The sequence below is a fragment of the Opisthocomus hoazin genome, chromosome 7 (genome assembly GCF_030867145.1).
Source record: "Opisthocomus hoazin isolate bOpiHoa1 chromosome 7, bOpiHoa1.hap1, whole genome shotgun sequence".
Taxonomy (NCBI): domain Eukaryota; kingdom Metazoa; phylum Chordata; class Aves; order Opisthocomiformes; family Opisthocomidae; genus Opisthocomus; species Opisthocomus hoazin.
In genome coordinates, this window is record NC_134420.1 from 57,662,741 (window position 1) to 57,734,829 (window position 72,089).

The 72,089-nt window shown below is 41.6% G+C and overlaps 2 protein-coding genes across 2 annotated transcripts in view; both read right to left on the bottom strand.

The window, feature by feature from the left end:
* Window positions 1-7,700, bottom strand: part of LOC104331503 (alpha-1-antiproteinase 2) — a 7,768-nt gene extending 68 nt beyond the window's left edge. Inside the window, exons 1-5 of the mRNA XM_009936815.2 lie at window positions 7,598-7,700; window positions 4,230-4,892; window positions 3,056-3,326; window positions 2,292-2,439; window positions 1-904 (exon numbers count right to left, since the gene is read on the bottom strand). The exon at window positions 1-904 is cut by the window's left edge and continues 68 nt beyond it. Of these exons, the coding sequence (XP_009935117.1) occupies window positions 710-904; window positions 2,292-2,439; window positions 3,056-3,326; window positions 4,230-4,875 (1,260 nt within the window). The 5' untranslated portion in view covers window positions 4,876-4,892; window positions 7,598-7,700 and the 3' untranslated portion in view covers window positions 1-709. The remainder of the gene's footprint in view (window positions 905-2,291; window positions 2,440-3,055; window positions 3,327-4,229; window positions 4,893-7,597) is intronic.
* Window positions 7,701-23,574: 15,874 nt separating this feature from the next.
* LOC104331553 (alpha-1-antiproteinase F) lies at window positions 23,575-34,359 on the bottom strand. The gene is given in 5 exon segments (XM_009936877.2): window positions 23,575-23,763; window positions 25,109-25,256; window positions 28,005-28,275; window positions 31,694-32,339; window positions 34,249-34,359. Coding segments are annotated over 5 exon segments (1,365 nt in total).
* Between the last annotated feature and the right edge of the window lie 37,730 nt (window positions 34,360-72,089).

Genomic DNA, 72,089 nt, shown 5'->3' on the forward strand with positions numbered 1-72,089 from the left:
ATTGTCTCAGAACAATTCCTTGACAGTTTATGTGTAATGTCACTGTCTCTCAAAGATTATGCTGACCCTGTGGACTGCAGAAAGACCTTTACAGTGAGCGCTACAGCAGAACAGGTCTATTGTGTCAGGGATTTTCTCTTTTTTGTCAATCTTTTTTTTAAGGCATCCTAGGCAAAGAGTCAGAACATGTGAGAAAGAACAGATCGGTTGAGGGTAAACAACAACATCCTAGGCAGCAAAGAGCTATGTAAGAAGAAGGGACTTTGTAGGGAGTAGCTCAGGTGCATACTGATCATCAGCAAGTCCTGGAGAAGATGTGATAGAATTGCAAGGGAATTTTTACCTCTTGGGATAAAGCTTTTGGTGAGTAACAGAGAACTGAAAGCAGTCTGGACAAAACAGCTTAGCAGAGAGAGAATTCACTTGTAAAAATAACAGCAGACTTTACAAAAACCTGTCTTCCAAGGAAAATCTGGAAAATGTGTTAATAACTGGAATTACTTAACTGGGGGAAATGTTGCATTTAAAAACTGTCAGTTGTTGGGGCTTTTTACATTTTTTTGCTTATTAATTTGATAAAGAAATACCTCATTTACTTCTGAATATCCCTCAATCAGAAAGTTGTTAGTAGCACTAATTAGCCCACACCTGAAAACCCTCTAGTCATTATAATTCATGCCAAATAGCAACATGCCCAATAACTCAGCAGTTACTTCTTAGTAGGATCAACAATTTTCCCCATGAAAACTGTGGTGCTGGTTGCTTTGTCAGAAATCACCACAAGGAAGGGCCTGTTGAATTTGATGGTAAGAGAAGGACGGAGAACTCTGGTAAGGATTACGGCTGTGGCTCCTGCAGCCTCAGTTCCCACCTCATCAACTGCCAGCAAGGCTTTGTGAATTGCCTGCAGGGAAAAGGAGCAAATGCTGTGGTTAATACAAGAGGTGGCAAGCAGAAGGTAAACGCTCTTCTTATGAAATGTTTAGGAGAAGACAGGAGTGATAAAATCCAGTGCACCTAAATTTCTTGTATGGTAAAGCTCCAACAGCCTGCAATAGGAATGTTCTCCATGCCAGGAACTGAAAGGAGAGGGCCAAAAATAAAAATGAACACACTATAGAGGCAGTGTCCCCAGTGCGGAGTGGAGGGGGATAATAACAATCCATGCACTAGTTGGTTTATTTTCTTCAATAGTTTGGACTTCCATCAGCAACAATTTCTCTTGTTATTCCAAGGTTACTGGAAGACTGATGTTTAAAAGTGAATACAGGGGCAGTAGCTGGCATCTTTGCAACATTAAATTGCAGCTTAAACTGACATGGTGAAACTCTGCTACTGCAAACTGGAAGTTTCCTGGAAACTTTGGGAATATTAAAAAAATATGTACTAATCAAAGCAAATATCATACTATATTCTTCATTTGTAATTTACTTGAAACAATTACATGCAGCCAATCATACTCAAGTGCTAAGAAGTAACTGAAAATCTTGTCTAACTTTTCCATGTACTTAATCTCCAGCATTTTAATAAGCTCAGCACAAGAAGGACATGGACCTGTTGCAGCAGGTCCAGAGGAGGCCACAAAAATGGTCAGAGGGATGGAACACCTCTCCTATGAGGAAAGGCTGAGAGAGCTGGGGCTGTTCAGCCTGGAGAAGACAAGGCTTCAGGGAGACCTTGTTGCAGCCATTCAGTACTTAAAGGGGGCTAAAGGAAAAATGGGGACAGGGTTTTTAGCAAGGCCCATTGTGGCAGGACAAGGAGTAATGGTTTTAAACTAAGGGACCATAGATTTAGACTAGATATACATAGATACATATACATATGTATACTACATATACATAGATATACATACTAGATATAAAATTCTTTACAATGAGGTTGGTGAAACACTGGCACAGGTTGCCCTGAGAGACAGTAGAAGCCCCATCCCTGGAAACATTCAAGGTCAGGTTGGATGGGGCTCTGAGCAGCCTGATCTAGTTGAAGATGTCCCTGCTCATTGCAGGGGGCTTGGGCTAGATGACCTCTAAAGTCCGCTTCCAAGCCAAACCATTCTACGATTCAATGATTTTACAATTCTAATAGCAATATTAAAATAATACAAATGTGGGACTGCAGACCCAGTCTGCAGAACAGCACAATTACTAGCTAAGCTCCTACAAGGCATTGTGAGTTTTACTTAGAAGTTCAGTAGGACAAGGAGGGAAAGAAAGTCTTTAAAAACCCCAGATATAATTGATCTCAGGAACCAAACACTGCTCCATCAGCAGCTCTGTCTGTTCACTCACTTGTGAAACCTGAAGATCACGGCTGCCACTAATTCCAGACAGATCAGCATTACTAGAGAATACTTCAGTGATGCCCATTTCCTTGAGCAGATTTTTAACATCGTAAGACCCACTAATAGAAATCTTTGGTAACTGCAGATTTAATCTCCTGTTGAACAAAGAAAACGAAAGAGCAGTGAGGCATTGCAGCTTTGTTTCAGCCAGCAGGCTGGATAGTATGCAATTCACTGATACTTGAAAACATTATTTTGATTGCTAATGTGTTTGACGGTAGGACTCATATTCCCTGAGCAATTTTGGCATCCAGAGAGATATGCCATTTCACTTTCATTTCATACCATTCTTGTACCTACATCGTTTCTTTGATTTTGGGAAAACCCAACTAATCTCTTCATTGCCACTGTTACATCCCTGTGCCAATACATGCATATCTAGCAGAGTTTTGTGGCTAGAGGGCTACAGAGAGTAAGCAGACCAACTATGGAAAGGCTAAAGTAAGGGAAAATGAGGATAAATTCTAAGATACAGCGAAGCAAATGAATTGCGTTAGATCATGAAAGAAGAGGTATGGTAGCCAAAAGGTAGCCAAGCAAGTCTTGAGGCAGTGTTACAAGGCTGTGTCCCCTTCTGTCAGGTCAGAGACCCTGCGGATGCTTGTAAATTATGCTCTGCTCTGACTTGTCTTGGGAATCATTTAAAATCCTGCTTTGTCTTCAAAATAATAATGTGTCTTCAAATAGAGTAATCCATCTATGTACAGTTACCTGGTCACAAGCCTGGTATCCCATTTACAAACAGTTTCCTTGGAAAGAGCATCTTCCACTTGCTTCATCTTTCCATCATCAGGCAGAATGAGCAATGCTCGTGCAGTGCCCTGGTAAGGCAGCTCTACCACCTCACAAGAGAGATCCTGGTCGTAGTAACTGTCATAGTTACTGTCATGTTGCATCATGTTGACTCTAACAGATGCATTTGTGTTCACAAAAAAATCATCCTCATACGTACGCAAAGGATCAAAAGGCTTTTCCCAAGCAGCTAATGGGGGAAAAGAGAAAAAGTTGCACTCAGATATGTTACAACTATTAAAAAAGTCTGATACGAATCAGACCACCTTAAATGTTAGGATGCTCCAGGGCCCTTTATGGGAGAAAATAATCACTATATCACCTCAATCTCCTGCATAACACATAATTATGTTAGCTGTGCAGTAAGTTCAGCATAGTTAGTCTAAGTAAGTCCTGTCTTGCTGAAAAACAACCAAAGATTGATGAGGACCAGTTGAGAGAGTCCTGCATTGATTGTAGCCATATATTCCCATCACTTGTGCCTTTTATGTCTTTTAAATTTAACAACTTAAACATTCAGTCACAGGATCTTGTTATGCCTTTCTGCTAGCCTGTACTCAATGCAAGCTGACTGCACTCAGCTTGGTGAGGAATTCATCAGCAGAATAGAGGTTCCTAACATTCAAGCAGGGCTCCAGAAGCACAGGGCCTCAAAAATTCTATGATGTCCTGAGTTTTCATTCACTATACCTAGCAGATCTACCAACATCTGGGCACCTTTGAAGCGCAAGGATGTCAGTCCACTAAGTTTGGCTGGCACATACAGTCAGCATAGAGAACTTTGAAACATCTTTAGTCATTATGCCCTCAGACCAGCGTAACTGCATGCAATGGGTCCCTGGCTATGAGGCAGTCCAGTAGAGTGGGACTTCGCTGTGCACAGCTTTCTGGCAAACTGGGCCAAAACCAAGCAATCATTATTTTTCAGCAATCAGATATCTTGCTTGTGGCCAGATCTAATCTTTACTTTGAAGATACTGCACAGTTTAGCTCTTTTCTAAATAGTTTCTCTGCTATTAAATCATCAAGGGTTCCCTACAAATTTTGTTTCTTGTTTAAATAAACTATTGGAATAATATGTTAAAAAACTTACCTTTAAAATAAATGTAGTTAACAAGAACCAATACTGTACTGAAATCAAGATGACTAATTAATTCAGGAATTTTCCCCTTGGTTTTCTCCTTTACATAGTTGTTGATTTGCTGTTTAGCTTCTTCTGGTTTATGGAAATTGATAGAAAAAAATTCTGAATCATAGAATTGTTTGATATTTTGTAAAAATGTCTCCTGTGGTTCATATCCAACAGCTGTGAAAAGAGCATTCCCTATGTTTAATGTGATGTTAACATCAGTACAGTTCAGTACTGCTAAAACTTTATGAAAATTTTCATGTATATCATGTATGCGAGTCTCAGTCAGACTGTCAAAGCCCAACCCTGCAAATATCTGAGACAGAGTTGTTGACTTTGCACCAACAGCCAGCATGGCAAAGGCAGTGGAGATGCTGATGGGAGAAAAGAAAACATTTTTGTCAGCTTCTTTTGATATAACCTGCTTGTAAAATCTAAATACAAAATCAGCATAGTTAGAGCCTTGCTTGTCACAGTTATGTGTTAATAAACTTTCTATTCCATCTTGCAGATTTGTGTGACTGACTTCATGGCAAATGTCTTCATGGTGGCAATGGGTTGTGGCACAAAGAACAGCAAGGAGTAAACACAGGTACAGGAGATACTTCATCTTTTTTTCAAATTAGTCTGTCACAAAATAAATAATCATTAGATGAGCAGACAGTAAATATGAGCTTGGTAGTAAGAAATAATTAATATTTTTTTAGCATAAACATTATATAATGCAAATGTAAAGATCTGATGTGCATAGGATATTTAAAGTGCCCATGGATACAATGTCAAATGTCATCAATAAATTCAACCAAATTATAAATTAAAATGTCAGGCATAATAAAACCATAATATTCCATGGTAACTTCCCTGAAAAGGCAATCCTCTTCTTCATTGATAATGAAAGCATAGAGCCAAAGTCCATAATGTTCTCTATGAACAATTACATCATCTTCCTCAGATCATTGTCTCCTATAGGGTACATCTAAACGAACAAGCTACCATGAGGTAAGACAGGGTGTTTTTTTCAAAGACATTAAATATGCCACGGTACCTACCCAAATGCAGTTTGGTAAATGTGAGGAAATGCGAGGCAGTTACTTCTCACTGGAAGTGACAGCTATCATGGACAGTGCTCATTAGATTCACATCCCTGTTTACTTCCTGGTTACTTACTCACACGGCTAGTCATTGGCCACTGCTGATAGGTGATGGATGAAAGTCACCTACATAAACCTCAAAGCAAAATTCAAAGCAAAACCCTGGAGCATCTTGCGCCATGTCAGGGCACTCAGAAGTAGGGATAAAGACACGGGGGAAGCAACAGGTTTGCCCCAGCTAGTGATGTGCATGTTTGAAGAGAAGGGACCCTCCTTCCAGGGGGCCGCAACAGGTGTTTGTAACTTGTTAAATGGTGGTTTGCCCCTCACCATGGGTTAACCTGCGTGGGATGTGTGGCTCTCCCCAGAGACACAGGAAGGACCCGGGTCCAAGAGGAAAAAAAGAGCCCAGATCCCATTTGGAAATCAAAGGACAGGCAGATTAATCCCCTTGGAGATGACAAGTTTCCTCATTATGCTTGTTCTCCTAATGCTGACTTGATATAATTTACATGAGCTTCCTGCCCTCCACAGGAGCTGGAACAAGTCTCTAGTTTGCTGAAGTCAGTTTCCTGCTGTTCTGGGGAGGCATCTCATATAAACCCTCTTCAGAAATGTAACAAGCTATTCATGAAAATAAGATTTTTGCCCTCACAGCTTCTACGTGAAACATTTCTAGAACTTTTCTGCTGTTATGGCCTGTCTTCTTCTGGTTTCCAGCCAACACAGCCTGTTTGTATCCTTCTCTTCCAGGAAGGCATTTTCCCATATCCTGCCACAGTGAAGTTCTCTTGGTCCCGTATTCATTCCCAGATGTGAAAGACGACCATATATACTATCTAAACAAGATTTAGATACAGTTTCTGAGGGCAGCCCAAGTTGGAGAATTCTTTATCATCGGCAGTTGCTATATTTTTTCATTCGAATGGTAGTCTTTCTTGTTTTTATGGCAAACTTATAGCTGTGTGTTCTCATTTTGCTAGGAAATGAGTATTCTGAGTATGTGTGAGAGCAGATAGTGACCACTACAGTGACCTGCAGTAAGAAAGGGTTATGCTAAATTTGAATTTCGTTAAACCAAAACATAGAGTATGCCCCTAGATGGGAATATGATTCAACTATTTGCATCTCTTTTAAGAAAAACTCTCTCTCTTCCTCTCAGCCAAAAAATAGCCCCTATGCACAGAAGGCAAAAGAAGCAACCATGTAGTACAGAGGGTGTTCCAAAAGTACTTGTTATTGAACATTTCATAGACTTCTTTTCTCTAGTTATTTGAGATATTTCACACTGAAGTTAAAAATAGGAGATTTTTTTGTCTGTCCCTGACCACTTCCTGTGTCCAAACAGAGCTTAGCCTAAATTTCAAAGAATTTCTGAAGCAGAGTATGGTTTGCCTGCAGCAAGCTTATATTAGGCATGGCTCTGTTTTTAACTTCTACTGTAGCAGACCTGTTAAAAAACTTCTTTTAGTACCACAGCTCTCTGTAGAAATACTAAAGAAGTACTTCTACCAGAAGCTGGAAAACACTGACTATTGTCATCAAGTTATCCCCAGGTACATTTCCCTTTAGAGAGTTTAGTCACATTAATTTCAACATTATGAAATTAGAAAACTGCAGCCACAAATGTTTTTTTGTTATCATGTCAAAGCTGAAGAAACTGGAAAGAGTTTATTAAATCCGGGCTGTGTTTTATATATACAAATGGGAAATTCAGAAAAAAAATTTCTACAACACCACAGATTAATTTGTCTATAGGAATAAAAGGGGTAATTAATTTTAAATTGTGGACTTCCACCCACCCCCCTACGCTCACTCCAGTCCTAGTTAGAGAGCCTGACCTTAGCTACTCAACGTTTGTTTTATACATTAAGGCACCAGAAGAGTTTATAAATTGGACTTGGCTGTTCAGCTGCTTCTGGGATTATGCTAATTTGAAGTCACTGTGAAGGCCATTTCCAGCCTAAAAGCTGATTTCATCAGCATTCTGGTTCACCAACTACTTAATAAGTCACCATGACTTCAAGGGTTATTTTATTCTAATTTCAACCTAGGCATATTCCCCCAGAACTGCAAGTCCCACTGGTCTCTTGCATGCTTATTTGGGTAATATTTCATGGCAACACCTACACACAACCAAGTCACAAGCAGACAAATGAAATTAACCTAACATGAAAATTTCACTGACTGCAGAAAGCATTGGTCGTGAGGCTCTAAGAAAAATGCGTGTGCAGTACTTACACAATCAGAAGCCCTGCTGCATTCAGCTGACCATGCTGTTGTCCACGCTGTTACTTATACTGCTCCATCCTCTCCTGCTTAATTTCCACTGTTAAACATTAAACAGACCTGACTGATAAAAATTAGAACCAAACAAAAAATGAGGAAACAGAGCAAATATTGATGAAGTAGGGTTTCCGAGGATCTTCTCCACAATTCAGCCAATGGAGCTGTGTCTTTCTGTCTGTTGCCTCTGACTGTGTGGAGGAGCTTAGCACAAACATTGTGTAATCAAGACCCTACTGGAAACCGGGAGGTTGTGCCTGGAACCACTGGAAACAGATGCTAACTCTTGGTGCCAGAAGACAGACTTTCTGTGCCATGCTGAAGCACAAATAGAGCTGACAGCCATGCATCACAGCAGCTCGGCGCTCTTCCAAAGCCTGATCGGAGCCAAATCTTCCTCCCAGTCCTCAGCCTGAATATGGACTCTGAATAAATTGCCTTTAACTTCTCAATCTGACTGTAATTGCATGCCGTTGAGAGGATATGTGGTAGATTTGTTTCCCCGATGGGTTTCCTGCTCTGACTGATGTGGTCCCTTCATATATTTCAGTTCTGTGTGCATCTGAGTTACTGCCTTGGGCAGGTGGTGGGAATACAAGTAGCAAGCTCTACCCTCATGTTCTGGTTTTGTCTGCAGCCTGCAACACAAGCGCCATGCGGCCGCCCCTCCCCCCGCCGGGGTGTGGAGGAGAATGGAACGAAACAGGTAGAAATCGGTGGGTCGGGGTAAGGGCAGTTTAACACAACAGCAAACAAAGGGAACGGCAACAACAACGATACAGAAAAGGGGAATATACAAAACAAACCAGCAGAACAGAACTGCTCTCCTGGACCGCACCGCCGCTGAGCCCTCCCCAGCCGCGAGTGAGTTCCCGCCGCGCCGCGCCCCCCCCACCAGAACCCAGCCTGACGGCACATGGTATGGAATACCGGGCTCTGATTGGCCAGGGTGGGGTTGGGTCAGCCCACCTGGCTGTGCTCCTTCCTGGATTCTGGTGAAAATTAACCCTGTCCTGGCCGAACCCAGGACATTATCCACCCCTTATTCCATACCATCTACGTCATGCCCAAGTCCCCCATTGTCCAGCTGATCACCACCACTTCTCCTGTCTCCAGATATCATTCCCTTAGTCTATGGATCATCACTCTAAAGTGTCCGTTGAGTTCATTTAATCCATGACTTTGGGCTCCATCTGTCGTAATGGTCTTCCGTGGCAGGAGAGGTGATGTGTGGTGATGGGCGGTCACTTGCTGCATCCAGAGCTCACGGCTGATGTATCTGGTGCGGCCCGTGCCCACAGTCTGCAGGTTGGAGACATCGATCTCGATGAAGTTGCTGGATGTCAGTTGTTTAAAACCAGGTCCAGTTCCATCATCGCTGTGCTCTGCTAGGGTTTCATCAAAAAAGTCCATCCTTCTTTAATCTGGACGATTATTACTACGATGCTACTGGTACAACACTAACAATTATAACAGCGATAACAGACAGTGACAGGGTTATTTAACAATTAACTTTATACAATTTATATATTTATGGACTATCCTCCCCTAAAATCAAATCCCCATGAGGTACACATTGGACTTCCCCATCCTTCCGCATTACCCACCAGGTACACCCAGGTCCTTGAGCGAAAGCAATCCCGCGGACGGGCTTGCCTTTGCCCGAGGCAGGACTAACCCAAACTGTCTTCCCTAACATGTTCCGCATGTGCACTACAGGGACTTTATCCTCTTCTACGGGGCATTGAGGTTTTGACTGGGCAGGACCAGCCCGGTTGGTGGATCCTCTGGTGTTAACCAACCAGGTGGCCTTTGCTAAATGAGTATACCAATTTTTGAAAGTCCCACCCCCCATTGCTCTCAAAGTGGTTTTTAGCAGCCCATTGTACCGCTCGATCTTTCCAGAGGCTGGTGCATGGTAGGGGATGTGATACACCCACTCGATACCGTGTTCTTTGGCCCAGGTGTCTATGAGGCTGTTGCGAAAGTGGGTCCCGTTGTCCGACTCAGTTCTTTTGGGAGTGCCATGTTGCCACAGGACTTGTTTTTCCAGGCCCAGGATGGTATTCCTGGCAGTGGCATGGGGCACAGGGTAGGTTTCCAGCCATCCGGTGGTGGCCTCCACCATTGTGAGCACATAGCGCTTGCCTTGGCGGGTTTGTGGCAGTGTGACGTAGTCAATCTGCCAAGCCTCCCCATATTTATATTTTAGCCATCGTCCTCCATACCACTGAGGCTTTACCCGCTTGGCTTGCTTGATTGCAGCGCATGTTTCACATTCATGGATAACCTGTGCGATGGTGTCCATGGTCAAGTCCACCCCTCGGTCACGAGCCCATCTGTATGTCGCGTCTCTTCCTTGGTGGCCCGAGGTGTCATGGGCCCACCGAGCTATAAAGAGTTCACCTTTATGTTGCCAGTCCAGATCCACCTGGTGGTCAATCTTAGCAGCCTGATCTACCTGGTGGTTGTTTTGATGTTCTTCAGTGGCCCAACTCTTAGGGACGTGGGCGTCCACATGACGGACTTTTACAACCAACTGCTCCAGACGGGCAGCAATATCTTGCCACAATGGGGCAGCCCAGATAGGTTTGCCTCTGCGCTGCCAGTTGTTCTTCTTCCATTGCTGCAGCCACCCCCACAAGGCATTGGCCACCATCCAAGAGTCGGTGTAAAGATAGAGCACTGGCCACTTCTCTCGACTGGCAATGTCTAAAGCCAGCTGGATGGCTTTCACCTCTGCAAACTGGCTGGACTCACCTTCTCCCTCAGCAGTTTCTGTGACTTGTCGTGTAGGGCTCCATACAGCAGCCTTCCACCTCTGCAGCTTCCCCACAATGCGACAGGACCCATCCGTGAACAGGGCATACTGTTTCTTATCTTCTGGCAGCTGGTTATACAGTGGGGCCTCTTCAGCACGTGTCACCTCCTCCTCTGGCGATGCTCCAAAATCTTTGCCTTCTGGCCAGTCCATGATTACCTCCAGAATTCCTGGGCGACTGGGGTTTCCCATTCGGGCGCGCTGGGTGATCAGCGTGACCCACTTACTCCACGTAGCATCGGTGGCATGATGCGTAGAGGGGACTCTTTCTTTGAACATCCAGCCCAGGACCGGCAATCGTGGTGCTAGGAGGAGCTGTGCTTCAGTGCCGACCACTTCTGAAGCAACTCGAACGCCTTCATATGCTGCCAGAATCTCTTTTTCAGTGGGAGTGTAGCGGGCCTCCGGTCCTTTGTATCCCCTGCTCCAAAACCCCAGGGGTCGACCTTGAGTCTCCCCTGGTGCTTTCTGCCAGAGACTCCAGGTTGGGCCATTCTCCCCGCCTGCGGTGTAGAGCACGTTTTAAACATCTTGCCCTGACTGGGCTGGACCAAGGGCTATGGCATGAACTGTCTCCCATTTAATTTGTTCAAATGCCTGTCATTGCTCAGGGCCCCATTCAAAATCATTCTTCTTCCGGGTCACGTGGTACAGAGGACTTAAAATCTGGCTGTAATTTGGGATGTGCATCCTCCAAAAACCCACAACACCTAAGGAGGCCTGTGCTTCCTTTTTGCTGGTTGGTGGAGACATAGCTGCTATTTTGTTGATGACATCCATTGGGATTTGATGGCACCCATCCTGCCATTTTATTCCCAAAAACTGGATCTCTTGCACAGGTCCCTTGACTTTACTTCGCTTAATGGCGAAACCGGCTTTCAGAAGGATCTGAACTATTTTCTCCCCTTTCTCAAAAATTTCCTCCGCTGTGTCACCCCATACAATGATGTCATCAATGTACTGCAGATATTCTGGAGCTTCACCCTTTTCCAGTGCAGTCTGGATTAGTCCATGGCAAATGGTGGGATTGTGTTTCCACCCCTGGGGCAGTCGATTCCAGGTGTACTGGATGCCCCTCCAGGTGAAAGCAAACTGTGGCCTGCACTCTGCTGCCAAAGGGATGGAGAAGAATGCATTAGCAATGTCAGCTGTCGCATACCACTTGGCTGCCTTTGACTCCAGCTGATATTGAAGTTCTAGCTTGTCTGGCACGGCAGCACTCAGCGGTGGTGTGACTTCATTCAGGCCACGGTAGTCTATTGTCAGTCTCCACTCTCCAGTAGATTTTCTCACTGGCCATATGGGACTACTAAAGGGTGAGTGAGTTTTGCTGACCACTCCTTGACTCTCCAGCTGGCGGATCAGCTGATGAATGGGGAGAAGGGAGTCTTGGTTGGTACGATACTGTCACTGGTGCACCGTTGTGGTTGCGATTGGCACCTGTGGTTCTTCAATCCTCAGCAACCCCACAACGGAAGGATCCTCCGAGAGACCAGGCAAGATGGACAGCTGTTTAATTTCTTCCGTCTCCACAGCAGCTATGCCAAAAGCCCACCGATACCTCTTTGGGTCCTTGAAATACCCTCTCCTAAGATAGTCTATGCCAAGGGTGCACAGAGCCTCAGGGCCAGTTACAATGGGGTGCTTCTGCCACTCCTGCCCAGTGAGGCTCACTTCAGCCTCCAGTACACTCAGCTCTTGGGACCCCCCTGTCACTTCCAAAATACAAATAGACTCTGACCCTTTGAAATCTGATGGCATTAAGGTACACTGTGCACCAGTGTCCACTAGAGCTTTATACTCTTGTGGATCTGACGTGCCAGGCCACCGCTTCCACACCGTCCAATAAACCCGGTTGTCCCTTTCCTCCACCTGGCTGGAGGCAGGGCCCCTCTAATCCTGGTCAGAGAATTTGCTGCTCACCTGCTGTAAGAATGACTTGGAGGTCCCTTCCAGAGGATTAGAATCAAGATCAAACTGTCTACCTGGCCTGGAGAGCTGGCTGCTGGAAACTGGAGCGGCATTTTTCCTAACAGAATCCCCTTTTGTGATTGTTTTACCTCACAACTCACGCACTCGTTCCTCTAGAATTGAGGTGGGTTTTCCATCCCACTTCCTCATGTCCTCTCCGTGGTCATGCAGGTAAAACCACAGGGTGCCCCGGGGTGTATAGCCTCTGTATTCCCTCTCCTGAGCAGAGAAACGCTTGCCCCTAATAGCTGAGACACTGACCCGTACAGGTGGGGAGTAGGAAATACTCTGTTGGAGTCGCTGGACCTTCTGGGACAATTTCTCCATGGCTGAAACGAGGGAGGAAGAGAGACTTTCCTCATATTGCCGGAGTCTGACAGCCACCTCATCCACTGCTGGTGCCTCCTTACCTTTCCAGTTTCCAGTGAGTTGGCATATGAGGATGGTGTGCTCCGCACAAACTTCCTCCACATAGATGCTGTGCACTGGACTTCATCTGGATCTGTGGGTAACTGGTCATCGTCTGGTTCATAGTAAACCAGCTCCCGCACAGCTAATTCCCTCAGGTACTGAATACCCCTTTCCATATTGGTCCACTTGCCAGGGTAACATACAAAATCCTCACTGAAGGGGCACCTCTCCCTCACGCCTGACAGAAGTCTGCTCCAGAGGCTGAGGACTAGTTCCTTTTTCCCAATGGCCTTGTCCATGTTCCCATCCCTGGCCAGGGATCCCAGCTGCTTGGCTTCCTTGCCCTCTAACTCCAAGCTGATGGCCCCGTTATCCCAGCACCGCAGCAGCCAGGTGGCAATGTGCTCGCCTGGGTGGCGGCTGAAATCTTTCCGCATGTCTCGCAGCTCGCCCAGGGACAGGGACCGGGTGATGATCTCTGTCTCTATCGCCCGCGATGACCCTGGCTCATCGTCATCCCTCCCGGAGCGATCTGCTCTCTTTGCGTCTTTCTTTAGTTTTACAGGGGCGACTGCTACCGGCACAGGTTGGTCATTGGGCTCAGTCGTGATGCCTGCTGCTGGAGCTGGGGCTGGAGCAGCTGCTGTGTCCGCCGGGAAACCGAGGCAGACCCTGCAGCTGTGGCAGCAGCAGCGGTGCTGCCAGTCAGGGGGGCTGTGACTGCCTGCTGGGCTGGAGGGGCTGCAGGGCCGGCTGAGGGGGCAGCGCCAGTCACAGTGCCTGCCGCTTCTTTTCCCCCCTTTTCCCCTTTAGGGCACTGAATCAGGTTGAATAGGGCTCGGTAGGCGTGGGCCAGACCCCAGCACATTGCGGTAATTTGTGTCTCTCTGGAGTTCCCAGGGTGGCAGCACACTTTTTGCAGATATTTTACTAGTTTGTCCGGATTCTGTATTTGTTCAGGGGTGAGTTTCAAAGATACCGGTGGTGCCCACTGCTCTAGACACCTGCCCATGCTGTCCCACACACCCAGCCACTCACAGCTATCCAGCCCCGGTGCACAATGTTCTTAACCACTTGTTTAGCCCTAAACAAAACCTGCAACCCATTCAGGAAGCATAACAATAAAAACCGGCTGGCCTGAGCATCCCACGGGTACTTGAAATTCTCAAAAGCCGTTAGGACTGGCCTGAAGGAGAGAGGGGGGGCAAAAGAGTGGGGGAAGGTATCCCCTCCGGTTTTCCCCACAGATTGGGTTTGATTATTAACAAATTCTAAGACATAGAATCCGAGGTACGGAAATGACCGCAGTGCCGCATGCACAGTGACGTTATCATGTCATAAGTCGACATCACACAGTATAGCAAAATCATCATCCTGATCCTTTTCCCCGCGATGATGAACAGCACCACAGGGAAAACATAGTGAAAGTACAGATTCAAAAACCACAGCCATCTGATCCCAGACAGAAACATTTTTTACCGGTGACTATTTAACTAACACAGTAAATGCATACAACAAATTATAACAAAATGTAAGAAAGCTGTTTTAACACCCGCTGCTCCGCCCTGCCGTTATCCCCACCCCATGCTTGGGTGCCAATTTAAAATGTTCTGGTTTTGGCTGCAGCCTGCAACACAAGCGCCATGCGGCCGCCCCTCCCCCCGCCGGGGTGTGGAGGAGAATGGAACGAAACAGGTAGAAACCGGTGGGTTGGGATAAGGGCAGTTTAACAGAACAGCAAACAAAGGGAACAGCAACAACAACAATACAGAAAAGAGGAATATACAAAACAAACCAGCAGAACAGAACTGCTCTCCCGGACCGCACCGCCGCTGTGCGCTCCTGAGCTGCGAGTGAGTTCCCGCCACGCTGCCCCCCCCCCCACCGGAACCCAGCCTGACGGCACATGGTATGGAATACCGGGCTCTGATTGGCCAGGTGGGGGTTGGGTCAGCCCACCCAGCTGTGCCCCTTCCTGGATTCTGGTGAAAATTAACCCTGTCCTGGCTGAACCCAGGGACATCTCACACATGCACGTACTGCATATGTGCACCCACTTCTCCTTCTCCTTGTCCATCTTGCACAAATTTAAATTGTTGGAATGAAAAAAAGTACTGCGTGATTCTATTAACATTTTCCAATAGGGATCAAATGCTAGTGGATTAAGCTGACAGAATTTTTCCAGTTAACAGCAAAGGCCATGACTGAGCAGTGACATGGATACGTTTCTCCATTTGTGACAACTCTTCTTCATTTGTACTTGTTTAATCACATGTGTAATTTTGTCATTACAAACATAGATCTACACGGAGACAGAACATAGATAGATAAACCTTGTCTTGATGCTCCCCTTCTTTGTTTTCCTCTTTGTTCCTTTCTCCCCTTTCCTTTTTACTTGTTCCTTCTAATTCTGGCTGTAAAAGGTCACAAACACAGACATTATTTTACTCATCAAAGCCTAAGTGAATGACAGGTCATGGTGGTCAAGGACAAACTGCGTTACAAAATGGTTATAAGCCTCTTGTTTTCTTTTTAATTTATCAGGCCTTGTAATTACTGTTTCATTTTTAATAATATTAAGCTACACTTTAACAAGGCATTTCCCTAGCACTTCATTACAGCAGCAGCAATAAGGTCCTGCACAGGCCTTAACCTAAAATGATGAACAGACGCTTGCGTGACAGGTGTACCAACCACTGCCATGAGCCATTTACAGTCCTACCTCTCTACTGACCACAATTTCAGCTCTAGAAGCCACGTTAACCAGATTCATACTGATCACTCATCTACTGAACTAGATCTTGCTTCTCTACTACTTCTTTTTCATATGAATAAAAGTCCAGAATATTGAAATAACCAGATATGTTTATTCTTTCTAATAATTAAAACCACAGCAAAGTCTGCATTACCTGAGTCTATGTTACTGCTCTGTACTTCATATCAGTCAGTGTCTATACCGTACCCCAACTCACATTTTTACTTCTTTGGAAGAAATGGACCCATATAACATTTCATACATTTACCAATGTCTTGCAAACAGCTTCCTGACAGTTTGTTTTGAACAAATAATTTTGAAGTAGGTTTAAAGAGATCTTAACCAACGGCTAGTATACTTGCTGACAACAGAACAGTTCAGCTTTTCTAGTGCTTTTGTTATGCTTCTACGCCTTACGACAGGAAATAAAAGTTTTCATGTGAACTCAGCAATAGTAATAGCTGTTCTTGTATTATGGCTCACAGACGCACAGGTTACTTCAAATATCAAAAAATCCGTATCGCTTTAGATCTATTATATCATAAGTAACACAAAGATTCGTAGGTGTAAAGTACATAGACCACAAGTATATTGGCATAGCAGAAATACAAAGGAAGTGAAAAGTAGAATTGGGAAGGAAACAGACATTGCCTTCCCCTCCCTTCCCCCCAGCAGTTTCAAATTATTTAATATTCCTTGGGGAGGATCAGGCAGTCAGAGTGCAGAGAAAATTGTTAAGATTGAAGATGTGTGCATGTCTGGATGAGATACATAATGAAGAAAAAAGGCCCAATCTGCACACAGTGGACATGCTATGCTTTCAGTACTTCCTGGGAATCTCCTCCACTGTCCTGCCAGGAAGGCAAAATTCATTAGCATAAAAGGGAATGTGAAACAGGAATGAAATACCAACTGCATATAGTGACGAGAACTTTCATGAGGCAGTGGAAGTTCTGCTAACAGAACTGTTCTTCCCTTGAATTAGTATCACTGACAATATATGTGAACTAATAGAGAGCCGGGACTAGAGTTGAAAAAAAATATACTACACCACTGACAATGACCAATAGTTAACACTTGTCACAATTTTTCAGTTGGAAAACCAATGCCAATTACAAATTACTTATTAAAAAGTAGCAGGTGTGTTATATGTACGGTGCACCAACAACTAAACCTCCTAATACTGCTTCAAAGGTGTGCAGGTTGGCAGGTAGGACATAGGACCTACAGCAGACTTGAGCCCTCCTGAAAAAGGGGCAGGAAAGTAGGCAGGTGGCTCTAACATTAGAAACATGTATTTAGACCTCAGAGTCTTTCAAAAGAAGGCCTATTTTTCATTATTTCTTCATGTAACATCTTCACCATGGAGTTTCTTTTCATTTCAGTTCTGTATTGAGATTAGTGAAGGCAGTATCATCTTTTATTGGTTTGATACCATGGCACCTCCCTCGGTAACAGTGATACACAATTTGAAAATCTGTGGTCTGCAGGATGCAACTTTGTATAGCTTCAAAGTGAAATAGGAAATGTTCCTCAGTTGCAAGCTTTAATAAAAAGTCCTCCAGACTTTACAGAAAGTGTCTTCTTTCTTCATGTGCTTAGTACTTGCATCCAAGAGATGTTAGCTACCTAGGTACATTACAGCATGGGGAGAGGTGATTAAGTACACATGAATCACAAGTATTAATAATCTGCATGCACCACACAACACTGCCCAAGCCAACACTTTTACCAGAGATGTTTTCTTTCATGACAAGAAAATGCAAATATCCATTGCCAGAACCTACAACACAAGAATCTTGTATAGGAAAATAGAGAAGGATAAGATTATTGTGCTCACTAAAAAGTGTTTTTTTACCTTCCAGTTTGACCCAAGCACCGTGCTAGCAGGGACTATTTCACCTGAACCTCTTCATCTACTGCCAGTCCAGTGTTGTGTTTTGAAAATCTTACTATTTACCTATGGTAATACACCTGAATCCCGCTCTGTTTACACCAAGAAAGGAAGGATGACCATCCTCAGTGGATAGCTACAAGCAGACAGGAAGCTAAGTTTACACAAAGTGAACCTGTGACTGAGCTGGGAAGGGAAGCAGAAACTCCCAAGTCCCAGCCCAATGCCGTGTAACTAGTGGCCCTTCCTTCTTTCCTAATAATGTTCTTGCGTTAAAGAACGAAAGAAATTAATCAATTAATTATGGGTTTCCAACAGCAATATAGTACTTCAAATTGTAATAAATGTGTGTCTATATAACATGAAAATATAGTTAACAAGAACCGTCCCAATGAGTAATTCAAGACTTAAGCAACTAACACTATTTTGAAAGCCTTCATTAAAAAATTCTTCTTCACCTTCCCATTCGGTCCACTGACCCTGCTATCTGGGACCATCTCATCTGAACTCCTTCCTTTACCTCCTCTGTACTCCTGAGCGATACCAAATTGAGTGCCTTTAATCTCTCAGCTGATCAAGTGAGGCTGATCAAAGTGGATTGAAGTAAACAGTAATGACATTCTTCTGTGACTCAGAAGGTCAGCTGCCAAAGCACACGATATAGATTTTGGCTAGTGCTCAAGGAAAGGAACCAGAAAGTGGTCTTGCAAGCCACAGAGCCTATTTACTCCTTGGCAGTCTCGCTACTCATACAGAACAACCCTGTTGAAAATGAGGATATAAACACAGGAGTCCACCAGGGAACAAATGTAGAAGGGAAGCACACTTCAGTTTTGTTTTGAATGGATATAGTGCAGATTAAACATTGTTCTGACCACTGCTTTTAACTATGCTGGGAGAAGATTTAGGCCAACACTGTATAGCTTTTAAAAATCGTACACTAGAACAATACACAGACAAGCAAAAAAACCAATTTTTCCTTGTAATCAGCCATTATATAAGCATCTCATGTTTGTTAGTTTTAACAGAAAACCGTTGGAATTGTGACTATATCAGTAGAGATCAAAACTTCCTTGCCCCAAACTAGTCAATATCCTGTCTAGTGTTGGCTCCTACTTACTGATATCTGCTCTGACATTCTTTTTCTGCCTTTCCTTACATCACTTACAGTCACTTGCAGACCTCTCTCCTCTCCTTGGCGCACCATGCCTCTACCCACTGCTCCCTCCACCAGCTTGGAAAGCAATGGCCGACAGAGCCTGTTGAAGAATCATGGAGGCAGGCATTCCCAAAGAAGTCATGGCAAGATCCTTCATTAAAAGTCAGCCTTTTGGGACCAGAGAAAATCCCAGACTTATTTTCACAAAATACCCAGGTGTCTTCTTCCATGGAGCAACAGAGATTTATGGCACTCCTAGGGCTGGGATCAGAAGGAATGGGGCTCAGACGTAGAGAGCAAAAAGGTTAATCAGGTCACAAGAACTTCTAGGTGACAATGTCCTGCTCCCAGGTTCATTGATCAGCCAGTGAGAGTATTTTTTTTTTCTTAATGACGCAACATTTTTAAATTAATGCCTTTGGTAGAACTTAGGTGGGTGGGGATTACAAAAACCAGTTTGAACTGGTCTGCAGCCTTTGTAAATGCTCCAGCTCCCCTACTAATGATGATTGAATTAATCTCTTAACAAACACGTTTGTTTTTCTAATTCGCCTCCACACTCATAATTACTATAACTTCAAACCCAACACCCAAATATTACAGCACAGATGACACTTGGCATCCCCTGCTCTTCTGAGATCTCTGAACTATTGAGATCCCTCCTGAGGTAATTTGTGAAGCACAATGACTAGGATCTCCTCACCAGAAGCAGAATCCTGCAAGCCAGGACTAAGCCAAAGAGGATTCACTGTCTCCAAATGAAGCATTTTTTTTACCAGCATGTTCTGAACACACTTCCCTTCATAGTTCACTGTAAAATCAGCTATTTCTACTACTGCTCCATGTGCACTCAGTGCACAGCCAAAGCTAAGTAGTCCATAAATCTTCTGAGCTGGGGGTCCCTACTTCATCTTTGGTGGTAGTAGTCTTATAACTGAGCTACAACCTCATTATTACTTACAAACCACTTTGCAAATGTTCACTTTAACTTTTTTTCTGAGAAACTTTCCTAGATGTGCAAGTACTCAGATTCTTCCTGTAACCGTTAAAAATCCCTTGTCAGGAAAACTTCTTGGCAGTTGTCTGAGGGAGCAATTTCCACATAAGAAAGCAGAGAAAATGAGAACATTTTCAGGAATGCATTGGCTTTGTCAACATTTTCAATCAGAACTGATGAAAATGTTCCACACTAACTTTTATTTTATAAGATGCTATCAAGTGATAAACTATTCTACTGTTTGCCAATGAAATGGAAGAATATTTCAAAGCTGTTCTCAGGAAAATTGTTGAGAGTTTAAATTTTTGCCACAACTTTGGAAAATCCAACATCTTGAAATTTCTCTTGGAGGAGAAATGTCATATATTGGATGTGAGAGTAATACAAATATGGGACTATAGACATTACCTAAAGGCCATTGTAGAAAAAAATAATGGGAAATAAGCAAATACACATACAAATGTAAATTCACTACTACACTACAAAGAAGTGATAAAAAGACCCTTGTAAACTACCCAAAAAAGGCAGTTCTTTTTTTATAATGCATACTCCTAAGCTGCTGAGTCATATAAGTCGGCTTTTATTTTTAGTTATTTCCTACTGAACCACTGAGCTGATAGAAGTGTTGCCATTAATTGAGGAAATAAAAATGCTCTTGACTGCCAGTCCCATACTGTTATCTTAGACACCCTTGGGCATAGCAAAAGGAAATAAACACTTAGGCTTTGGCTCTGAGTTGAGCCCACAGGTACTCAGTATATGTACGGATAACACCATCTGTAAGCCATATAAAATGGCCACACTTAGCTCAGACTAAATGTTCATCTAGTTCATTATTCAGCAATGCTCATAGCCTACACAATGTGGGCATACCATGGCACAGGCGCACACTGGTGTTTCCTTTCTCTCTCTTATTTTCTTCATATCTCCCACTGCTTGGTTTAATTCATCAGCGCTGAGCATGCAGATGACATATTCAGAGGCCTATCCAGCATCACTGCAAAACCTCCATCCTGAGTGACAATGCCTAACCTCATACAAAACACAAAGGCTTCTTTCCTCATACTCTTTGCTTTGTATTTATTGGCAGAGATTTTCCTCTGCCTTTCTATCAGCAGTCACCAAGTATGGTGAGATCCTTACCCGTGAACAAGGTGGGACCACCAGCAAAATGTGTCACCTCACAATTCATTAAAGTCCCATATGATCTCTGACTTCTGTGAAGAGCACATACTTGAACTTATTGCTTGTAAACAGTCTTCCCTCCCCACTAGCTTAGGAATTTTTTTGAGATCCTCCATCAAGGAATCATATCTTTTTTCTGAACTATGTGACATACATAAATCAAACCATTGTAATGCACACCAACTCTTTCAAAGAATCCTATTTGTGTTAGTTCTTCAATATTTTGTCACACTTATCTATACAATTACAAATTCTACAGTTTCCAATACACCAAATCTGGACTAACTGTTCTGAAATTCACTGCATGCTCAATCGCACCCTTTTTAAAAAACTTCTGTCAAATTTGTCACTTCTTATTAATCTGGTACAGAGAACAGGCTAACTGATGCATCACAGTGGAAAGCTTAACATTTTCCTTTTTGAGACACTAAAGTGCTCCTGCACGCATACTAAACAGTCCTGGCAATTTGTTGTTACTTGCTCTTTGATTTTTTTTCTAAAAATTCCTCTGTTTTTACTTCAGCTTGAAATAGCTTCTCAGGCACAATCACTGCAAAGGAAGTACAAGCTTCAAGATCTGGCTATGTCATAAAATTGTTTGTGACGTAGCAAGATCTGCAGTGCCTCTAGGTCAATACAAATTACAAAAATCTGTAGAAAAGTACCCTCTGTCAAGGCTTGCTATGGATCCAGTGATGTAGTCAAAGACAAATGAAAACAAATTGAGTACATCTAGTTTTCAGTTTGGGAAATACTAAATTTATTCTCCCTTATTGCCCAATTTGAATGCCACACAGATGAGTTTCTCTTCACTGTGATTTTAATTTGGAACTGGATTCCTCTACAAAAAGCTGATAGCTTCTAAGCACTTTTCTTGTTTTCATGTCGCAAGCTATTAAAAAAGTATGATCTAGGTAGCCTGTATTTTATTTATGGAATAACAGGAACCAGAGCTCAAAACACATGTGAAGACTGGTAACATAGCTATCACATAGAGTCAAGAGAGAGCTTCTTAGAAGAGAGATGAGACACACACAAAGTTACACACTTGATAGAGTAGAAGGAGCAAGCTGTCTATAGCCTTTGAAATAAACATCAAAGAAATGCCCGACCTACCCAAAAAGTTCTCCTCCCAACAGAGATAACCTGCCATGTGCTAATGAGAGATTTACTGCTCAGGCCAAAGGTAGAGGGCTTTCTGAAGCTCATTGCTGACATTACCATGGTGATCTAATGTATATGAGCAGTATATTAATAACTGTTTTTTGACACCAGTCAAAAAAGTTTGCTTGAACCGTACCTAAGTCTTCACTCTGAATTACAGAAATAAAATAGCAAAATTAGAAACTTTTTAATGTCATGTTTATTCATTGTTGTTGTTCTACTGTAGTACATTTGTCTGCATATTTCAAGACTGTACAAAGACTGGTGTTAATGCTTAATACCTATTAACAGACTAACCCATTTTAGTCAATAATTTACCCCTCCTGCAACCAGAGATATGATATATACTATGAACATAAGCAAAGAAGTAAAATAATGATAGATGTTGTGAAAAACAGAAGAAAAAATAGATAGGAAAGTAAGCAAGAAAAAATAAATAAGCATGTGCATTATGAATATGACTTTTAGTATTGTGTATCTTCATAGTGAAAACAGAACTTTATAATAATGTGGCTATGCTAACCATGAAGCAGATGAGAAGTAGAGTACCAATGTATTACTGGACAGTCTGGGAACAGAAGGGGTTATGTCAAGAGACACAGTAAGTGTCCCTGATGGAGTATAGGTGTTACTAGTAGGGTGCTTAATCCTACAAACAATACTGGAATTGTGCTTACTGCCATGGGTAATCTCCCAGGGTTAGAAGGTAGTGGTACAGGCACTGGCACCAGGGAGAGATGGCTTGTGTTTCCTGCTGCCTGGGGACCTCTGGAAGCTGGTTTAGGTGCAGGCATAGGCTACAAGTAGTCTTCTGGCTGCTCTGAGCTGTGTATCTGATTGACAAAGGTCAGCTCCAGGGCACTGAACTGCAGAGATCTGATCTAACTCTTCTTTTCTTAGATGCAATTCTTAGACCCTACAACCTTTTCCCTGGAATGAGTCTGGACTGTAAACTCTCACAGAAATAGTGGGCAGGCCAGTATATAACTGCAGGGGAAAAACCCACCTTGTTTGTGACCCCTTTGCAGCAGCCTAGCTGGGACGACAGCTCAAAGACAAGGATGTAATAGACTCACCGGACAACAATGGTACTATGCAAGGTAGTAAGCATTATGCATATTAAGATCTATGCAAGATATGAACTTCATGTTGGTAGGAAAATGGACACAAGTAGTAAAGTGCCGTAACTCGTACCCATTTGTCCATCAACGCCAAAAAAAAAAGGTGAGAAGGCAGTTATGAGGGAAGAAGCAGGCTTACACAACTCTCTCCACCCACATGCTCCTCATCGTCCCTGCTAGAACATGTATCTGTGCTGTCAGTATCACATAGGCCTATTTTGTTGGAGATCTAATGATAGTTCTGACAGAATGCAATCTTCTTTAAAAAAAAAAAAAAAAGGCCCAAACAAACATGCAGCTATGACAAGTTAAATTGATGAAGAGTCTCATCTACAAACAAAAGTGAGTAACACCAGTTAAGAGGTGGAGAGTCCTTTGTAGCCATGCCATACTCATCAGGTCAAACACTTGATTAAACAGTGGTGATCACCACATACCTAACATGTACAACAACTTAATCTGTTCTCAGAGGGTTCACAATTTTTCCCATGAAGAGTATATTCCTGTCCATAGTTATGACCATTAAGAAGGGCCTGTTGAATGAAATGGTAGCTGGAACGGACATAGGCACTATTTCCATGCCTGTGGCAGCTGCTGCTTCGGTGCCAGTCTCATCCACCTTTACCACAGCCTTATGAATAGCCTGTGAAGAAACAGACATGTTACAAGTCAAGGGGATACAAAACCAGTCACCTAAACAAGAACTTGAGCTAGAAGTGCCTGAAGAAGTTATTGGTAAGGAACAAGCATCAGATGGACAGGTGTGAGTCCACTGCACAAAGACAGCAAAGTTGGAAAAAAAATCAGCAAGCTACATGGAGCATAGCTTTCCTAGCCCCAGAGAGACAAAGTTCATCCCCAGTGGAGGGACGTGTCCCTGATAGTGAAAACATTTGCTTTGTTTCTTTGCTTATTCCCTGCTCCCACTCACTCAGATCTGTGGAGCTAGATTAAAGGTTAAGAGAGCAAGATCATATTTAACTGTCTACTAAAAGTTCATACGGTTGATGAGTTAACATGCAGATTAGCATGATGAATAGCATACTAAAATTATGTATCCCATGCTCCTTGATATCTTGGAAATAATGAGAGCAAAGGAGAAGGACCAGAAATGGAGAGCTAGAGCAGTGAAACATGTAAGTTTTACCTTGCAAAATCAAGACATTCATAGACCCTAATTCACTCACTTCCACCTGAGGTCATGAGGGCAGGTGTTTTGTTCATGCTAGACAATGAAATTCGCACCGATTGCCATCTTTAAACTTTAGGTTTCTTGAAGTATGACTTATCTGTAGTTTTTGCCTGGGCCTGGCACTAATGAGAGTCATTGTTCATAGGCTTGAAGCCAAATGTTTTTAATAACTGCATTTTCCTTTCCCCCGAACAGTTTAAAAGCAAGCAGTGTTTTTCCTCTCTCCTCCACTCCATAAAACACAAGCAATGGTACATCCTACAGCTCCATACTTGCCCACAGGCAGGCTAAAGAAGGTAGACATAAACAGAAGCTGCAATCTAATGACTGTAACAACACACCGCAGGAAGGTACCAAGGTGTGGATAGATGATGATTTGGTCATGTCTATTTTATAAGGTTGCCCCCCAGAGACCAGAAAGGCCTCCTAGATTATAAAATTGCAGACTTGTAACCTGCTCTGAGTCAATTTCACTGACAGTGCAAGTAACATGGGTGAAATTGTGGCTTCCCCCTCCCTGGAAGTGTTCGAGGCCAGTTTGGATGGAGCTCTGAGCAACCTGGTCTAGTGGAATATGTCCCTGCTCATAGCAGGGGGATGGGAACTAGATGATCTTTAAGGTCCCTTCCAACCCTTACCATTCTATGATTCTATGAAATACTCTGTATGCCAAAAGCTGCTTTTTCATGTGAAGCAAAGCCTCTTTACGTGAGTTTTGCATCATGAGCAGTTGTGAAGAAAGTGATGCAAGTATCAGTAACCATGGGCTCATAAAACAAAAAACAGTATGACTTACCTGGGAAATTCTGTGCTGGGGCTGCCCAGTGATCCCAGACAGGTCAGCCTTATCAGTGAATATATCCATGATGCCCATTTTATATAAAATATTTTTTAGGTTATATGTTCCATAAAGAGTGAATTTCGGAAGATACAAATTTGCTGAACTGCCAGAAAAGAAGTACAAGAATATGGTGAGACTTTTGATCAGAGATCACAGTATAACACAGGTTCCCAAGAGACAGACTCATTTTGCTTTCTCCTCAAAGACATTTTGCTTGCAGGCTCTCTCTAGCTTACACGGGAGACGTATAGTGACATTAATTTGGGGAAAAGAAAAGAACAGATTTAACAATGTTGGAAGGCTGAATGAGAGAATAGGATAGTAGTTTGCTGGCTCGCAGTCTACATTAAGCCAACACATGAAAAATAAGCTTGACCAGTGATCATTCAGCACAACAGTGCAGCTGTACCTCCCTAAGGAGCTTCATCTGACATTGTTGGAAGTTAGTGATATTTTGTGCCTTCTGCTGGAAGCACCTCCATCATGACCCATTACTGAGGATTCACCTTGCAATAAAGTGATTCTTTCAGGAGTCTTAGGCTGGGCACAAAAAATCCAACACATCCAAGTTCATCGGTTACTTTTGAAAAAAAAAATCCAAACATGTTCGCTTTGTGTGCTTATCATATAAATCGGGACAGAGAAATCAAAAAGATATACCAAAGGAGCAGGACAATGTATAGTGGTGATTGTATGGATGACAAAGTAAAAAACAGAAACACACCGACAGAATATAATTAGTCAATAGATAATTCTTGTTTGTTGTCAAGTTTGATATCTGATTTATTCTTTTTTTTTTTTCTTGGAAAGTGACCAGTTTGCTGCTTTCCATAAATTAGTCAAAGGACCATATTTCTGACCCATTTCTTCCTTGCTGTTTCAGTAAGGATTTAACCATTCTTTTTCAAAGGTTAAAAACAGCAATTACCACTAAAAGCAGCATAATTAGACAGAGGTTAGTGATAACACTGCAGTAGGTACTGTTTTCTGGGGAGAAAGCAGGAAAATCGTCCAGGGTTCCAGGTCAGGGAGATGTGGAAAGAGCAAATCATCCAGTGGACTAGTGGGAAGGAAAGGGCCTGTACCTCCAGCACAGCACAGCATCTAATGCCAAGTCTGGCTGCTACCCAAAAATGAGAATGGTAGTGGATTGATAACAGGTTGCTGATCTCTTACTTCTGCCTAAGTTCTGACTGTGCTGATTGCTGTCTCAAGTGAGGATGCAACTACCATTGAATCATCCGTCTTGCTGTTACGTTAAGACAGCCATTCACAAGCCCCCACTTGCTTTCAACACGCAGTAAAGGGAAAGTTGTAGGCACACAGCCACAACGCGACCAGGCAGGATGCACTGGGATATGCTTTCCAGAAGAGAAAGGGATGTTTTCTCCATAGTTCAGCCATTAAACATATCTCAGCTACCTGTACTGGCAATACTTGGGCACTACCCTCTGTGAAGCAGCCAACAGTAATGAAAAGTGTTCCTTCTAATGCTTCTACAACTTGTGTCCATGTCAGTTTGCAGGGAGAGAAACAAGGACAAGCGTGGCTTGCCCACAGTCCTTAAATTATTCCATATCCTACGTCAAACCCATTTATTAAGATGTCCCAGAGACTCCAGATCATAGCAAAGACAATGCGTTGCTTTGAAAACTAGAGGGAAAAGGAGGAATTTGTGTCACTAGTTTGTAGGAGAGAACTGTCACGATTAAAAATGGGGAGCTGCGTGAAACAAGATTGTCTTTGACAGTGATGTCTTTTTATAATATAGGATTTACATCTCCCATTCATGGCTTTTAGGTAGATTTCGGGGGGGGGGGGGGGGAGAGGGGATGGAGAGAGGAAATATAGATCCCCCCAATTATGTTTAGTGTCTTTCTTGCTGATTTTAGAGGCAATTGTGTTTGTCTGACAACACTGAATCATAAGTATCTTGATTTACCATCTCATTTGTCCTCTAGTGATTTTAGTCACAAACCACGTAGCTGCTCCCAGAAGTTTCAAAACTGTGAAGGTGCACATAGAATTACATACTTTTTTCTGTCTTTTTATTTTAAACGAAAAAAGATTTAGATTCTTTTGATAAGATTTAACAGTGAATCAGAGTTAAGAGCATGACACTGGTTTTGGTTTTCTGTGTTAGGACATCATTTATGTCTTGAGAAGTGATCATCTAAAATATGATTTTTAAATGTGTATGTGTGAAGGTCTCTAACATGACTAAATGGAAGGAGTCTAAAATTGGTTTTCGAAAGCATATAACCTTTCTGCCTTGTAGGCTCAAATTTACCTTGAAGCAAGCGTAGCTTGTTCCGTTTTTGCCTTCCTAAATCTTCAGAGAGCCTGAATATAGTGGCTCTGCAATGTCCCAGCTGCTCTATACTCTTATCATTGAGCTTTGTCCTCATAATTGCCAAACGAAAGTTGTTATTTCGGCATTAAATGTGCAACTAGTGGTAACTGTAGCAGGCAGAAAGGAAGAAAGAGACAAAAGCAAAGGCTGAAGCAAGGTGGTGGGAATTTACTTGTAAATAGGGGAAGGCAGAAGACCTCCCCCAAAAAAGTGAGAAGAGGACTTAAGGCAGAAAACTGGGGGCTATGGAGAGCTGAAGATGGGAAACAAAATGTGGAAATGGCAAAAATCCTAAAGCTGTGAAGTTTTTCACTTCTTGCAGTACTGAACGTGAAATCACAGGAACACCAGAGTGCCAGATCTCGGTTTTGGTCAGTGGGAATTCTGCAGATTAAAACAGAACGAAAGATAGCATCCTGATTCTGTGTCGTAGCCCAGCAGATTGAAATTGAAGTGGCTCCTTGCCTACCATCTGAAAAAAGAACTGCAGAATTTTACCTTTTTGAGACTAATGTCCTCCATCTTGCCATACGTTCACAAGATAATCTTTTCTCCAGCTTCCTCATTCTTCCTTTATCAGGCAGAATAAAAAATGCCGAAGCACCTCCTTTGTAATCCATTTGCACCACAGTAGAAGACAGTTGTTCGTCATAGCCGTGCTTGAACAGGCCCATTCCAAACATCATTGGGACTTCAACAGCCTTGTTCCCATCCACAAAGAATTTGTTCTTTTTAGTGTATTTTGGATCAAAAGGTTTTTCCCATTCAGCTTGAAATATAAGAGACAGAGTTACAGGATATTTTGAGGACATGAGATCATAGGACTTATCACCATAGGACACATTCATGGAAGACAGAAACAGGTATAGCTGGATCAGCTTCAAAGACAAACCAGTCTGGAACGAGCACTCAATCTTACTGAATACTCAGAATAATTCAATAGCAACACACAGCAGGTAGAGTGTAAGAAACTCCCTCTGATCCTACAGCAGGCTGCAATATCCTTCATTTAGATGACAGACCAAGTGTTCTAGTGTGCACTTTTCCCCCATGACAACAGTTTTAAGGAGCTTATAAAGCCCTCATATGATGCAGCCTTTAAATGAGAGCTCAGAAGAAAAATTCTCTCTCCTCATTCCCATACCAAAAGAGACTTGTGAAGGGTGACATGAGGGATGAATTCTCCAGAGAAATGAAGGGATTCGGGTTACTTGCAGAGAGAAGGGTTTTACATGCCACTTTAGATGATGGTGAATAAGTAATGAAAAATTTAATTCCATAAGACTGCTGAGTTAAAAAAGCGAAACAAAACAATAGAAACCTTTTGTACTGTCATGCTCACAGTATTTAATTTCCAAAGGCTCCTCTCTTAGCCATAGTGAAACAAACTGTCTACACTGAAACTCTGAAATATTCTTATCCTCAGCAGAGAGGAATTTTTAAGCCAAATTCTAGCTATCCACCTCACCAATTTCAGAGGCTGAGCAGACTAAAAAAAAAAAAGTTGGGAAAGCTGGGAGGGGGGTTATTTTGGATGGGGCTTTTCTGCGGGATTTTTTTTGGTTTGGTTGTTTTTTAAGGAAAGAGGTGTTGCTCTGTAGTAAATTTTGCCTTCTAGAACAAACTTCATTTTTATCACATTTAGTGGGCAAAAATAGAGGCACAATGCCAAGTAAAATAAGTGTCATCAAGAAAACTACAAAACAAGGTGCAACCCCTTCTGACTTCTGATTTCTATGTGAACGTTTGTGGCAAGCTGCCTAGTAATCATTGAAATAATGATCATCTGTTGTTTCCACTATCTATGAAATAGACATAAACAGCACTTCTTTAGTATATGGAAAGAGTGAAATGAGACAGTGCATGTCTTGGGCTCTGAAACCATAAACAGACAACAGCCAATACTCTGAAGATGGCAAAAGTTGCTACTTTTATACTTCTTCATTAACAGTGACTTCTATCATCAGCTATATAACAGGCAGGTCTTCTGCTTTGATATGCTTAAGGAAAAAAAAAGGCAGAATGAAATACAGAAACATGAATGGTACAAGTCCTGAAACACTCAAAACCCCTTTATCTAGTGCTGAACTCTGGGAAAACACCCACTGATTTCAGAAAGAGCTTTGCTTGATTGAAAACTGAGTAGGACATTAGGATTTACCACACAGATTAGACAGAGATGATATTCACTAATCCTTTCCTCCTGTTTCAGAGGAACTCGTATTCCAGTGCTCTCTTCTCTCTTAGAAGGCTACCATTTAGGGATGACACCTTTCTCAAATGCTTCTCAGTGTTCAAGTGGAAAAATGAACCTTGAAGTATGATACATTGTGGTGACCAGCTCGGCTAGGGCATGAAAAGGGACTGGTGTACTGTAGTGGAATAGCATGCCCACTGGCTGAGAGCCAGGAAAATATTGCCAGAATTTTGTCCTTAGTGAAGGACTTCTACACTATGCTACAGCACAAAGAAGGGGAAGTGAGTCACCAGCACTGTGCAAGGAAGGTTGTAATCCGTAGAGTGGACAAGAGCCTAGACTGGTTATAGAGGTACCTGAGCATTAGACATCCTCTTCAGATTAATCCCAGCCTCTAGATCACTTAACATTGACCTACTCTCAATTTCAAGACAAAACTCCTTATTATTGCTGTTAATGCTATCCTTGAATCTATTTTCTTTAAAATTGAAGAGCTAAAACTGAATCTCCACCATCTCCAGGAGCTAGGAAACAATTTCAATAATAAGAATGAACATCTAATTTTAAATAAAACTTATTTTTAAAACATGTAAAAGTTATCTGTAATAGAAGGATTCTCAGGCTTTTACCCCCACTATGCTATTGAATTTACTGCTTCTTCTTCAAACACCTTTCAGTAAAAGAAAAATCAACAGTTTTTTTGACTGTTTTGAAAGATATGCCTGATGCTAATAAAAGCTTATCTTGAGAATATTGTTGGAGACAAACAAGTATGTGTTCAAGAGAATTAAGAAATATCAGTCATCTATATTCCAAACAGCTCTATTTAGCTGTAGTCAAATCTTCAGAGACTAATACAAGGAGCAGAGACAGAGATGAAAGGCAAAACCAAACAAAAACATGGTTTAGAATTACGTTCGGAGGAAGCCTTATATTGGGAGGAGAGTGGAAGCATCCAGGTTAACAGTTTTAAACAAATAGCATTTCTTTTAAAGGAATAGCATTTCTAACACATCTCAGTTTCAATTAAAAAGCTTAATGATATTTTTATCAGATAAGTTACAGAATATTTTTCTGAGTACAATTATTTTTTTTCAGAAAATGATAAAATGAATAAGAGAAAGATTTGAAAGAAGATGCAATATCTGTTACTAGACCACTGATTGAGCCTTACAGCCTTGCTCCTCTTCTTCTCATTAGATCAGCGGTCTGAAAAGCTCTGGGAAGATCTGTAGACTGTATCTAAGCAGACTGCATATGTTAATTAAGAAAAACAAGCTTATTGTCATTAGGCTTGTATTTGATATTGGTGGGTCCATCTCTTCACTGGAAAATATTAGAATCTGCAAATCAAAAAAAAAAGTTTGAAAACCTATGCCTCTAGTCACATCGGGACTACAGCCATACTATCAGTAAAGACAGTGCTAGTGAAAAAAAAGGAGAACATGAGTGTGAAACTAAAGCTACTGTTGCATGTTTATCTTTGGATACATGAACATACACAGCAACAGTAAAACAACTGAGTAAATGTATTTTCTTTTAGGTAAGACGTGAAGTTTTACTTTAACAGTGTTCTCTGACTTTAACTCTGAACTTGCTAAACAATAAAACAGCTGAAATGGACTTCAAATTAATTCCTAGTCAATAGAACGTTTAAGAAATTGCTTAAATCCCACTAGATTGTATAGGACTAGATGCTTTACCAAATAGAGATGCCTTCCTCAAAGTATATTTCACTTAATCTTTAGCAGGAAAGAAACATATATGTTAAAAGACATAGGATAATTTGCCATAAATTCTGCTAGGAAATTTCATCCGTGTCAAGCGGAAAATAATTTCCTTTTTTTATAATTAAGTGTAAGTTAGGACCAAAAGGAAAAGAAGATATGAGTTCATCTGCAAAATCATATTGCAAAAAACCAGTGATAAGTCCAAGACTGACCTGAGAAAATAATGTTTGAAGTAGGAGAATATGATATGTATATCTTACCGTTAAAATAAATATAGCTAATAAGGAGAATTTCAGTAAGTGGATCAAGGTTATTTATGAGGTCCTTGATTTTCCCATTGGTTCTTCCTGCTACATATTCATTGATCTTTATCTGGGCTTGATCAGCCCTCTTGAAGTTCATAGGATAAGCTTCTCCTTCAAAGAAGTTTCTGAGATTATTTAAAAATTTCTCTTGTGGCTTCAGTCGGTCAAGCACAAACAGGACGTTTCCCATATTCAGCTGCAACCCCTCATTCTTTCTGTTTACCATTTGCATGAGTTGGCGATAACCTTCAAGTATTTCATTTTCAGAAATTTCATGTGGGTTAAAGCTAAGGACCCTAAGAATCTGTGTCAGAGTATCTGATCTGGCACCCAGAGTCAGCATTGCAAAGGCAGTAGAGATGCTCAAAGGAGAGAAGAAAACATTCCCACTGTTGTCATGAGAAGAAATCTCTTTGTAGAAACAACACGCAAACTGACAAACACTGTTCCCTACAATCTGCCGTGGCATGTTTTGGTTTTCTTGGCCTCTTTGATTTTGGTTTCTTACACCTTGGTGATTAGGCTCGTAGCAGTAACTGTCAGAATGAAGCCCAGCCATTAAAAGACACAGGAAAAACAACATCTTCATGTTTCTATAACTCTGTAAAAGAAGAAAAGAAAAACAACATTTGGCTTGCAAATCTTTTTACCTTGTGCTTAGCAATAAGTCAGTCCCTTAACTGTACTGAGATGGCTTGGTACCAGTGATTCCAAGCCATTTGAATTCAGGGATACCAGCTTTCTATTTCAAGGAAGCAGACTCTGGAAAATTACTCAACCTACTGAAGAAGTTATGAAAGAAAAAAAATTGAAGTAAAAGAAGGGTGAAGTAATACCAAAGACACCTTCATTAAGGTTAGACTACAATTCCTTTGAAACTGTTTTGTTTCCAGTGTTCTATTTTTAATGTGGCTTTCAGTGATAACAAGCTCTTAAATTGAAAGTACAGGTCTGCAGAGCAGAAAGTAAGGGAGCCAGTCAAGGCTAGTCAGTTAAATTTAGCAAGATGAAAAATCAGAGCAGAAAGGCACAATATTCCTCCATTGTGCGAATTACAATATTATATGTTTTCAAATGGGCTTTGTGTAAATGTATAGGCAGGCACCAGAGAGAAAGTCAATGCACTTGTTAATGAGGAAGCGATGAACATTTACAGCGTTTCCATAAAGCTTGAACAATTGAGCACCATAGAAAAAAAATTTTCCACATAACTAACAAAAGAGAGGGTTGAGCAATTAGGAAGTTATCAAGACCCTGGAAACACAGAGTTGCTTATTAAGAAAGGGAAAATGAGTGTGTATATAGACCAGCAAATGGAAACAAGTGTGCCTGTTGCATGCAAAGGCATGACCAGCTCAGTGACTGAACCAAATAAACTACAAATAAAAAAAAAAAAATAGAGGAAACTCTAGAACAGTCATGCTGTTTATCATCTGTAAGATAGCAAAGGGTGATTTTGGCACAGAAGGTTACAAGAATAAAATGTGAAGTTGAATCAGTGAATTGTGGAGGAACAAAGATGCTGAAAGATACCGATAGAACAGGAATGCCTTTTCCAGAGCAGCATGGAAACCATCCACTCCACATCTGTGGCAATACTTTTAACTCTAGAAATTAATACCGTACCACACTTGGTTCAACAACTTTTATCAACAGACCGAAGGAAGTAAAGATGTGGAATATCTGGAAATCTAGAGCATCCTCCTGTCTTATATGATCACAGAATCTTTTATAAAATAAAGTACTCTCTAAAGGAAAATTTAAGGAATTTCAAAGGGGAAAAATGTCTTAGGTTTCAGACTTGCAATGAGAAGTGGTATTCAGACCCTCATGCCCTGTAAAATCGTTGAATCCTTATCAGCTCCCACCATGACCCCGCATTTGTCTTCTCCACTTTCCAGTGTCTTGGTTCCCCAAAATTCAGTGAACTCACAATGCTGATCTCTGCTTTAATAATATATGTTATAAATATTCCTTAATTCACACCCTTTAAATATTGTGCTCATATCAATATTACTATTGCTAGCAAGGGCCTAAGCCCCAGGAGGAACCACTTTCAGACAGTTCCTATCCAAAACACTTTTAAATTTGAACTCCATGATTTGTTTGTGACTTCCTCCACCATCACTTTAATTCTTTTAGCCTTTACCTCTATCCATAGTTTCTTTTTTTTCCAAACTCTCTAGAATCTTTAGAGAGCAATCCTTCAGTCCCCACTTCCATTTCATTCCATGCCCTACATTTATTATCATCCATTTAATTCAGCTAACTCTCTAAAACATTTAGAGATGCAGTTTTTCTAAAGAGAGTTATCCTATACAAATATACCTATTTCACAGAGGACTTATCTTTTTTATTAAAAAAAAACCCAAAACATAATAAAACAATTGAAAAGCTTTAAATTGCAACTTTAATATGAACATGGTAATTTCTCAACTGATTATTCAGAAACCGTTGTCCTGCATATAACGTTTGACAATTTTTCCACGGAAAAAAAGTGCATTACTTACGGTACAGTCAAAAGAATCCTGTTGTATTCACCAGGTCTGCACAGGTCCTTGCTCAGTTGTTTATGCTGCTGAACACAAAGCAGGGTATCCTCTAGTAAAGGTTAAGATCATCTAAGGGCTGTGACTCACACATTATAATTTTAGAGATTAGGTAGTGCAAACAATGTTGAAACTAGTTTTACTGGACACCTAACTTTGCTGAATATATGTTTCACACGTGACTTTTTATTATTCATGACTATCTGATTGCCCTGGTTAGATTCAAACCAATTTTCCTCAAAGTGAACGTACTGTTTCTTTATATCAAACATTCCTACACATCTCAGTTGCCCAAATCCACTATTTTATGAACAAGAGAGTCATCAGAAGTAGTAACTACAGAGAAATATCTTGAACATAATTTCCAGTGACTACAGTATTGCTGCCATTAAGGCAGGAGGACAAGGCTTGATTCACTAGGACAATCTGAATTTTTGTGACCCAGCCTGCTTGTGTCCTGCATATCCATGCCTAGGCTTGATTGTCTCCAGGTGAAGGCAGTGATAATTCTAATAGGTGCAGGGCTTAAAACACTATTTTGCTACATTAGCATATGATGCCATAAATGTGCCTGACTATCTACTCCCACACGGGGAATCCACTGGCAGCAGCAACCATGATAGAGACTCCCAGGCCACCTGTGTGGCCTTGAGCCCGGAGAAGAAGGAATGCGGCTAGGATGCCATTGCACACAGGTGATCCCAGTCACAAGCATGGCCTGAGGACAGGGGGCGAAAGCCTGGGAACATGGGCGTTAAAAAGAGCAAGTCTTTAGACCAGGTTACTATCTTGTGACCTGGGATGTGGGGAGCAGGCCTTGCTGATAGTGTGCCAAGTTCAACTGGGTCAGATCAGACAGCCTGGTACCCTGTGCTCAGCTCTGCTCACTACAGTAAAATCCTGTGACTGCTGGGGCAAGCTGATGGGTGCAGAATGACAGAAACATTGAAGAAGTGAACTCTGAAGACCAGGTAGTCTGACCCATTGCTCAAAGCAAGGTCAGCTACAGCAAGTTGCTCAGGATGGTGCTCAGCTGGGTTTTTACTTCCTCCAATGATGGAGACTCTACAATCTCTCTGGGCAACCTGTTTCAGTGTTTGACAACACTGACACTAAAACAGATTTACTCTGCATTTAAATAGAATTTCTTGTATTTTAGTTTGTGCTCCTTGCCCCTTACCCTGTCACTGGATGCCACTGAGAAGAGGCTATCTCTTTCTTTACTCCTCCCATCAAAAATCAGGTATTTATACACATTGGTAAGATCCCCACAAGCCATTTCTTCTCTGGGTAAACAGTTCCAGCCCTCTCAGCCTCTCCTCATACGTTAGATGCCATAATCCCTCAATCATCTTTGTGGCACTTTACTGGAGTCACTCCAGTATGCCCATGTCCTTCTTTCTTTGGGAAGCCCAGCAACGGATGCAGCACTCCAGATGCGTACACCAGGGATGAGTAGAGAGGAAGGATCATTTGCCTTGACCTGCTAGTGATGCTCTGCTTAATGCAGCTCAAGATGTTGTTGGCTGTGTTTGCTGCAAGTGCTTACTGATAGCGCATGTTCAACCTGGTGTTCACCAGAAGCCCCAGGCCCCCAAGCACAGCATCTCATGTCTCCATTTCTAAAACTAGGATAACATTTTCTCTCATTTTCTCTTCAAAATGCAGGCACTTTCGGGGAGGCACCAAGCCTTACTATAGACAAAATAGATGCAGTGCTGATCTCAGTGTTGTTTCTAAGCACAGTTGAAGTACTAACCACAACAATAAGTCAACAACATTTTCTGGGAGGCAAAGATGCAACCAGTGAAAGTTGATGATTACAACCTATCAAGCAACTCAACAGATTGCAAAAACCCCTCTTAAACAAGTTGTTTATGAACTAAAGCTTGAGAAATAGAAGGCTTTGAGGCAGTATACTGGACTTATGCATAATATAGTCTTCATGTTTAGCACTCATGTGAAAGAGTACTTGAGATACTATTTTCACTGTTTTTTTTGTAAATACGAGCCAAGAATCTCACTTAGAGCTAACTTTTAATAATGGGCTGTAGTTTTCATGGTATATAAAAACTGATTTCTTATGAAGGAAGGAAGGAAGCCCAATTAAATACAGACGCCATGCTAATGACAAGGTGATGGATGAATGACTAAGCTAGATTTGAACACACCTAGACCACACCTCAGGACACTTGCAGAAGAAAGCCTACTGCTGAACATGGAAAAGCCTGCCCTGTGACTGGAAAGAAATCAGCGGAAAATCAATACAGGAACAATTTATATGAATAATGTGAATCTTTGGACACTAGTACTAAAGAAAGTCAAAATTTGTCTTTCCTGTCTTTCCAGTGTCAAGCCATGAGAGGAAGGAAGGTAAAGGAAAATCTAACAGTTTCTGACCCAACTGCATAATTTCTGTATTTGATGAAAAAGCTTCTACAACTATAAACAGCCACTTATATCATAACTACAATCAGAATACTGATTTACAAAGAATTCAACTATGTTTTTCAATTTTGAACATTGGGATATTCCACAGTAACGCTGTATGTGTTGAAGATCTGAGATGGATAGTGAGCAGGAAATTCCCTCAGCTACACTGGGGACTTTTCTAAAAGTTCCCATGGCTCTTAACTCAGCTAGCGCTGAATTGTTCATATGTGCTTAAGCCCCAGTTGGCAACATCTAGTGTAAATACATCTGCTTTGAGCAGAAATGTTGAGAGAGGTTTGATTATGTAAGGTTCCTCTCTTTGCTATGTCAAGTAACCACTGGTGGCGTAAGTAGGGAATTCTACTGCATAAACAAGGCCCCAGAGCCTCTCCTTAGCCTGTGCTAAACCACAGATACCAGGTGTGTAAATATCTTCAAAGAGATGGAAGAATTTCTTAATTTGTTGTCCCATTGAAACCAAACCTCACAACCGTAATTAAAAAGGGAGGCAACAGGGACTGGAAAACAAATTTATATTAATTTGTACTTTTCTGGAGCTGGTAGTACTTTCTCTTGAAAATGTAATAGCGGAGAGTGTGCAGCCTATGTAACTTGTAAGGTGTGATCCACCTGACTTAGGACACCTGTTTCCCTAAAACAACAAAACTACGGACTTTTATAAATGGTTCAGATCTTGGAGCATTTCTCAAAAATTATTGCTTAGTGGGTAGAGCACTGTTAGAGATGACCTACAGAGATCAAAAGCACTCCAAGGCAACTCTGTTCAGTTATGTGACTTTTCACAACCCCTTTAGTCTCAGGATTTCCTACCGGTAAGTCCATTACACTACATAACAGGCTGAAGAATTCACCGATCAATGAATGGGGTAGCCTGGAGTCACTTGGCATCCTCAGAAAGTATACAGCTATACATTTTCTGATTCCAAAACTATCTGGAGCATTTCTCCATCTGGGAACACCACCCTGAAAGCATCATTTGGGCTAGACTCTCCCCAGCATGCAGTGTTTGAGTCCAATAGATTAGACTTGCCTATATTAAGCTCCCTTAAAATTATAGGAAAACAAAACCCAAACAACTGACAAACACACATACACACATCCCCCCCAAAGGCTGAAGTGTTGTCTTCCTTCAGTGTCTCATTTTTATTTCCAAAGATCTTCCTCAATCCTCTCTCTCACCACTCAATGGAACAGACAGCAGCCCACACACCTTATGTCCCCAGCATCCTGATCAAAGATTCCCTTAAATTTCAATATCTCTTTCATCTCCAGATCCCCCAGATTCAAAGTCACCCTTTGCCTACATTCAGTCTTCAAGGATCTGTGCTAGTCACAAGCAAATATACACACTTTACTCTTCAACATTTCCTAGGTATACTTAGTGATACATTACCTATCACCAGAAATGCAAGGCTGTATATAAAGACACGCAACTCTCTCGTAATACTACAACAAGCTTTTCTTGAATTAGCCCACTCTTCTCAAACCCAGTAATGTTTTGTCAGAAATGGGAACACCTTTCAGGAAAAGGGTAGAAGTGGCTGTGGCTTGGCAGCTCTTCTCCCTCCTGCCCAGATTCCTACCTCTCTTTCCCTGGAGATGAGGTAGGGAAGGATCCCACCCAACCTCTCCTGACATCCCTTCTTCTGCAGAGAATTCAACAGAGCCATACAGTGGCCCTGAATCCTTTCTCCCCTTTTGTCTGTTCTTGCTTTCCTATCCAGAAATAAGAGTGCTGGGAAAGGAGGCACAAAGAGTAAGGAAGAAATGTTAGATAGGACAGGCCTCCTCTGTACCATACCTGTCCTACTGAGCCAGAGACCAAATCTCGCTCCCTCGCACACAGTCCTTCCCTAAAATTCACAGTCATTCCATCCCTCTTTTCTGTTGCCCCTTTAAATCTCTCACCCAGTACCACAAACCCTCCAAGCACCAACACCATTCCAGTAACCAACTCCTCAAATGATTCACTGTCAAGTCCCTGTCATCCCCCCTGACAAATTTTGCCCTCACCTCTGTCATCTCCTTTAGCCTCAATGTTACACAACGGGGAGAGGGAGAGGCGAGGACAAGAGGTAGGTAGCAGTTTGCCTGAAGAAAGCTGAAGAACCGTTACACTGAAGAACTGGTATTAGTATACTGCTCATGGCTTCTTCTCACAGCCATGGAATTGTTTATCCCATGAAATTAGCTCTCTTCCTCCTCAGTATGGCCTTCGGTTAAATATGACTTTCCTGCTACAAAAGAAAATACATTTCCTTTTTCTCCTCCCAAGTGGTCTGTGAATCACTGTACCACACTTCATATCTTTTGCAATTTTAACAGCTTGCCCTTGCAAATTTTCTTTGATCTGCCTTCGGTAAAAATTTACAGCTTGTAAGTTTATGTCTGCTGAGCAAATACTGTTTTTCTCTCAGCTTCAATAACCTCATTGTCCCAAAACTCTAACACCTCGATAGCAGACACCAAGGTTAGTGGCTTTCTACTGCCAGCCCTGATTACCAGCTCTTGACATTATAAAGAAATGAGAAGGTAAAAATGCTATAGAGAAGAAAATATCCATACACTTAAAATGAGATTCACAGCTGACCACAAAGAGAAAATTGTCAATATTAAATTAATAAACCACACATAGACAACCATCCCAAGAACATCTTGATTCTTTTTTTTTACTTCTTCTCTCCAGGTTTGACTTCCCTTTGAAATGGCTTTCTCAAAATAAATTAAACTAAATAATTTTGTGTCCTGCACAGATAGTCAACTAGTGGCAATCCCAAACTGTAGTACTCTTCCATGACACTAGAAATATGCACTAGAAAAAGAAGAGTGTCCACTCAGGCACCATACACTAGCACATTTTTCATCAATAAATCTCAAGGCACTTCACATCATCACAGAAACATCTATAGCTGTTTTGTAGACAACATGTAGACAGCAGCTTACTCTGTCAGCACAAACAACAGAAACCAGGGAAGAGGATGACAATCATCACAAGAGAACCCTTCTTTTTGTACAAGATCATGTTCTGAAGTGTTTGGTTAAATGTGGAGTTATCTGAACACTGTGGAGTACCAGTTATCTAAATACTCCGTAAATAGGTGTAAAAATTTAGTTACTAAATATTGCTCATTCCTTGTGTTTGAAGTTGCTTGATCCGTTAGCAGTTCTCATGGGGGCAGGGAAGAAACATGACAGATTAACCTAAACTGCAGTGTAATACTTTCTCAAAGTCTTTCTTCTGGTAGAGATTCAGTGAGATCCTAGAGTCTGCAAACTGCAAAGGGCAAGTAAGAAGCTGTGTCTCAGAAAACAAGTAGTACTGTTCTCCATGAAGGACTGAAACAAGGAAAGGAGACTTTCCACTGTGGGATGAAAGGAAAAATAAAACTAAGAAAAGAGCTGTGAGAAAGTATCGCTGAAAAGCAAACTTTTCCATTTGGGGAGCTAGCCCTAGAGATTGCTATGCCGTGCAACATATCACTTGGTTGTCCCAGGACTGAAAGCAACGTAACTGAGGAAGTGACACGATGCTGAAACTGCACAGGCCTCTAGACATCAGGCTAATTATGTTGATGTAGCTGTGCTACTGTTCAGATGTGACAATTGACCTCTGCACATCATGTTGTTTGCCATATACTCACGCTAGCTTATTTAGGACAAACTTACGTGTTTAGCATGACATCACATTGCACAAATGAACACAAGCACCAACTTTCTCATCGGAAAAATCCTGCTGAATGGAGTTCAACACACATAAAAGCTCAGAGAGAGACTTCTGGATGAATTGAGAAGCAGCCCTAGATAGCAGTTGCAATATTGCCCTAAGGGAAGTTGGGTGGTCCAGAATTATTCTTGTAGATAGTACCTCGCATGCTCTGGCTCAGGCGTGCATGAGAATCCAGAGTATTACCACAATGGGAACTCCAACCAGAAAGACACATCCTGTATCAGAGTGCTCCACTGCTTCTGACACCTGACCTAGCTCATCCATCCCTTAGATATCTCTTCAAACAGCTGCTTTGCACAGAGATGTTCTCTGAGGAGTAAGAAAATCTGGCAAGACTAGCTCATGACACCTCCAGCCCAAGGCAATAAAGATGTTACAATATGAAAAAAGAGAAAAAATGTAGTTGATTTTACAACTTTGGAAGAATTTACAAGCCACATCACTTATACAGCATAAGAAGGTCCTTGTCCTTTCTGACTATTAATTCACAGGAATTTTTCTTAGAAGTACTAGACAACATTGCACCGGGAGATGAATTACTGATAATTAGAAAACAGAGAGGTCATTGCTCATTTTAAATTGGATCCTGGTGCACAGACCCGTGTGATGATTAAAACTCTGAAATCGCAACTGAAGAAAACCTTTGGGTAGTGGAAAGCATGGATATGAAATTCAAAGTTTGCAGTGACAAGCTGATACACGCTGAGAAAATGTGTGAATCAGAGGTATGAATAAATAAATGGAGGGAAAAGAAATGTACTCCTTCCTGAAAGTAGGGTCTGTTAAAATACATTATGCCCTTGCTCTCCGATCTCAGGGCAATGAACTCACTGGAAAGGGAAATAAGACAAAACAACTGAGAAAAAACTTGAGCATGTGTCCTTGAGCAAAGCACTCCCTGGAATGCAGATGAGATCTGAGAGGTGACCTCTCAGTAGGACATACTTTGGACTTAAATGAACGTACTTCTTAACAGGGCACAAGTTGTGTTTCAGCAAGAAGCAACTTCTTCCCTGCTGAAAAGTTGCAGGTAAAGATTTATTCACACTGGTTGGAAAAATAATATGTATTTTTTCTCAAATGATTATTTTCACTCCTTTGAAATAGCCTTAGGGTGAAATCTTACAGCTGCACATGTGGTTGTTCTACTGGTCCCTTGCACCAACCCATTGTTCGGGAGATGATACACTGTTTCTAGCTATGCTACTGCGACTATTTGCAGTTGTACTCAGAAAGCTAAACTCCATTATCTCAACTCTGACAGGCTGAATAGTTAAATTCTTATCTGGACTTCACACTGTTTAGCAACAAGCAAACAAATGAGCAAAATGGGATTTGTCCTGTTCAGATATTTATTTTAGCAGAAAATAAACACTCTGAATGCCTTTAATGTCTTTAAGCTACAGCCAAGGGAACTGTAGGCCTGCTCAGCTCTAAAGAAAAGAAATTGTTTATTTGGGATTCTGAGTGCATCCATCACTTCGTGATCATGATGAAAATCACACTTACAAAGAAATTAATGATCATAATGAGCACATGTTCAGTGGTCTGTGGAGATCATCATCCAAGGACCGACATAAATGTGGAGGAGTAAACAACACCTCCAAATTCTGAAAGACAGAGAGAAAAAGGACATAGGATTTGCTGCTCTTTCAGAAAAGGCTTTTGTTAGGCAATGTTGACAATAGCCCAAAGAAAATGAGCTCTATGACAATAAACAATGGGAACCAATACTAATGATATTGGAAGAGGGAGCTACATGTCCAGAAGCCAAAGGACCTCAGAGATGTACTGAGCTTGGTTAGTCAGGGTAACAAGTGAACTGGCTCTGGGTGACTGGAACTGTTTGCAACATCATTGCGTGGCTAATATGTCTGATGTGGGGAGAAAAGACCTAGTGATGAAAATCGTACCTATAGTGGTTTAACTCAGTGGACACAGAAAATGTGGAGTGTATCACTGAAGAAGCAGTGTGAGTTCCAACTGTGGCACTAAATGAGAAGGGACTTGCCTTCATCATTATTGCCATATAACACGTACTGCATGATGCATGTCCTAGATGAATCATCTCAGTTGTTCCACAAATGCTTTTTTTTGGCAAAAATCTATGAAAATCTTCAAAACCTAAATATGCCTCTAAATGTGTTTGGAAGCAGAGAGATTATAACTGCATTGACACAAGGCATGGGAAAGCTGGCTGACTTCAGACATTCTGTAGAGACATGATGGCAGGTCAGCAGCATAGCTCAGCTGCTGTGCTTCCCACTTCACTGCTGGAAGGAGGATTCAGTATCATGACTCAGGGCATATCCATTGCTCCACAAACAGCATGGCCTTTTTCAGATCCTGCACACGTATGCACGACCTCGTAATGCTGGGCAGCTTTCCCTGTCACCTCCTCTATCGGCTCTAAACTAAAAGAGGGCAGATTTAAACTAGATATTAGGAAGAAATTCTTCACCATGATGGTGGTGAAACACTGGAACAGGTTGCCCAGAGAAGCTGTGGATGCCCCCTCCCTGGAAGTGTTCAAGGCCAGGCTGGATGGAGCTCTGAGCAACCTGGTATAGTGGAAGATGTCCCTGCTCATGGCAGGGGAGTTGGAACCAGAAGATCTTTAAGGTCCCTTCCAATCCTTACCATTTTATGATTCTATGATCTGCCACACATGTGCCTGAGCAGCCCAGCAAGTGATCTCTCTAATGGAGTGGCATTTGGGAGGAACCCTCCCTCCACAGAAAAAGCTAATGCACTTGGATACCAGAAACGTGAATTTGCTAGGAAAAATTCCAAAGCCTCACAAGGGGAGAGACATACCTTCTAGAGAATGAAAACAAAAAGAAAATCAAGTAACTTTGTTTTCCTTAGGCCATAACAAGACTGAAACCTCCCACGGACACGTGTCCCTTCTACCTCTTCAATCAATGTACAAGCCAGTCATTGAAGAATGTATATATTATAGATCTATGTATGTATGTATTTTAGAAGTTGCTTAATAATGGGCTGTGGCATGAAAGGAAAGAAAAAGGCAACAGTTGCTCAAGAGCTGTTAAGTGAAGAGACACTCTGTAACAGCTACTAAAGCAGGAGGAGCTTTGGCAACTGCAGGACAGAAAAATCCATAAAGAAACTCGCATTTTGGACTCATCTGGTGATGGCTGCTGCTTCCTGGAGAGGGCCTCATCCAGGCAAGCAAATGACAACAGGAGCCTCCCCTCCCTCATTTCAGCAGAGTCTGGGTCATGTCCCTGCTGCAGCGTGTGCTGTACTTTACACGGCTTTCTGACCATCCGCAGGGCAAACGGCAGACAGTTCACACGGTGGCAAAATGGTGTCGAGACTTTACATTTTGCCTCAGTTGTTCACAGCCTGGTGCAATCTCAAGTCATTATCTCTGAACTCCTGCAAGATTGCAGCAGCCTACTTTTTTGCTGAAGGACAAAAGATGGGGCCTAATCCAAACCCAACTAAAGTCAGCAGAGAAAATACCAACTGTTGCTGCTTTTTCAAGGCTTTTCAAGAGAATCAAGTTTCAATCTCTTGGAGTTTTCTTCATATATCACAAGTTTTGTTTACAATCTTGCCCACTTCAGTAATTTCCTAAACCTACAGGAATGAGAACAGGTTACCGCAAGATAAGCAAGGCTGGAAGTTTGTAGGTGCCAGCTACTCTGTGATAAGTCCCTGTATGTGTGCTCGAATCCTGCAGTGAAAACGCACTAACTGACTTGTCCTTCATGTAGGAGCAGGTTTCTTTTCATTTACTGTAGGGTGACAGTGGCTTGAGAGTAGTTTTACTTGCAGTGCCCAGTGAGGCAGCTCTCATACTCCATTGCAAACAATACAACACAGAAAAACAGCAGACGGCAGCTCCTGCTTTTGTTGTGAGATCAGTTCCAGGATTACTGGCTTAGTTTTCACCAGCTCCTTGAGAAAATGGGCTGTGTATTGCACATAAAATGCTATGGCAGTGCTGGTTTTCACATGATTAACTGCTATTTCTAAATAACGCCCAGCATTAAAAACCAAATTTTATTCTTCACTCCTGCCAGTCTTAAGGTACTTATCTTATGGGTTTGGAAGCTTAATGGGATTCCCTTCACAGCTCTTCTAACAATACCGTTCCGATTTTTGCACTTTTCTAAAAGAAAACCTGTGCTTGCCAAAGTACACATTCTCCAGATAGAGCAACCATTGTCAGCAGATTCTGCAGTTTGGCTCAATATGATACATGTTGAAGGGAAGACATAAGGTAATATTTTCAGAAATGCCATAATGTTTTCAGTCCCTGTGACCCATTTTCAAAAGTGAATGAACTTCTAAGGAGTCAGATTTTCAAAGGAATTTAGCATACAAAGAAATATGAGTTTTCACCCGCATATATCACAGAATCACAGAATCACAGAATAGTAGGGGTTGGAAGGGACCTCTGTGGGTCATCTAGTCCAACCCCCCTGCCGAAGCAGGGTCACCTACAGTAGGCTGCACAGGACCTTGTCCAGGCGGGTCTTGAATATCTCCAGAGAAGGAGACTCCACAACCTCCCTGGGCAGCCTGTTCCAGTGCTCCGTCACCCTCAGAGGGAAGAAGTTCTTCCTCATGTTCAGATGGAACTTCCTGTGCCTCAGTTTGTGCCCATTGCCCCTTGTCCTGTCGCTGGGCACCACTGAAAAGAGTCTGGCCCCATCCTCCTGACACCCACCCTTCAGATATTTGTAGGCATTTATAAGGTCCCCTCGCAGCCTTCTCTTCTTCAGGCTGAACAAGCCCAGCTCCCTCAGCCTCTCCTCATAGGGGAGATGTTCCAGTCCCCTCATCATCCTTGTAGCCCTCCGCTGGACTCTCTCCCGTAGCTCCTCATCTTTCTTGAACTGGGGAGCCCAGAACTGGACACAGTACTGCAGATGAGGCCTCACTAGGGCAGTGTAGAGGGGAAGGAGAACCTCCCTTGTCCTGCTGGCCACACTCTTCTTGATGCACCCCAGGATCCCATTGGCTTTCTTGGCAGCCAGGGCACACTGCTGGCTCATGGTTAACCTGTCGTCCACCAGGACACCCAGGTCCCTCTCCGCAGAGCTGCTCTCCAGCAGGTCCACCCCAAGCCTGTACTGGTGCATGAGGTTGTTCCTCCGCAGGTGCAGGACCCTGCACTTGCCCTTGTTGAACCTCATCAGGTTCCTCTCTGCCCAGCTTTCCAGCCTATCCAGGTCACGCTGAATGGCAGCACAGCCTTCTGGTGTATCTACCACACCTCCCAGTTTGGTGTCGTCAGCAAACTTGCAGGCTTGTAACCAATTCAAGCACTTTAGAAGCAAAGGGCAACTATTTTATTGTGCATGAACATTTTCAAAAATCCATTCCTTGAAAGCTGCAGTTCCAATGCTTTAAAGAATTGGATTCTCAAATATTAAAATATTTTTATTGAGATTTTCTATATCTTTCAGAAGTAAAGGAGAACAAAGCAATAAAGGAAATCTGAAATTGCAAATACAGTTCTAGTAATTAGATACCCAAAGAGCATAGGGTTTAATAAATAAGCCATAGATACAGATATTTCAGCACTAACTATACGTATGGATTTAATTGAATTTCTTTTACTGTGTCATGTATTTTCAGCTTTCCTGCTTGATGAACCAAAGAACATTGGGCGAGTGGTATTAACTTATTTTAACTGAAAACCAAGTGGAATCACTGAAAAGGTGAGTGGCAGCAAGTTAAATTGGGTAAGAGAGAAATAAGGAAGAAGTTAGAAGAAAAGAAGACAATGAGAATTCAAGGGGCTTCTGAAAATGAGGTTAAATGTTAGCTACACTTCATGCAGTTAGTTTTATATCTACACAAAATAAGATCAAACCATTCATTGTTCTGCTGTTTTCTTTTAAAAAAATCCAATGCAGAACATTGTAAAAGGAGAGAAAAATAAAATAAAGATCACTATTTCAGAGGCAGAAGTCCCTCCCGTTTTCTCACTAATGCATGAAGTATAATATTAATGATGTTCTTTTTTCTTCCTGCAATAACTGAATAAATTAATGTCTTTAACTTACTAGTAGGAAAAACATTTTGGTAAAAAGTCAACACTAAATACTGTTTGGCCATAAGTCTCTTCCCAAAATACTCCTGGTGGACATTTCACCCCACAAAGGATTTTCACAATAACAAATACACTACACTACACACAAATACAAATGCACTTTGCCTCTTACTAAAGACAGTACTGAGTGCTGGGTTGCACCTAATACCCTTCTTAGCTCCCTTTCTGTTTGTGTACAACCTTTTGCTATGGTAAATGTATACAAACAAGTTACTAAGAGATAACACAGGTTGAGAAATTGTAGTACATTAGCAGCAACTGTTTGGATGCCCATATTATCTCACCCCCTTTGAGTCTAATGTAGTTTGCACCTCAGCAGATGGGTGGCAAAGGCCTTACATGCAACATAAAGAGAAGCCGTGGGGTGGAGTAGGTACCATACTATAGATCCACACCCCAACTTGCCTCATGGTAATCTGTCCATGCAGGTATCCCTTGGGTTGCCTGGAGATGGATATTCTTTCCTCTTCAAAGAAAACAAGGAAACTGGACCTGATGAAAGACAAAATGAAATGTTTGTAGACAGCGGTTGTTACTTCACTGTTGCAAATAACTGAAAAGTTAGAAGCCACAAGTGAAAATTTAGCTCTAAGCAGTGAGTTATTTGAAACAATATATTATCTTCTGTTCTGTTAAAATTAAAAACCATTTTTCAATTCATGTAATAGAAATCCAGTCTGCTTTTCCAAAGTAAATGTTTGAAAGCTTTGTGAACTCAGAAGTCCCCAGTACAGAGAAGAGCTGAGATATGCAAGGACCATGGTAATAACCCCCCCAGATGAAACAAAATTATACCCTGAATGACCTAGCACTACCCTCTGTAGTAAACTCAGTTTACGATTCTGGAACTCTGTTAACCAGGAAAACTATATAATTTTTCATTTTTCTTATGATTTTTATATATATTTTATCACATAAAAAAGCCAAAGACAAAACACTGACAAGGCATTTTTTGTTTGCTTGGGATTTGGGGTTTTGGTTTTTCCTACGCTTCATAAATTTAAAAAAGACCCTATTTTTCAAACACAGTTGTCTTTTTAAGTGAAGCATTACAAAATCAACAGTCTTGAACAAAAATGAGTATGTTCATCAGTATATATGTTAATTTATCTGTGTTCTAAACTCACTTTTCAGCTGAACTTGCCCACAGACATGTTTTGCTTACACAAAATTTATTCAGCTGATATTTAGTTCTATTAAAAATCAAAATCCTTTGGTCAGCCTTTTGATAGTGAGTAGTTCCTCTTAACATAGTTTTTACTCTTGAGACAGCAACTACTTCAGCTAAGCAAGTGTTGCAGGAATCATCATGAATTTTAAAAGATATTTTTAGGTAAAGAGAGTAGAATCACGAAGTAGAAAACTAAATGGTTTGGGGATGATGTGTTACTATGTTTCATCCACTCTTCTTACTCAATATATATCTCAGATCAAAGACATACCCTGTATAATATTACACCAATTAGTAACTAGCAGGAGAAGGAAGTCGGGAAAAAAAAAAAAAAGTAAGAGGGAGCAGAGAGGGATTAGCAGAAAAGTAAAAGAGTGCTTATTTGAATGCCTGAATCGTCCAGCCCACACAGTCTTAAAATGGCTGACTAACTACATCACTACCTTCACTTGCTAACTTGAATTTTTTCATGTGGATTAGTTTTGTCTGTTCCAAGAACCCTCTCTTTTTGAGCTGGAATTTTGTGGCTTGAAAAGCAAACAAATGCCTGGTCATTCAGGAAACTTCATGACGCAGCAACGCTCCACAGAATAACCACTTTGAACTACATGGAGATCCACAGTATGGAAGGCCAAAGAGGACAAAACCTGCCATGACCTCAACAAAGCTGCAATCATCTGCTTTGTGTCAATACGAGGACATAAAGCAACAAGCACAGAGCCAAGTTCAAGTTCTACAGTTAGACAGGCAACCCCTATGTATAGATGCAGGGCTCAGCTGTAACTCCCTCCTGATGCAGGAGTGACAGACACACCCACATCAATGACTGGAGAGAGATTTACTTAAGTGAGGCATGCAGGGCCAGTACAGCAGGATAGGTGCAACAGCACAGTATGCATCCCAACAGACAAAACTCCATAGCTATTTGAAGAAGTTCCTATTAAACTCTTGCTTCACCCTCAGTACCACCCTGAAGGAAGGAATGTGTTTATGGCACCACTTAACAGCCCTGACCACACCCTTGTCATGGGGGAAGGCACAGCCCAAGGAGCATGAAAAGAGGTCAACCCACAAGATAAAGCCCACAACAGAAACAAATGGCAAAAATACATGCCAATGTCAACTTCAAAGTAGATAAAGCAATGTAAGGCGCAAGCAACATCAGGCCCAAAGATATGATCTGATGCGCCAACTGCCCATAACTTGCCTGTTGGCACTATGGTAACAGCAGAAGTGTGTTACATGCTTCCTAATGTGCAGAGGACCACAGGACTGCACGATTCTCACGAGCAATGACTTCAGACCAACAGGAGTCTGAAGACTGATGTATATCTGGAGAGACGGGGTGCTACTCCAAAAGAATGAAAAGCGAGGCTGTTCAGGTCAGCTCGTACAAGTAAACAGCTGGGGAAGCAGTGCTCCCTCTTCCTGTACGCTCCAATCCACACCTGCTTTTATAGCATGGTCTTTCCTGATCTCCATCATATACTTCCTCAGTACTTCCCTTTTACCACGTGTAACTGCTCACTCTCCCTCCGATTATTTCCTCACATGAGCTTGCTTTGACCACTCCCATTATAAAAACATCCACCCTATGCCAACTTGTTCCATCGGTATCACTCCATCTTTTTTTCATTCTGAAGCTCTTTGAATACCACCTCTATAGTTTCTACCTGGGGCTTCTCTGCTTGTGTGGTTCCTTCCCTTTGCAACTGATGTTGTTTTTACCAGAATATTTAATAGTACTTCTGTAGCCAAGAGGTACAACAGTAACCTGTGATTTATGGGAAAGGAGGGGGGGAATCTGTGTACAACTTACACGTTCTAGTTGATGTTATGCAGTTGTTATGAAACTCTTGAATCATGGAAGGCTGTATTATATGGGGAATCCACCATTTGTTTACAAAGGCTGTATCACATCCCTCCCAGACAAAGAACAATAATGGGTTGCTATAACTTTAATGATAACCTATCCAAAGAGCTCTGGCACAATTAGTTGGATGAAGTCTAAAGAAACCAGCTGAATAACTACTCTGTGAGAAATGCAGAGCAGAACAAAGGAAACCAGGCCTTCAAGGAAGGAAGTCAGAATCGGAGGCTGGATAGAGTGACATTAGTAATGAACAGGAAACTTCGGCAGGAGTGATGGGTTCTATGTAGCTGCAGGAACTTAGCCCTAAACTAATACAAACGAAGCAAAATATGAGGGACAGGGCATCCAAAGGCTTGAGAGCAAAAGCCAGTCTTGTTCTCTTTGGATTTCTATGACGTCCTCTGGTTCTTTTCTGACCTCCTTAATTATTCCTTCTATACATCCCTCAAAGACGACATCCTGCAACAAAGTCTAGCTGAATATCAGCTTTTGGGCTACTCACCAAACTGATAGCTGAAGTCACAAACACTTGGTCTTTGGCTAAACAAATCCTTGAGGAATCTAGTCAATGCACCAACCTTCAGTTTTGGGTCTTCAGGCAAACCTGTGCAATGAAGGTCATCCCCTCAGTTCTTTAACCTGTCCCAAATGTACATGCCTTTAAAATTCTACTGTGTCTTAAGGACACCATTTTCCAAACTCTAAGGGGTTGTACAAGCATTTGTGTTTACAGTTGAACTCCAAAGGCACAAGATAAACAAGATAGAAGTGTTTTACTGAGCTCCTGCACATTACTGTTTAGTGTAACAGACAAAACCCAGAGGCTGCAAATCCAAAGAACATCTTCCTAAATATAGTACCACTTCTGCTAATTCTCATATTCTCTGGGAAACTCGGAGTGTCTGTCTGTGCTCAGCAAAGCTGTTTCATCCTTCTGCAGTGAGCACCTGAGCAGTTCCTTGCCTAGTCAGAACTTGTGAAACAAACAAGCAAGCAAGCAGCTTCATTTTTTTTCTTGAATTCTTTTTTCTCATATTGTCCTTGAATTTTCTTCCTTTTAAGAATATGTGACTGACATTTTGTAGGTTCAAAGGCAACTTACTATTATGTCTCTAACTATGATTAGCACTGGTTCTTTAGGGATACAGTATAGGAATGAGGTCAACTAAAGGCTGACATTTCCCTCCCAGCTTGTGGCAATCAGTATTTTAGGGATTTCTTGAACAAGAGGTTGCCTCCAGAGTTTACTAGCCCTTGATAGCAGAAAAGCATGTGAGTTTTTTTCAGACAGTTTCTGAACCGGTTTATACTTTCAGCATCCTACCACAAGGAGTTGCGCTATTTAATTCTGTGCTGCATGAGGAGCTATTTCCTTTTGCTTGTTGTAAACCTGGCACCTAGTAATTTACTTGGGGCCCCTCAGTTCTTTCAGTAGAGAAAATACAAAGAGAGAGAGATTCTGAGAAATATGGTTGAGTGCAGGGAAGGGACGGCTTTCAAATTACACTCCTGCCTGCCCTTCCATCTACTCAAATCTTCCCCTTTCTCCTGTAAGAGGATGTACATGAAAGACCCGGAGTATGCAAGACGTTGTCCATACACTGTTACTCACAACAGCTTAAAGAAATTGAATGTCCTTATTGAGACATTCTAGCATGTAATTCTTAGAAGTTCAGGTAGAGTGTGTCAACTAGATCTATTCTTCTGTGAAACATGATCAACTTATAAATAAACTATGCTGGTTCTTCCACCATACATAATAATTATTTCTATGTCCAGTAATTTTATCCTTTATTATAGTTCCTAATAACTTGCTTTATAGAAAATTTGTACTTGGTGGTGCACACTTCCCTGGATCCTCCCCTACCCAAAACCCTTTGAAGACAACTAGGATCACATTTGGACGAAGGTGTGGTGATGTTCCCATTTATTTTCTCCATTTGTTCTACAACATCTTCCAGATGAGTAAGTGTTCTAAAATCTTTTCCTACAGCATGTTCAAGTAAATTTGTTTTCAGGAAGATTACTCTCTTGTGAAACCAATTCTCCTGTTTCACTAAACAGGATGTGTGTTAATATTAACTCGTCTAACCATGCTCTGTTACTATGTTTGTGCCACCACCCTTAAGAACTTCAGCCCCATAGGAATCCAGGGAAATCACAGGAAGATCATGATCACATTAAGCTAAAAATAAAGCTTGTAATCTCAGATATAAATATAGACAGTTCATGATATAAAGAAAATACATTATCTTGAAGAACTTCTCTGTGACCTTATACTATCACTCTTCCAATTTCTGATGGGGATTTTATAGAATACTGGCTTTGGTTTTCCTTCTCCTCTGTGCCTCATCCTGGGATATTTCATCCACAAGCAAAAGCAGCTACACTATTACTGAATCTCATGTCTGTGCCTTACAGCAAAGCTGAAATCTTAGCCTGTCTCTCTGTCACCTCTTCATTGCCTAGACTCCACATTGAGCTCAGTGCAGCACCATAAAAACTCTTAAATATTCCTCAGAAGGAATTTTCACCACTACCTTCCATGCACATATCAGAGCAGGGGCAGCTATAGTCTGAAATGTCTGCACAGTCTCTAGGACATGATGCTACTGAGAGACGTGGAAGCACAGACCACATCAGCTAAAACTAATGTGGAGATTAAAACTGCCCTAGTCTTTTCTCCCAGAAAATATGTGCCTGTACACCATTACAAACTTGTTTTCTTGAAAGACTCATAACCTGCTTCGTTTCCTCAGATCTCCTTAAGGTTCTCACAGCAGTGTAGTTTAAGTCCTGCAGATTTATTTTTTTTTAATTTAACATGTCTATATATTGCTATTTTTGTCCACGTGCACAGCAAAAATTTTACCCAAGTATACCACCAAGTCCTTTCTTGTTCCTAATAAATATATTCCTGCAACGATTTTTCAAAAATGTCACACTGTTCTTCCTCATGCATCTCTTCTCTCTCTCTTCCTTTTAATCATATCAAGTATGAACTCTTCATCTTCTTTTCAGAGCCTTTTCTATTCTTCCTACTCCCTAAATCTCTCAGTCAGTGTCAAAGGACAACTCTTGCCCCTCATACCCCTCCCCATCATTCCCACGTTACATTTTCAAACTAGCACTTTCATATATGCTCCCATCTTGACAATAATGTTTCGAGGGAGTTCCCTATACTTATTGGCACAGCCATTCACTTGTTCTTTTTTAAATCTGCCTTATACTTTGTCATGGTGCTTCTACGGTAGAGAAGAGCGATTACTTTGTTCATATGGTTGAAATGTTCATTCAGTGAGAACACTGCAAATCACACTAGTCGGTAGGGTCTCATTGCTGCCACTGCTGCTCATCAGCCTGCCTGCGTTCATCTTTCTTCTTGTCTAATTAAACCGAAAATTCCTAGGCACAGTCTTTTGTGTGTGTGTATTTGTGATTAGCAAAGTCAAAACCACAACAGTGATGAGATACCACTACACAGTACAAGATGCAAGGCCTGAGGAGCAACTAATTTGAGCAAGTATGCTAAATACATATGGCACAAGAACCATGTCTGGTTTCACTGAAGATAGAAAGGGAAATTACTGATACCAATATTGCAAGATGGCATCCTTAAATACTCGAAAGCAGCAGCAACATCCAGAAGAACAAGCATCCTTGTGATTCATTCTTACCTGTCTGTTGATAAAGAATATTACAGGCAGGTATTGTGATTATCATCTTCTCTGCCATCCTCATTGAAGCTTGAGGGTGAGTGAAGGACAGTCGGAGGAAACACGGACGTGACAAGGTCTTACACTGCTGCAGTGCACCACCAAAAGGACCCTGACTCCTGTACACTTTTTCCACCTTTGCATTTGCTAGTTTATTGTTCTCTATATTCTATATGTACTGTTTCCCACATTGTGCATGTGGATGGGATATTCTCGTATCGTTGTTCAACACAGTACTGTTCACTCAGTTAGATCTTTCCTACAGCCCCACTTTTTCCACATTATTAAAGTCAGTAAACTGAGAGAAGGAACAAGAAGTACACATGGCAAAGGTTGTTAAATACACGGTCTTCGTATTTTTTTCATTTTTTCTAATTCACTGTGCCACCTGCCTAAAATTAGATTCAATACAAATTCACTGGGTCAAGTATTTTACCAAGTGCTTTGTGCAAATTCTGTGCAAATGGTAAATATCAATCATCACTATAATACTAATAAATGCAAATTAAATGCTGCTCCAGGAGCTATTCTCTTAGAATAGTAATAGTCAGCATTTATGTAGGACTTCCCTCTTACCCCCCAGACAGCAAATACATTAGTTAATTAATTGAGGCTGAATGACAACACCACAATTAGCCAAGCCCAGGCTGCTCTTAGCAGTGATGGGGCTACCAACATGACGAAGGCTTTCACGATCCCAAGAAAGTACCCATTGCCTTTTCACTGGATGGAATTAAAATATTGTTTATACAGAGCATAATTGGTCTTATGACAGCACCAGGTCCACACAGAATTATAAGGAACATGGGAAATGAATAGAAAGATTCTGCATCTTCGTGCAGCAGCTGGCAACTACTACACGCAATCTATAGAAACAGTGTCTGAACAACACTGGAAGGTTCAGCTGTTTAAGCCTTGCATAGATATACGGACAACACACATGTGTCTACAGAACAACTATTCTATGTAGTACACAGCATATGGATATGGAGTTACAGTCATTAAGGAACCACACACCATTCAGGATACACACTGACCTTACCATGTGCTTGGAAACTTACAGAAAGCAGATGAGTTGTTCCCATTGTGTTAACCACAGACTACCGATGACCATCTACACCAGGGAAGTCCTCTCTTTTTCATGTACCTTTTCTCTTACGCAGCTAGAGGCAAAACAACCAACCAGCTGATGGGTCTAATCACTTTTAAGAAACCAGCCTCTTTAGTTACAAAGCTGATTGCATCAAATCAGCTGTATATAGCTGATTGTGCTATATCAAATAGAAATTAAATTTATCATCTACTTAGAGCACTACAGTCCCCAGAAGCAATATACTCCATGACAAGAATGTGTACTGTCTACTTACACTATGCTACCTCCCAAAGCCAGTCTATGTCAATCATATGTGGGACATAACATCTATAAATAGAGAATAGTGCAAAAATTCAGAGACAACAGGAGTGTCCCAGTCCCTGATTTCTCACCAATTCAAATGATACAGCCAGCATTAGGGGATGACACCGTCTTCAGACATGCTGTCATCACTTTATACACTATCCTCATGTTCAGTATATGCACGATTACACAGGTGCCAAGAAGGTCATGCTACTACACTACTGGAAAAAAAAACTTTCCTCTCCAGAGATTCTTTTTCAACATCACAGACAAACCAACTCGGTCCTGCCCATGCACTGTCAGCTATGTATAAACCTCCCAGCAACACCCTCTTCGTGGCAGGCATAGGAGCTGTATGTCTGCCTGGTGAAGGTACTTGTGTGCACAAGTAGCTGACATGCCCAATTTCCTAACTCATGCATCACAGTCATACAAATGCAAACTTGTTGAACACCAGGAGATACCCTTATGACTATGAGCAGTGGGCTAAATTCTGTGCTATGCCTTAAACTGCTGCAGTTCAGCAAAAAATTACCTAAAGCCTTTATAGTAGCTTCTGAGTATCTCTTGCAGCTAGAGTGATCCTCTAGGATGATTAGGAGTCCTGGATGCTGTTCTAATTTACCACAGCCTCAGAACAGCCTTTGTCATCAGTGGCGCTGAGTCTAGTTGGAGGCCGGTAACTAGAGGTGTCCCCCAGGGGTCAGTACTGGGCCCAGTCTTGTTTAACTTCTTCATCAACGACCTGGATGAAGAGTTAGAATGTACCCTCAGCAAGTTTGCTGATGACACAAAACTCGGAGGTGTAGTGGGTACACCGGAAGGCTGTGCTGCCATTCAGCGTGACCTGGACAGGCTGGAAAGTTAGGCAGAGAGGAACCTGATGAGGTTCAACAAGGGCAAGTACAGGGTCCTGCACCTGGGGAGGAACAACCCCATGCACCAGTACAGGCTTGGGGTGGACCTGCTGGAGAGCAGCTCTGTGGAGAGGGACCTGGGTGTCCTGGTGGACGACAGGTTGACCATGAGCCAGCAGTGTGCCCTGGCTGCCAAGAAAACTAATAGGATCCTGGGGTGCATTAGGAGGAGTGTGGCCAGCAGGGTGGGGGAGGTTCTCCTTCCTCTCTACACTGCCCTAGTGAGGCCCCATCTGCAGTACTGTGTCCAGTTCTGGGCTCCCCAGTTCAAGAAAGATGAGGAGCTACTGGAGAGAGTCCAGAGGAGGGCTACGAGGATGATGAGGGGACTGGAGCATCTCTCATACGAGGAAAGGCTGAGGGAGCTGGGCTTGTTCAGCCTGAAGAAGAGAAGGCTGCAAGGGGACCTCATATATGCTTACAAATATCTCAAGGGCGGGTGTCAGGAGGATGGGGCCAGACTCTTTTCAGTGGTGCCCAGCGACAGGACAAGGGACAACAGGCACATACTGGAGCATGGGAAGTTCCGTCTGAACATGAGGAAGAACTTCTTCACTTTGAGGGTGATGGAGCACTGGAACAGCCTGCCCAAGGAGGTTGTGGAGTCTCCTTCTCTGGAGATATTCAAGACCCGCCTGGACAAGGTCCTGTGCAGCCTGCTGTAGGTGACCCTGCTTCGGCAGGGGGGTTGGACTAGATGACCCACAGAGGTCCCTTCCAGCCCCTGCCATTCTGTGATTCTTTAACAGCTGTCAACCAAATGTTTCACAGTTCACCTGCCTTTTCTGCTGATATATGGTTTTGTCCTCTCCTAGAGAACAGTGAGCTTGAAGCTGCAAGCAAGCAATGTGTGCCATCTCCAGGCTGCTCTCTTGTCTGGTGACAAGAGTTGTGCCCATCGCTAGCGAAGCATCATACACTTATCAAAACACCAAATCACTGCCATCACCAACTGATGTTTATCTTGGGCACACCAAAACTGCTTAAGCAACCAGACCTTCTGAGCTAGCTACCATGCACAAAATTAAGTTACGTCTTTTGCATGCATCTACTGAAAAAAAAAAAATGTACTGAATGCCTCTTGTCTACCAAAGAAAATCAACCGACTGAATATAAACACTGTACAGCAGAGGTTCATTTGTGCATGAAAACAATTGAAGATTAATCTGTTTGCAGTTTGTAATGTATTCGCCTCTCTCTATGCCGGTTTTCTCTATTTATCATACCGCTTCACCACTTCTCTAGCTGTAGGGATAATAGAAATTCAGCATATCTTGGTGGCAGTCATTTTCTGTGGACTGCTGTGTGACAGAGCTGTGCGGAGAGACAGCAGGAAGAAAGATGATGAGTAGAGCAATTTCAATGGAAACATTTGCTTTTTTCCTTGCTCTCAGCTCTTTCCTTCTGTAGGAGAAGGTATTTGACCACTCTCCCAATATCTTACCATGTTCTGAAAGACCCTTTTGCTTCCCAGCTGATGAAAGGAGATGCAACTACCTCCAGCCACCATCAGGTGAAAGGATGATACTCAGTTCCAGCACTGGCAGCTAGAGACTGCTATGATAAAAAGAAAAAAACTACATCAGTCTTCATTAGTGAAAAAGAGGTTTCCTAGAATCATTTGATGTGTGAACATAAAACTATAGGTGATGAAGAAATACAACAGTGGCCTAGTGAGTAAGCTGGCCTTAACAAACAGAAGCTCAGCAAGAAATTACACCAAAAATAGACTTTTAAAGGGATGCTGCAGGACAAGAAATAGGCTCTACCACTCACTCCATATGTAATACACAGTTTTCTGCGATACCAATATCTGATCTGGCATGAGAGTTTAGACCACAACACAAACACAGAGAAAATAATGAAGACGCTGATCACACACATGTAGTTTGATTGTCATTTGGATAACCACACCATCACAGTACTAATGAACTAATCAGAGCTGGGCTGTACATGAGGAACATGTCACCAACAGGTCTCTCAGTTTGCTCCTAACAGCCTACTAGAAAGGAGAAATGGGGTATCATTGGCAGATAGCTGCACATCTACTGTTTTTGAAGTTCATGAGAGAAGGGATACACAGGGAACTGCAGAACATGAATGCATCTCTTGCCACTGCAATACCTTGCCTTACAGTGCTCACAGTAAAAATGACATTCTGGGTGCTCTGCTCTCCTACATCTTGCAACAAATGCTGGTACACACCCATGTTGCACACTGTTGCTCAGTTTTGCTTAATATCTCTTGTTCTGCCATACAGTACGTACATATGTGTGTGTACGTGTATATATATCTACACACACATACACTTCCTACAGCAGTTCCTATGAGTTCTGCTGAGTATTTCTGTGACATTCCCCTTGTTATTCCCTTCTGTAAACCCTTTTATTACATACAGCACAGAAGGGACTTGTAGATATCCTGTTCAACTGGAACCTTTGGGTGGAGTGACACTGTTGGCAGCAGTACCTCCTGTTGTCTCTCCTCATTTAGGCGTAGTCCCATCTCTGGTTATCTACAAGGCTTTATCACCGCTATTCCTAAACTCTGGCATTGCTCATCTGCAGATGGGTGACATACATGCCACTGCTGGCTCCTCAGTGTCCTGCTGCACAACCCTGTAAACCAGAAAGTCAAGCACTGTTTGACCTTACTTCACCACTTGGAAGAAGGAGAACGTCAGTGAGGAGCCAGCTCCTGAGATACAGAAACTCTCAGTCTGATGGGCACAATCACAAGCAAGCTTGCTGGTACCAAGGGACTGAGGTGATCAGAAAATCCAAAGGGCACTTTCTGCACATTTGACTTTGCAGCTTCCCTTTCTGCAGGACTGCCTGTTAGTTTGCTTCAGTTCCCTGCCTCATATTCTTCATATCTCAGGCTTCCTCAACAAGCACTCCTTCCATCCTTCCATCTTTCTTCCATTATCTTTGTGTCTATTTAAATCCTTCTTAAAGATGTTTGTAGACCCAGTATGCTGTTGAACAACCACCGTGCTTTTTATAGAATCACAGAATGGTAAGGATTGGAAGGGACCTTAAAAATCTTCTGGTTCCAACCCCCTTCCATGAGCAGGGACATCTTCCACTAGACCAGGTTGCTCAGAGCTCCATCCAACCTGGCCTTGAACACTTCCAGGGAGGGGGCATCCACAACTTTTCCGGGCAACCTGTTCCAGTGTTTCACCACCCTCATGGTGAAGAATTTCTTCCTAATACCTAATCCAAATCTGCCCTCTTTTAGTTTACAGCCATTTCCCCTTGTCCTATCACTACACACCCTTGTGAAAAGTCCCTCTCCATCCTTCCTGTAGGCCCCCCCATTCAGGTACTGGAAGGCTGCTCAAAGGTCACCTTGGAACCTTCTGTTCTCCAGGCTGAACGGCCCCAACTCTCCTAGCCTGTCTTCATAGGAGAGGTACTCTAGCCCTCTGATCGTCTTCATGGCCCTCCTCTGGAACCGCTCCAACACATCCGTGTCCTGCTTATGTTGGGGGCTCCAGAGCTGGATGCAGTACTCCAGGTGGGGTCTCACCAGAGCAGAGTAAAAGGGCAGAATCACCTCCCTTGACCTATTGGTCACGCTTCTCTTGATGCAGCCCAGGATACGGTTGGCTTTCTGGGCTGCAAGCGCACATTGCCAGCTCATGTTGAGCTTCTCATCCACCAGTACCCCCAAGTCCTTCTCCTCAGGGCTGCTCTCAAGCCACTCTCCACCCAGCCTGTACTTGTGTTTGGGATTGCCCCGACCCAGGTGCAGGACCTTGCACTTGGCCTTGTTGAACTTCATGCGGTTCATGCAGGCCCACCTCTCATGCCTGTCAAGGTCCCTCTGAATGGCATCATTCTTCAGGAACCATGCCACGCATCAGACAGAAGAATTTCATACGCAACAAATGACCTTATTTCAAGTAACCAAATTTTCTTGATGCTAGGCAATAAAAAGCTAACAAAGTGTTACTGTGACCCTCCATCTCAACTCCTAGTAAAAACAACCAGAAACAAAACCATACTCCCAACAAACTTCTTCACATGAACAACTTCTTACCCTTTTCTTATTATTGAAGTTCTTCATTTGCTTTTCCAAACACATAGGTAAAAATGATGATGCAATCTAACTGCTTTAACAAATGCACACGATTTTTTTCTCAAATATAGACATATAGAGCCCAGTATGAGAACAGCTATGTCTTTGCCAATGTCCTCTCCAGAACATTGAGTTATGCATTACAGATGTCCATGTCCACAAAAGATAACTAGAATGAGAAGAATTTGACTGACTGATTTCTAATGAATATTGGCAGATAATACAGATATTATTTCCAAACAATTGTACACTCTACTTATTATTGTACTACCACTGCAATAGCACCTAGGGTGGTTCTTATGCCGAATATAGGCAATAAAAAAATTTGCCCATACTAAAAGGCTTCAAAAGAAGACTATGGGAAGGTGGAGAAGACATATAAGCAGTAAGACAGCATGTCAGTTGTGCTGCTGTTAATACTAGGCAGAGTATATCAATTGGTTAGCATTACACATATTTTTAGACCAGCAAACTACCTTAAAAAGCACTATATACTACTTTTGTTATGTGTAAAATATATAGTACCTATATTAATTTAAAAGTATTGTACACGAAAAGTAGAATGTTATTAATCTCAGATGGTCAAGTATGGTGACATTTAAGCATAAGCACACAGCATTTATAGCCACAGTCACTAAAATATGCATGGAAATTTTCTAGTCTAATTTATCCACAGGTCTTCCAAAGAAAGCCTGTGATACAATAGACAGACTTTTACAATAACAAATAGGAAAACAGGTTAAAAAAAGTCAAACAAATTTTAAGATTAGATAGATTAAGATTAGATTATAATTAGGCAAAATTTTTTTATGGAGATTAGACATCAATAACAGACCAGGTGTGTACCTAACAGCTAATATATGCAGAAGCATTTTGTGTGCTCACACCATGGGATCATTCAGAGCATGTCTAACACAAGATTTGTTCCACAACAGGAATTTGTGTAGTTTTAAACATACTGGTAGAGCCTTTCAACATACCTAAATTGGGCACAATTGTGTAAGAGGCTGTACAGATGAAGTATATTTTTGTGCTGCTGTAAGCAATTTCTGGCTTGGAATCTACCAACACAAATTTTACTACTACTTATTTACTTTAAATGATACCTAAAAATATTATATATGGATTAAAACTTAGAGTGATAGAGATCACACAAATAGAGAACCAAAATGTTTAAAACAAAATTTAAAGAAAATACTGCATCTGTGAAACCAATCCACTTTCACAAAAGTCTTCAGATTTCTTTCCAAAAGGCTGTTGACTTCATTTTTCTCTATCATCTCACTTTTTTTCTTTTTGTTCTCTGGTTGCAAGAAATGAGTTTTGGGTATTCATCCTTCCTTTTCTCTTTTTAGACCAATAGACTTTCAATATTTTCTCAGTTTGGAAGATTTAAAAAGACCCAAAAAACCTTAGGAAAATTGGAAACTAATTTTAAAAGGTAGAAGGTCTGCAAAAAGTTGTCGAATGAGTGTTATAAAATTGTTACTCCCTCTTACTACCCTGTAGCCTTTCTTAAATCAGAAAAGCTTTCAAAGAAATCTTAAACATTTCAGAAAGTTCCAAAAGAAGAAAACTAAAATGCGGAGAGGAACAATGGAAAAAAAGAAGGGAAAAAGGGAAAGGATGGAAAGTAAACTCACATACTTTTGACAATACTTGCCTTCTTACACTAAGTGACAAAACGGAAAATACGAAGGAAACCAAGATACCAAAATGCAGAAAACTAAAGGTATTTGGAAAAATACTTCATGAAACAAACTTACAAACTGTCCATTACCTACCATTTTAAAAGAGAAATATCTTCTAAATTTGTATTTGTTTTTCGCCTCCAATGTTTTGATCACATTTATCAATAAATGCCTCCTACTAGTGTCTCAAAACTGTGTCCTGTGTTGCCTGTCTCTTCATACAGGGTGAACGGAGATAACTCTTTGCTAAGTGCCAATTCCATATAAATCTCTCATTTTAATGGTAGATGAAAGAGAGAAAAAGTGTAGAAAATAGTACTTGAGTGTAACAGGCCCTAGTACAGTCCAGGTTTAAAACAAATGACCATGAAAAAAGGACCGTAGACTGGCTACTGTCAGAAGGTCCTGGAAAGTCATTTAGCAAGTTGCATGTCTCTCTCTCCGTTCCAAGGAAGAGCTCTGGTGGAGTTTCTCTGGTCGGTATTAGCTGGCTAGCTACTCAGGTACGGAGAATTTCAGACCCCATACTCCATCCTGTATGAAGACACTGGTATTTACTCTTTGATGTATATTCAAACAATAGCAGCAGCAAAATAACTTCACTGGAAAATCCCAGACCAGTTCTCTGTTAAAAGCACCTGGTCTGTAACAGGGCAGAAATTCATCCTATCATGATCAGATAACCAGCACCTTGATCCCTAAAGTATCTTTACCAAGGTTGTTATTTATAACTACCATAAACCTGACCCAAAGACATGCAGACAGCCTTGAGCTACAAGTCTAGCAGTGCTACAAGATATCCTGCTTCTCCAGATTTGCCCTGTGGCAGAAGCCTGGACAGCAAGTATTCAGAAGCATTAAAGTGCAGCTGAGACATCATTAGCTTGACAGGGAAACTTGTTGGTTACTCCTCAGAGTTTTCTAAACAGTATCTGGGCCCTCAGGAGGTTTCATTTTTAATCCTTTCTTTTGACTCAAGTGTCAAAGGTGGAACCACCCCAAGGGGTATCTTAGTACCAATTTCACACCACCCTCCAAAACTGCCATGTCGGTATCTGGGAAAGACCAGTGTTAAGTTCATCTTCACGGTAACTCCATATATTCCTTTAAATATTTAACCTTAAAATAACTAGACTGCAAATATCTGGATTAACCCCATGAACATAACACTGCACAAAGGGTGCTGTGAGCATAACATTAAAGCCAAGCGTGTCATGCATACCACGGGTTCCCCTTTCATGCGTAAGGTGTGCATATGCACGAGTAGTGTGTAAAAATGATGTGAGTGCTCAGCAGCAGATTTAAAAGGAAGTTAGTATCTAGTCCGGATAGCTCAGTCTGAATTTTCAGTCATCTGGGAGGACAATGAAGGCAGCACTTTTAGAAACAGTCAGAAATTCAAAGAGTGATATTCACACTCTATAGCAAAGATTAGATGAGTATGCATTTGCCTGGAAAACACCAGAGGCGAGAGGGAATCTTCCAGGCCCTGCACAAGTCCATCCCTGCCTACACCCCTGCTCTTAATTCCTCCTATTCTTCATTTCCATTATTATGCCAGTGCTTCTGGCACCACAGCTTCGTTGGTAACTCCCTCTGCCTCCACTTCCCGCCTGCTCCTTGTACACGAAACTCCTTCTAGCTCATGAACAGGGAAAGGCAGACATCCTCTTTTTATCCTAATCCCTTCTAAGACACACACCACCTTTTACTGAGCTTGCCAGTGCAATCAGAAATGGTGCTACACAAACCAATAAAAATAATTATCAAGCTTTGATGATCATCCAGGATGTTTTTTATGTGTTTTCTCTCCCCATTTACACAGTAAGTCTCATAAGACTGAATTTAATTTTCTCTGCTTGCTATGAGCATTTAAAAAATAGTCTCATCAATAAAAATCTCCAAAGCTGAGCACAGAAAGGCTGCTCTCATATTTAATCGCAATCTTGCCCATGCTGGATTTTATGCTGTGCAGATTCTACGCAGTGTCACAACAGCAATTATATTTGCACAAAATCCTTCCATCCCCAAAGAATCACAAAGTGCCTTTAAAGTTTAAAAGCACTGAAATACAGGCTCCAGTTTGCATGAAGGGAAAGTCATTTTCCCACCCTTAAAATCCAGTCGCAAATGTAGCGATGAGGGCAGAGGTCTGTCTCGGGATATCAGCAGCCACTATCTGATCGTGCTTTCAGAGCGAGACAGGCGGGAGCCCCAGAAGAAATCTGCTTGCACAGACAGATGCACATTGCCTCTGAGATAAGAATGTGTGCTGGAGCCATCTAGCAGCCACCCAAGACAGACACATCACCAAAAAGACAAGTTTTTTGGTTTTTTTTTTGCCTCCTTGCTTTTGCAGCTCCTAAAATGCATCCTGCCTTTCTTTTGTATTTCAAACCTCTTTTTTAATTCAAGGTCCAATCCTCCACACCTGAGCCAAGTCAGAGTCGTCTTCCAAGAGCTGTGAAGCATCAGCTCATCAGCTGCAGGCTGTTGTCATTAGTAGTACCCTCACCTCTGTGTTGTCTCTTCTGGGGATTTTTGAGTCACTCGAGCATGAACACAACACCTGAGCTCTTCCAGGACAGTGCTTTGCAGTGACACACAACTGGCAGAGTTCCTAACACAGCTCCCCCTAGTACTTAAGAACAAAAGAGCTTGTAAGATAGAATATAACTGAAAACTGACTTTCACATGCTGTTGGCTAAATCCTGCTTTCCCCACTGACTTCCTTGGCCAAGGTGTAATGTATTCATTGCATACAGAGAAGTTAAAAGAAATGGAAGAAAGGCAATAATTTTGCATTTTTTTTTCCTATTATAGAATCATAGAATAGAATCATTCAGGTTGGAAAACACCTCTAAGATCATCAAGTCCAACACATGATGTGCCATTTTCCCTGGTTAGGAAACGTCCTCATTTAACAGCTCATAACTGAGTAAATGTCTGTCCAAGTTGTATTGACTCACAACAGTTCAAAGGAGATTTTTTGTAATTCTATTTATGAGGGAAGAAAGTGGCTATGAGGGGGTTTTTTTTACCCCAACAATAATTACCTATTGTTCAGTCTTTCAGTTCATAAAATATAAAATTGTTTCAAGATCCTGTGGTGTTGTTCCAAGTCCTCATACCAAAACAGCTTTTCTTCATCCAATTACAGATGACCTTTTACAGGATAGCTAGGTTGAGCTGGAATCCCTTTTGTGCTGCATAACAGAATGAAATTAATCCTATCAAGCGACAAAATCAACTTTCAAACAAGGTCTATTGACATACCCAGTTTTTTTCTATCATCTTGCAATCTCTCCTGTTGCAAGAAACATCTTCAACTAAGTAAGTCATACAATGGCTGTGTCTCATAAGGAAAAATCTACCATCCTTACAAACTCTGAATGTGCTGTGATGGTGCCTGCAGGGGACCTGCAGTGAAGAGACCTGATAGAAGAAAAGAGACGGACAGAGAGAGATGGAGAGAAAATGGGACATGATTCCCTGGTTGCCAGCAGGGTGGAGGCGACACCTGAGAGGACAGGGAGGTAGCTGGCTGATCTGGGACTGCCTCATTGCTCCGTAATATGGCCCAATTTTGTAAAGTAAGGAGCCAGTCTGTCCAGTCACCAGGGCTGGGATTCCCCACGAAAAACGTGGCCACATGGTTGGTAAGGGAGGGGTGAAGGAAGAGGCAAGAGTTTTGTCAGAATCACTGCTCCACATCTCAGTGTGGGATGTGCCTTCCAAGTTACAGAGCTGTCCTCCAAAGTACCAAATGCCCTGAGCTAAAATCAGCCCAGTTAAAAAGAGTTGGCAATTTAATGGATGAAACTCTTCGCCAACTGGTATTTAAACAGCTGGAGTGAAAGAGTTAGTGTAGAGTGTATTCTCTCTCTTGAGAAAAAAACAAACTACCAGACTAATGAAATAAAGAAACTCAAAGCTTCACTCTGTGCAAGGCAAAGTGTCTGGAGAAAACCAAAGGATTTGCACTCGTGAGGTCAGGACCAGATCCAAACCCACTAACTCCCTTGGCACTTCTGCTTAGGTCTGAATAGGCCAAAATCGGGTCAAAATCCCTTTAGATGCAGAGTTTAGTACATTGGCAGATAAATTGTTCTCACCAAAAAAGCCCACCAGGGCAATATAATGCAACCTGTCAGTGACACTCTCCCATTTCTAATTTTTGCTGTCATCTAATCACCATAAATAGAACTTTATTACAACTTTCATTCATTATTTATTCAGCATCCTCTTCATACATGCTCTGAAACCAAATCAAGCTGATTTGTGCCATCTACTGGTAAAGCAAGGCTTTCCAAGTCCTTAGTACTTTAAACCTACAATAGAGTTAGTTAGTCTGTTTTCTGTTTCAGTTTATTATTCACCCTACACAAATGTATTATTTCATTGCAAGCAATCTCATATATGCCCTGTCTCATAAAAAAGACTGTTCACTTTGTCTGAGGATGATCAACAGGATCATATAGGACAAATTGATTCATGGGCAACTTTAATTAAAGTGACATTATTATGATTCTATTGAAAAATCTCAAAGGCACATTTTTAAAATCATGCAGTAAGCCTGGACACTAGATAAAACCTACTTCTTAGCTTGCACTGTCTTTTTGCTTATGAGCGGCAATCTTTGTATTGTGACAGCTGCAGATGTGCTCTTTGACATCTGAGTTACCAGGTTAATTTGGAACCACTATTCTGGACTGAGGAGTTCACAGCAGAGAGAAGGCTGGGCTGTGCCTTTTGTACAAGGCACTGCTAAGATCTCACACTGGCATACTGTGGCCAAACCCTGCTATTTGTAGTCAAAAAGGCTGAATTCAAACCATGACCAGCTTGCTCAGAAAAGGGCACCCCTGCAGAACAGAGATGCCCTTACAAGTGAGAAACCCAAAGGACCTAGGTTGAATAGTGCTGCAGAATAAATAAATGGGACATGTTATCTGCTGCACCAAGGGATTGAAGTGAAGGAGAGAGAAGAGGGTTTTTTCAGCTTCAGGATGGTGTTGGCAAAAGAACAAATGGGCGTCAGCTGGCCATGAATATATTTAGGTTGGAAATTAGAAGGCTTCTAACCATCAGAAGAAAGAGGTTCTGTGACAGCAAGCCAAGTGGAGCGGTGGGGGTAAACGATCTAACTAGTTTTAAGATAGATCTTGGTAACTTAATGAAAGGGATTATGAAACATGGATGTCTACACAGTAGAAAACTGGACTTGATGACCCAGGCAATGGCCCTAAGTCCTCTGTTCCCATGTTTCCCAGAATGTTCCTCTGCTTTGACTTCAACATGGTGCCCAACATCTGACAGCAGTAGAATTAGCAGCCTGTCAGGAGGCTCCAAATTACTGAAGAGTTCTGTCGATCCCAAACCCTCTCATTAGTTGGGATATGATTTGGTAGGAGTGGCCAATTGCCTTTTGTCTCTAAATCCTATGTTGCATTTGTCAGATCTGCCTTCTAAAGCTTTTAAACATAGTTTGCGTTCATTTTTATTGTAGGCTGCAGGCAACTGGTGAATTAAAAGTGAGTTAAGCAAAAGCAGCCTTTTTTAAGTACAATAGCCAAGGGATCAACTAAGATGTAATTATCTGTCATGTTTAACAAAATCACCGCAACAGAAAAAAAGGGAGTGGGGAAGTGACTGTAAGTACGATTTGCAATGTAAGTAACTTAGTAAAGAATGATGATTTATTTCTAAATGACCTCATGCTGCTTTTAATTTGGGGTATACTTCAATACAAGTGAGACACTAAAAAGGTTAATGGATCAGAGACATGCCCCTGCATTTGCAGACGCTGGATATTTGCTGTTGAACAGCAATGACATGCTGTTTAAAAAGGGACTTAGGGGGACTTGGCAGAGCCCCCAAACTTCCTGTTGCAATTCAGAGAAACAGCAAATCTTGGACGACCTCTGAATAAAAGAAAAAATCCCTAAATCACTCAAACTGAGCACTCAAAATTTTAAGTCCCTTTAGAAAAGTCAGTTCTAAAGTAAAAATATAATTAAGTCTACCAGCTGATACCTGGTTGCCATTTCACCCTCCCCAGTTGCTGCCGAGACAATTTGAGTATAATAAAGTAGCGGTGCAGTGCTCAGGAAGCGATATGGAAGTGTGCGTGCCTGTGAGTCCATGCAGAAAGGGCAGAGGAAACACGACACGTGCAGCTCCCCAGGCACCTTGCTGGAATTCTGCACCTCCTGCTGCCTGCGATTAAGTACGTGGCGAAAGGTTTTTACGAGGATACTCTGAGAACCGTTTCATTTTGTTTTCCTGAAGTAGGAAAATGTCAAAGTTCTTGAACTAGTTCATTCAGAAGTCCAAGTGAATCGTATTGAAATCTGAATAAGTGGAAATACAAGAAAGCCAGCCTGATGCACTTTCAAATTATATTTAGCTGATCTTCCCCTTTTTGGAAGGATTTGCTCTTTGGAAACATCTAGCCTAGCTGGACTCTGTTCGACAGCCAGAAAATATATAAGGAACAATCAATCAGGCATCTCATGAAAACATCCTCTGGTGTGTCCAGCTGTGCTTTCCACAGAGTGGAATAATTTGGGAAAGAAGACAACTGGCTCTAGCAGAGGTCCTCTGCAAGTAACTCTCTATCACACAAGCATGTAAACTTACTGCTTACCTGAGTAAAGTGAGCGGGGTCAAGAAAGTCCCACTGAGCTTAGTGGGAAAACTACTACAAGCAGAATTTGGCTCATAACATTATCTTTTTTCCCAAAGGTGAACACCCTCCCCGCAGCTGCCCTGGGGCAATAAAAGGAACGAACGCATTAATGCCAACCTCGTCTTCCCCTCTGGGGAACACTCCTGTGAAACAATGCGATATATCTTTCTCTTTCTGATGAATTAATTCTTATTTTTGATGAATTAATTCTTCCTTCTGTTAACACAAACTGCAAAAAGCTTCAAAATCTCAGCATTCCTTCCTGCTGTGTTTCTAATTCCAGCCCCCCAGACTCCACAAAGGAGGTGCCACTGGGAAATACAACTTAGGCAACAACCAGGCTGTAAGAATGCTTTCTCCCAAACGGGTTTTCAAAAAGGTTCTGAGTCTCTGCCTGTTCTCCTCCATCAATGCAGGGGTACAGTATGTCATTACCATATAGCTGTTGACTATATACAGTATGTCCTGAAGCAATCTCTAAACTTCTCACATTGGGATATATCATTATCTAAATGACAGGTAAAAATTTCTACTGATGTACTCTTTCTTCAGATGGCCTCCCCCGAAAAATCAGAGCTTACTGTTATTAGTTTGGATTGCTGACTGGGGTTTTAAATGGCATAAACCTGAACTGCTTCTTGGTTTTTTTTAGATTATGTCATAGACCAGCTTCTATCAAGGGTCAACAAAATCTTAAAATAACCCTAAACACCTTTATTTAGTAAATCTTATCTCCACCTTGCTCCTTACTTCTTGCCCTTGAAAAATAAAAAAAAAACCAATCAGGGAAAGGAGATCACCCTGCAGCATGCTCAAATTTAAAGACAAACACATACAAAACTATTTCAAGACTGAGCCTAATAAGCCATGTGGTCAAGATTCTGGTCTTTCCGATGGCACCAGGAGTTAAGCCTGTTATTAAACAGGTTCATAATTTCAAGCATAAGATGTCTGATTCCCATCACTACCCCTGGCACCTTTTCTTACTTTCCTGATCACTGATTCTCCTCTTTTTTCTCCTTCAGGAATTGTTTTTTTCTCTACTACATATTCAGTACTGTGATTTTTTAACTGAAAATACCATTGGTGATGAGATTCTGGAAAACACCCAATTCATTATACTTTTTATATTTGATTTTGCGACATTAACATTCAAAGGCTTTATGATGTAATTCTCAACTTCATTTGATTTTTCTTTCACAGCTTAGATGTTGCTGATACTGTATGGTTTTCTTGGTCTTTGGTACTACAGTAGCCCAAAAGACTGATCGTGCCATTTGCAAAACAGGTTGTACCAGCAATGCTTGCGTGTGTGTAGACCATATGATTCTCACAATCAATAAAAAAACCATACAGCTGTGATCTTCCCATATTTTGGATGCAACAATTTCAACTTAAGCCAGGGAAATTGCTAGTTAATACATATTTAAACCATCAGTTTCACTCCCACGCTATGATCACAGTAACAGCATCTTCCCACTTTATAGCTTGCTTGCTTTTTTTACTTCCATGGAATTGCAATAACTGGCGAAAGTGTGTGTGTTTTTTTCTTTTTGGTTGTAAAAGAAACTCAAGAAGTTGCATTTTACAGATAGTTTTCTGATGTCTCAGATGTTGACTTTGCATTTCTTTATTCCACTACTAAACTGGTTTTTACCACTAATTCAATAACATTGCTTTTCACTTCAGATATTAAGACTCTATAGTTGGGGCACAGGCAAATTGGGTTATCCCAGTTTAACAGCTGGGCTACCTGATCTTGTGTTCCTAACTCACTGCATATGTGAGGAAAAACATGGTAGCCTAAATCTCTTCAACAGCAATTCTGGACACTCACTTTTGCAGCTCTTTGTCAAAAACAAAACACGGATTCTGGAAAATCACAAAATTAGAGGAGAGAGTATACAGAGAACGCTGCAATGATAAAATCGGACCAAACTGTTCAGCAACAGAAACATGGTGGGATATGCCTAAAGAGAGCACCCACTTATTCCCAGGAGACGCAAACTTCCTAACGCAAGGGGAGCCCCCTTCCATGTGATATGTATTCTGCCCCTTTACCACCATAGTTGCTGAGTACATCCACAGTCTTGTTTCAGGAAGAAAAAAATATTTTGGTACCCTTATTCTGAGCACAATGTAGATTCTAATGGACTTATGAACATTATGAAATATTTACTGCATAATGTCAGTGCTCTTGATGGGAGCAGACTATTTGGGAGATAGTTTCATGGGCAACCCCTTCTTCTAGCATTTACTTAATTCAAACAGTGTCAGAATTAAGCATGCAGAGAAGGCAAACACTAAATAACAGCTCCACAGACACTGGTTAAAAATTTCCTTGAATATCTTCCATCTAAAAGGAACAGTCTGTACTTGTAAATATATGAAGCAACAGTGACTGTGAGTGAGTGGAAGTCAATGGATTCCTATCAATGAGAGGTTTGCTTGATGGCACCTTCTGTCCATCTAATAAGGACCTGGAATTTAACAAAATTCTGTAGCCTTACATGTTCTCAAGCCGTGATTTAAATGGGCAGGAACCCAGCTGGATTGTGAAGTTGTGGTGAGGCTCTTCAACAAATGAAGCAGAGGAACTTGGCAAAGCAAGGGCCCCACTTCCAAATACATATTGATTGAAATAATCACATTGGGTTGACTGGACCTACTGAAGAGGTGAGTCAAAACTTCCAGATCAGGCTCCAGATAATTAATTTCCAGTAATCTGCCTTGGCAGGCACTGCTGATCTCCAGCCAAATACATGAGAGGCAGCAATTCGTCAGGGGGAAAAAAAGGTTAAGATTCCTAATTACCCGGAGAAAGTGCTTTTATGCCAGGATTGCAGATTTACATAATGTTCAGTCAGCACCAAAGTAGAAAGCCCTCATACTGTAGTGTGCTATTTAGAGTGGTGTGCTGAGCTGCAGCCACCACCCCCCTCCCCGTAGCCACAGTATCTGCACAGTATTTGCAGTCACCAGTTCAAAGCACATAAGGGCACACAGCACGCCTGTCTAGACAGGCTGCAAAACCAGATACAGCTGGGAGCTTGACAGCTGGGTTCTCTGCAGCGCTTTTCACCACTGGAGGAATCTTACTGCATCGTAAGGAATGAAACTTAGCACCTCACAGAAGTATACTCACCTTGAGTAAAAATACTTCAGTGATAATACTGGTGTCTTCATTCAGGCTAGCAAAAAAATCGGTGTAAGGAAGATAAAGTGAGAATCCAAAGTTTACCTTGGAAACTAACTGCTCCAAATGGAGGGAATTTATTAACAGCATCATGTTAAACATCACATTACACGATGACTTGCTACAGGACTTAAGTTGTACATCGGTGGATGAAAAATCCGACAGATCTGCTTTTTGCCAGCAACATGTCTAAAACTGACAAAAAGCTGATGGAGAACTGTCTTTGTTTCTACTAAGTCCATGTGAAAAGTCAACAGCAGGAATATATATGAACTGTAAAAACACTGGCATGGTATTACTTGCCTTTACTCACCTTGAAATCTATGTCTGAAAGATGCAGTAATTTCCATCTGAATACCTGATTCTAAGGAAGCTGGATTTTTCCACTTATTTCCCATTTTCTTCCATATGTACCCGCCTTTTGGGACCACACATGGTCTGTTTTTCCAGCATAGGGACAAAATGGAAAGAAGGTAGGAATGCTTCCATCTATTGCTATTGATATGTTAAATCTGACAATACTCGATGGGACTTTGGGGCAAAATTCAGCTCACAGTTTCACTAATAAGCTACTTCTACCTTCAGAGAAGTTACAGAAGTATAACTTGGAGTGAACTTTCTCCCCGAGGTTAGCACTGAAACTCTGTTTGGGAGCAGTCTTTCCTGAGCATTCAAGACCTCCTCGTGGTTTCTGGAGGAACTTGTATGGCACAGTTGTTAGAAAAATGACACAGAAAGTACCTTCCATGGTGTAAGACACAGTATAGCAGGCTTTTGATGAGAGTGTTTG